Below are 72,089 nucleotides of genomic sequence, written 5' to 3'. Positions count from 1 at the left end.
TACAGGTCTGCAATGCCTGATCATTCAAATACGGGACCAGTGTGGGACCACTCTCATTCGGGAGTGGTCGTCTTATCAGAAATGTGTCAATTCAAAATTGGGTGGTTCAAATTGAAGCGTGATGCATCCGCTTTTAGTGTAACATCTGACTGCACCCTATAACAACTATTCCCAGACTAGGCCAGAGGTCCCTATTCCTATGACAAATCACTGTTTGAATAGTTTGTAGGAAGAAGTGAATCATCATGCAGGAACTTCTCATACTGTGACACAACACATTTTGCATAGTAAACCCTAATATCTTGATAATATCTTTTGAATATTTTTAAAAGAAATGCTGAACAGCATGACAGAATATGGATATAGAATATGAACGGATTTAATTTGGCCATGGTGTAAGAGCTGTCGGAAAGTTCAAAGTGCTGTAGTAGCATATGGGGCTCTGCTGGGGAAGTTTTCTTCAAGGCAAGAATGCTAATGCACACCATTTCACTGTTATTTGTTCAATGTCCCCCCCCCCTCCCTTGGGCTGAAAGTGGGGAGGGGAAAGCTTATGGTCTCATTAGCTAGTCTGCATGTTTGTTCTTCTCTCTCCTTGGCTGTGCTGTGGATTTTCTTTTAGGTTAAACAAATTCAGTAAAAAATGCCAGCTTGACCATGTGGTGGTGGTGGCGGCGGCGGCGACTTCTTTTGAATTTTCCTTTGCAAAGGGCAAGGTTAAGGTTGCCAGGTCCCTCCAGGCAACTGGTGGGGGGGACTTATGAAGAGAAAGAGAAAGGCCTAGGCTTCATTGCTGGTGTCATACAGGAAGTAATGACATCACACCAGCAATGTCTTGGTGATGCTCTGGTATTTGGGGAAAAACTCTACAGTAAAATCAGCTTTTACCATAGAGTTTTTGCCCAAATACCAGAGCGCCACCCAGGAGTTGCTGTTATAATGTCACTTTCTAAGCGACTCTGCCAACAAGGCCTAGGGTCAGGCTTTCTCCTGGTGCATCCCCCAGCTGATCAGTACCTGGGGAAAGGACTTGGCAGTAGGGAACTCTTGCCTCCACTGGGGGTGGGTGGGTCTGACAACCCTAGGAAAGATCGATGAACCAGAGTTTCATTTGTTGCCAGAGAAGTCCAAGAAAATTTTCAACACTGAGTTTCAACACTTCAGCTCTTCAGAGGTTAAAATGATATAATAGGCAACAAAGAAGGTGTCAGCTTGTTTGGTTTGAAACACAGGAATTGAACATAAGCTGAAGGTAGCCAACATGTGTGGATAAACTTCTATTTAAGAATGCTGTATGGATTTAGCTCTCTTTACAATGATCATCACCACATAAGTAATCATTATATCCAGTCTGGGCTTTCTGTCTTAGGCCTGGCATATGATTGAAGCAGAATGAAAGTCAGAATGATGTGGTAGACTTCTGAGATGATAGAATAGGTTGTATTACCTTACAATACAGATGAGGAATCCTTTTGCTAAAGGCTTCTTGGATGTGTGTGTGTATGTGTAAAATAAACATGGCAGGAATGTTACAGAGGGTTCTTTTAAATATACATGGTGGAGAATTTTTTTTTTAAAAAACCCAATTACATTTCACTGTTTTATAAAGAGGTACAGTCCATTCTGTTAACTCAAGAGTGTGTCATGTTTATCCTGAAGAGGAGACAACTGAGAGGCAATATGATAGCCATCTTCAATATTTAAAGGGCTGTCATATAAAGGATGGAGCAGAGTTATTTTCTGTTTCCCCAGAAGTTGGACTATAACCAACAGATTGAAATTAAATCAAAAGAGTTTTGGGCTGACAGTTCAAATGGTTCCTCGATGGAAGAGCTCTCCTTCTTTGGAGATTTTTAAGCAGAGGCCATCTGACAGTAATGCTGATTCTATGATCATGAGTGGGAGGGCAGAAAGGGATGAGTCAGTGCTTGACTCCTGTGACACTTATGTATTTTGGGTATGTCATTCACTATTTTAGGGTCAGAAAGGAATTTTCATGCCTAGGGATCCTGGAGGGTTGTTTCTTTGCCTTTCTTTGGGCGTAGAACAGTGGTCACTGGGGAAATGGGGAATATCTGTGAATTACCTAACTGCTACAGAGGTCTGGACTAGATGACCCCTGGGGTACCTTTCAGTTCTGTTTCTCTGTTTCTGTGCTTCAATGTTTACCACTTCATTTAGCTACCTGTGTAGAGCAGGCTCTTAAAAAGTACAGAAAAAGGTAAGAAATAATTAGTAGAAAGGAGCACCTTTGGCATAGAGAGAGAACCGATAGAACAGGATGTGGAATTCTTATAAGAATCTATAAAACTGGCCAGGCAGGTTAAAGGAACCTGAGGATTCTGACAGTTAGTTGATAAATGGAATACATATCTCCTTCCCCTTTGTAAAGTCCTAGAATGCCCTGACTTCTTAAGCCATTTATATCTCTTTCATCCTTTGCTGGTCTGACATTGGTTCCTGGCTTCTGCAGCTCTTGCCTTCTACTTCCAAGCCTTCTTCCTGTGACATTGTTCTTGCTACTTCCAATCACCTGTGATATAGAGCTAGCTGGTCACCAAAGGTATACTTTTCCTTTTCATGCTTGCCTTTAGTATCTTCCTTTTTAACATTTTTTTCTTGTTATGGATCACGGCTACTGGCCTCCATATAGAGCAAGGAGAGCTCCTTGAATTTTAAATAATCTCCAGACAATATAGGTGATTTCCCCTTTGAAAGTTGGATTGTTTGGCATCACTTTGCTGCTGAGCTCCCTCCTCTTCCCAGACTCCACATTCCCCAAGCATAGTCCCCAAATCTCCAGGAATTCCCCAAGCCAGAGTTGGCAACTCAACTTTGGAATCAGCTTAAATTCATCAGCTCTGTTTTCAACTGACAACACCACAGCTTTTTGCATTTTGTGATATTCTCTCTCTCCTTGATCTTAAGGTTGAGTAGATAAATGCTCTTAATGTTTTAATAGCACTATTGTTTGTATGGCCTAGTTAGTTTTAAATAAAATTAAACTATATTTATTTGTTCTGTTACTCTGAACCAAGGTGATGGTAGTGGTGTCTGATTTCAAGTGTGTATGATGTATTCCCTCCTTCTCCTAAAATAATTCTGGCCCACCATCTGGTTTTCAGAATTATAGCAAAAACATTCTTAAGAACACACAATTCTTAAGGAATATCTTGGAAAGAATGCAAGCATCCAGCCTAGTGTTTCACACACACAACCCCGCCCGCCCCCCTGTCCAGTGGTTCATAAATAGACCACAACTTACCTTATTCCCTTTCTCCCCAAAAAACCCTCTGCTACAAGCTACTTCAAATTAATTTAAAAGATCTGTGTGAAGCTGGCCTTTGGTACAAAGTGCACAGTTGAGAAAAGGTATCTGTTCCAAGGAAACTCTAACTAGATTGAGTGAACAGTAGATGCTGCAGCTAATCATTAGTGGAAGCTGTTGGGGATTACATAGTGAGGTACACATTACTATGCACATTAGTGGATACTGTACATCATGTGAATGGTCCCATGCTGTGCTTGGGGAAGATTTAGCAATGAGCTTTTCCCTGCTTCTTCAGACTGTGGTTAATAAAATCAGAAGAATAAAGTTAGATTTTATGCCTTCTGTCCCATAGGTATAGAAAATGATATTTTAAAAGTCCCTTTTGCATAACCTTGCTGCATTGGGACCCCTGCTGCCAACTGTCTTATGTCTTGCCCTCTAAATAGAGAGTTATTTTCAATTTATCCAATTGCCAATGGTTTAAATGGAGCTACTATTCCCCTTAGATCACCCTGCAACTGGTAGAGAACTTTATTGATATATATAAATTATTCCAATTCCTCATGCCAGCTACAGATCCCATCCTATTTGGCTAATGTGCATATAAATAAAAACTGGAAAATAAGCTTTCAAGTTTATACCATCCTGAAAAAGACACCTTGATACATTACTGCTAATATTCATAATACATTTAAAAGGGCAGTCTAAAGGTTCAAGCCTGAAAATTCTAGACATCAGGAACACAAATTTCACTCCATTTTTGATGGCTGGTTCGGCAAAGGCACTGCATTAATCCATAGATAATCTATGTAAGATACCCCTCGTGGAATTTTGTTTTGAAGCAGAGAAAGTTCTGCATTTGAAGCTGCTTTGTTCTCCTGACAATGCACATCCTTTTAGATAGGATCCAAATCTTATCATTTCTTTCTGTGCCACCTTTAAGACACCCACAGCTGCCCCATGGCCCCTTCCTCATGACTGGCCTCAAATATTGTCACCTGTGGCAATTGCAGTTGGCTTCCACTACCAATCGAATTGCTGCAAATTTGCATAGGCACAGCAGATAAAAAGGGTCTGCCTAAGTTCATACCATGATGATGACATAAATATAAAACATTAGAATGGTGGTGTGGATAAAAAGTAGAAAAGATGGCATCAGCAAAGACCAGTGGCAAGTACAGAAGGAAATACAGAACGAAGCACCATAATGGCAGGGGTTAGAAGGTGGACAATGCAATCCTAAACAGATTACATCCCCTTAAACTCATTTATTTCAAGGATGTAACTCTGTTTAGGATAACACTGGGAATCACAACAGTCTACCCAATAACATCCTTTCCCAAAAGCCACACAAAACACACTAAACTCTAGACCAACTTCAAATACAGGACCAGTTTTTTTCCTTATAATTATCTGATAGTATCATTGTAAAAAAACATTCTGCCATCTCTCTTTATGCTGTTATGTTACAATAGATAAGCAGACAATTTCAGACAAAGTGTCTTTCTTCATACATACTGCTGGTTACGTAAAGAATGAATACTGCAAGAAGTGTGAGTCCAAGATAGTCCAGGCTGAATGGGAAAGGGGTAGAGAATGCTCTCTGCTTTGCTCTTCAGAAAAGAATAGAGACTAACCCAAATATATCTCTAGAGACTAACCCAAATATATCTCTAAAAGATAAGTGGTAAAATGAAAATAATCAAATATTTACTCAGCTATCTCACAGTGGCTTGGTTAACAAGCCATAGTTTGACTACCCATGGGCTCAGATATTCCCTCTCTGTTTGCCTCTCCCCTCTTGTCATGTTTGGCTAGCTAAAATCAGTGATTTTTGTTTTCATGACTGTTGCTTTTAAAACAGCAGTCTATGGCTTTCCTCTTGAAAATCAGGATTCCAAATAGTGGTTTATTTCCAATTTGGCAATACAAATGCAAACTATACTTGGCAGGTTAGGTTAGGCCTGCTTTGTCCGAACTGTGTCAGCTTGAGACCCTGGAGAGCCACTGCTAGTCTGAGAAGACAATACTGACTTTGATGGACCAAGGGTCTGATTCAGTATAAGGCAGCTTCATATGTTCAATTACATGCAATATGATTTACTGCAGGGGTGGCCAACGGTAGCTCTCCAGATGTTTTTTGCCTACAACTCCCATCAGCCCCAGCCAGCATGGCCAATGGCTGGGGCTGATGGGAGTTGTAGGCAAAAAACATCTGGAGAGCTACCGTTGGCCACCCCTGATCTACTGATTAGATCACCTGGATGTTCCATGGCAAAGTTCATCTCAAGCACAGAGAGTGACATAGTGTTTCCAACTCCAGGTTAGGAAATTCCTGGAGATTTTGGGGAGTGAAGCCTGGGAAGGGTATGGGCAGGGGAGGAACCTTTGTAGGGTACAATGCCATAAAGTTCTCCTTCCAAAGTGGACATTTTTTCTAGGGTAGTGGATCTTGGTCACCTGGAAATTAACTGTAATTCCAAGAGATTTCCAGGCCTCACCTGAGGGTTGGCAGTCTTAGTAAACAGTTTTGTATCTGTAGGTAGTCATTTGGTCATTGCAACTGCTGTTGTTCAGTCCAGAAATGCAATCATCTCACTAGCTCAGGAGGAATCAATATTACCAGGTCATGGTTGTTTGGGCCATGAATTCATCTGAAGTCTAAAGCATCAAATCACTTCCAGTTTATTCTCTCATTGTGTCTCTGCAGCTGGATGCATTTTTAAATGACCAATACTGTATAAAAGCATTGCCTGTTTTTTTGTAACTGCAGACTCAGTGGTGTCTTTTTGAGAAATGGTTTTTAAAAAATTGATTGCAAAATTGGCTACATTTATGGACAGACACTAGGTGTGTCTTGCCAGGTGTGGTTGCCAGGTGTGGGTTAGAAAATACCTGGAGGCTTTGGGGCTGGATATGGGGGAAGGCAGGGTTTGGGGAGGGGAGGGGCCTCAGCATGGTGCAATGCCATAGAGTCCACACTTCTAAGCAGCCATTTTCTCCAAGGGAGCTAGTCTGTCAGCTGGAGATCAATTGTAAAAGCAAGGCTCATCTCAGAAGTCTCAAATTTAATATCTTCTCCCCTTTCTATATGCCTTTTGAAAATTGGAGAGGGTGACAGCAGATGGGGGATGGTTTTCCCATAATCAAGGATATTATGGCAATTACATTGCTACCAGTTTAAAGCCTGGGCTTGGAGCTTTGAACCAGACTCCTTCCTGCCTTGTCAGACTCCTGGAAATCAAGATATTTAGGAGATTGGTAGTCAGCACTATTTGGATTGTTGTCTCTAACCAAATAGACTTATCTTTGGCTTCAGTGGAGTTCTGTTTTAAATAGACAACATAAAAAGCAGAGGAAAACAATGGCAGGTCTTGCCTTCAGTATCTATGGTATGAAATACATTAAATTGCACTTGAGGAAAAGAGAGCTTTACTAACTCCAGCAATCCTGTGATAGCCAGTTACATAAAATACTAGACAGGTTAAGTATATACCAAGAAGACAGATTTATTTATTCTGTTTTTTCCCCCAAGAAAGAACCATTGAGTGGGAAAATATGATACAAATGTTAGAGTCAGTGTAATGTAATGATTAGAGCAGAACTGTCCAGCCTCTTTGAGCTGGGCACCTTTGTAATTCTGACACTAGTAGGCGGAAACAATCACAAAATGGCTGCCAAAAGAGGTGGAGCCAACTACAATATCAGGGAGCAAGGTTATGCATAACCATAATAGAAACTCTTCAACATTTCAGACAGAAGCTATGCTAAACAGGATGCCATTTAAAATGAAGATATTGTCTAAAATATTTTCTTGCATACACATACCCCTCCTTCAGTCATGCAGTGAAGTTCCTTGTGCTGTGGTGGCAGCAGATACAAAAGTAATGTTCTTTTGTTTTTGTTTTTTTAAAGTATCTGCACAGTGAACAAGATTGCCAATCATGGCCATTGGCTTCTTCCACATTGCATTGCCAGTCTTCTTTGTCAGTATCCCATCTAAGTACTACTAACCATGATCAACCCTGCTTAGCTCCCAAGCTCTGATGAGCTCAGGCTAAGTTGGGCTAATCAGGCTCCTTTGGTGTGAGAAGCAAGGTATATGTGACGGAAAGCAATGGGTTAAGCATAAGCTGAAGACGCACAGGGCTGCGTCAGGTGACCTGAGGGTGGGGGCAAAGTGCTCTGAGCTCTCAGGGAGGGAAAAAAAAGTTAGTTTAGGGAGAGAAACTGCTGAGGCAGGAGTTCAGTCAGTTGGAGTCTGACAGAGTGGAGGCCTGTCAGAGAAGTCTGTCAGTGGGGACCTGACAGAGACTGAGAGGGTCAGTTAGTGCCGGCCAGAAGGGCTAAGAGGGCAGTTGATCCTGTGAAGAAGCTGGAGACGGAGACGGGGAAGTCTTCCAGAGACTGCCAGCTGGACAAAACCAGCCAAGAGGGCTGTGTGTGTGTGAGTCAGTTAAGACCGGAATGGTCACAGACACCAGGAAACTACTCTAAAGATCTAGTGAGGAGGTTGAGGGAGTGGATGTGGGTCTGAGACACCAAGAAGGGCTGAGAGGAGAGACTCCAGTCGAGGGGTGAGACTAGACACATCAATCCCAAGAGGCCAGACCTTGGCTAGAGGTGGAGAGTGAGTTAAAGGGAACGGTGAACTGTGTAACTGTGAGAGATCCAAGAAAGTAAAAGTGACTGTAAGCTTGAAACAACTGAACAAAGAATAAGCCTGTGTAAATATCTCCCATATCCCCAGTTAAGACTTTTTGTTACAATAAATCTGTGGTTTAAGTTAAAGTTCTCGTGAGCCTATATATTTTGTGGGAAGAATAAACAAAGCTGCTGGGGTCCCATCAACAGAACAAGTAAAAATACCCCGAAGAGACGAAAATATAGAGATCCAGTGAGGCCGTGAGGTGGGCGCTGCTATAATTGGTTGCCAGCGTCGGGATTTCGAAGGAACACCCCAAAATAAGTGTCACTAAGACACACAGAAAGTACAGGGACACTGCAGTAAAGGAATTAAGACAGTTCTGTGAAAAATTCCTGTCAGAAATGGCTCCTCCTAAGAGAACTACCACAGCCACGGGGGATGGGCAGACACAAGAAGAGATTCCTGAGGATAATCCTAGTCAGAGCATAGAGGCTATGAAAATACAGTTGGAATTGGCCAGAATAGAGGCAGAAAAAGAAATTCAGATGGCCAAGATTCAAGCAGAAAGAGAAAAAGCAATGGAAATGGCTAGGCTGGAATCAGAAAGAGAGGACAGAGAACGCAGAGAAAGGGAAGCAGAGAGAGAACAAAGAGAGAGGGAAGCGGAAAGAGAGAGAGAACATGAGGAAAAAATGTACAGTTTGAAACTCCAGGAGATTCAGGGAAGGCCTGAGTTTCAACGTGATACTAGAAATGAGAGGCGACTCACAGTAGAACAAAAGAAATTCCCCAAGTACCAGAAAGGGGATGATGTAGAAGCTTTTTTGTTTAATTTTGAAAGAACATGTAAAGATTTGAGAGTTGCTGATGAGGACAGAATGATTTATTTGAGACCTCAGATCTGTGGAGAGTTGAGTGAAATCTACTCTGAACTGAGGGATGAGGAAACTTCTGATTATCAATTGTACAAGGAAAGGGTCAGAGTCCGCTTTGGCTTAACAGCAGAGCAAAGCAGAAAAAATTTAGAGAAATCAGAAGGAAGCCTGGAGAAACGTACTCTCAATTAGGTTGTCGGTTAGACAGAGCCCTGAACAGATGGGTAGAAGGGAGTAAAGTTTCCACTTTAGAGGACCTGAAAAACTTAGTGGGCTTGGAACAGTTTTATAACCAAGTCCCCTCTCAGTATAGGTGGGTTCTGAGAGACAAGAAATTGAAGACAGTAGAAGAAGCAGCTATGATTCTAGATGAGATTGAATCAGATCTAGGGAGATCAATGTGGACTGCTCCAACTAAAAAACCCCGAGTCTGGAACTCTCCAGAGAAGTCTGGGGTGGGTAACAACAGCCCTGCAAAGCGGTCCAGTCCGCCTCCTTATAGAAAGACTCAGGCTGCTTGTTTCCAATGTGGGGGCATAGGGCACTATGCCAGGTTTTGCCCAGAAAAAGGAAAAAAGACCCCACCAGCTAAGACAGTTAAAATGGTACAGAGTCAACAGAAAGAAGCAGAAACAAACCTCTCACTTCCAGAGAACACACCACCAGAAAGACCCGCTAGTGTTCTGAAAGTGTGGAAGGTACAGGAAAGCTTGGATGAGGACTATACTGAGACTGTGACAGTAAATGACAAGGAAGTCAAGGCTTATAGGGACACAGGGGCGCGTGTTACCCTAATACAGCCAGAATTAGTAAAAAGTCATCAGTATTTGCCTGGGAAAACTTACACCATAAAAGGCATTAAAGGACCTACATTTGAAGTGGCCCTGGCAGAAGTTCCTATCAAGTATAGAGAGTTCCAAGGTGATTGGATTGTGGGAGTCCTGAGTGACATAGGAACATCGCTTTTATTGGGCAATGATTTAGCTGCTGAGTTAAAGAGACAGCAAGCTAATCCTGTAAACATTGTTACCAGAAGCAGGCCAGAAGCAGCTCCTGAGGTGTGTGTACAGCAACCAGCAGAAGAAGAGGAAACAATGTTGCAGACCATCCCTGCTGCAGAATTCCTCAGAGAGCAGCAACAAGATGACAGCCTGAAGGAACTATGGCAGAGAACTGGGGTGAGTGATAATGAGATCACAATTGAACACCCATGCCAATTTAAAGTGATAGACCAGAAACTATACCGGGTGGCCTTAAAAAGAAAACATAACATAGTATGGGAAAGAAAGAAGCAATTAGTCCTGCCAAGAAAGTATAGGATGCAAGTGTTGGATTTGGCTCATGCATCACCCATGGCCTCTCACCTTGGCATCAATAAGACAAGGGAGCGAGTGCAAGAACGGTTCTTTTGGCCAAATATGGGCAAGGACATAAGGGCTTTTTGCAAATCGTGTCAGGCCTGCCAAATGGTGGGGAAAACTCTAGACAAAACTAAGGGTCTACTACAGCCAGTCCCTATAGTCACAGAAGCCTTTGGGAAGATAGGAGTAGATATTGTTGGTCCTATCTCCAGAGTGACCAGAAGGGGAAACAAGTACATCCTGACCATCGTAGATTATGCCACCAAGTTTCCAGAAGCGGTTCCACTTAAGGATATTGAGGCAAAGACAGTGGCGGAAGCCCTATTGACTGTGTTTTCAAGATTGGGTTTTCCAAAAGAGATGGTGACTGATTTAGGCACCACATTTATGTCAAATGTGATGCAAGAATTGTTAAGAGCTTGTGGAATCCGGCATGTGACCACTACAGCATACCACCCACAAGCAAATGGGCTCAATGAAAGGTTTAATGGCACCCTGAACCATATGCTAAAGACTTACGCATACAAGCATCCCAACGATTGGGACCAGAGGTTGCAACACCTGCTCTTCGGGTACAGGGAGGTACCCCAAGAAAGTTCCGGGTTCAGTCCATTTGAACTGTTGTATGGAAGGCAAGCCAGAGGACCCCTTGATGTTCTGAAAGAGGCGTGGTCCGGGAACGAGGACATCCAGGAGACAGATGTCATCTCTTACCTACACGAACTACAACAGCATCTGCAGGAGGTGAGGACGGCTGCTGCAGACAACATGAGAAGATCGCAACGACGGCAGAAGCAGTGGTACGACTCCAAGTCCAGAGACAGAGAGTTCAAGTCAGGAGACAGAGTACTGGTGTTGAAGCCCAGGAAGAAGAACAAGTTAGATGTGGCCTGGGAGGGACCTTATACCATCGCCCATAAGGTCTCCAACGTGAACTATGTAGTGAATTTAAGTGAAGATGGTGAACAATGTAAAGTGTTCCATGTAAATATGTTAAAACCTTATTTTGACAGGGGTAATTTGGTTTTAATTGCAAAGAAGGGAGAGTGTGCGGGAACTGAATTGTCGGGTTGGGGGAAAATATCCCAGGAAGAGACCCTTAAGGAGGTTCAGTTCGCCCCTTCTCTTAATGGAGAACAAAGAGGCCAGTTACAAACAATATTGGGAGGGTACAAAACAATTTTTTCTGATGTACCAGGTAAGACAAACCTAGCGTGTCACAAGATTGACACAGGGGATTCGAGGCCTGTAGCACTCCAACCATATAGAGTGACCGGCCCGAATGCCAAGTATGTACAGCAGGAGGTAGAAGAAATGTTGAAATTAGGTTTGATTGTACCATCAGAAAGTCCGTGGGCCTCACCTGTAGTCCTAGTACCCAAACCGGACAAAACCATGAGGTTTTGTGTGGACTACAGAAGACTGAATAAGATCACAGTACCGGATGTGTATCCAATGCCTCGCATAGACGAGTTGGTTGAGACAATTGGAGCTGCCAATTTTATTACCACCTTAGATTTGGCAAAAGGTTATTGGCAGGTAGCTATGGATCCAAAAGATCAGCAGAAAACAGCTTTTGTAACCAAAGAGGGACTCTTTGAGTTTACTGTATTACCATTTGGGTTAAGGAACGCTCCCTCCACATTCCAGAGAGTAATTGATAAGATGCTAGTGGGACTGAAAGAATTTGCGCTTGCATATATTGACGATATTGCTATTTTCAGTGCTACATGGAAGGAACATTTGCAGCATGTGGCCATTGTATTACAGCGAGTGAAAGATGCGGGTCTCACCATCAAGGCATCTAAGTGTCAACTAGCCATGGCCGAGGTTAAGTATTTAGGGCATGTGCTAGGAGGAGGTAAGATCAAAGCAGATTGGGGAAAGGTGCAAGCCATACATGAGTGGCCCAGACCCAAAACCAAGAAACAAATTCGAGCATTTTTGGGCATAGTAGGATACTACAGGAGGTTTATACCTGAGTTTAGCACGATAGCAGCACCGCTATGTGAGTGCACGAAGAAGAAGAACCCTGATCCAGTAAACTGGAATACAGAGTGTCAAAAAGCGTATGAACATCTGAAAGTGGTTCTGACCACTGAACCAGTGTTGAAAACTCCAGAGTTTTCAAAGGAGTTTACCCTCTTTACTGATGCATCTAATGTTGGGGTAGGAGCAACACTAAGTCAGCAAGGAGAGGAAGGACTGTATCATCCAGTTCTGTATCTTAGTAGAAAGTTATTGGACCGAGAGCAACACCTCTCAGTAATTGAAAAAGAGTGTTTAGCGATTGTGTGGGCAATAGGTAAACTGAAACCATACCTATGGGGAAGGAAGTTTACACTGTGTACAGATCATTCTCCCCTGAAATGGTTGAACCAAGTTAAAGAACAGCAAACTGATAAGATGGAGTTTACAAACTGATAAGATGGAGTTTACAAACTGATAAGATGGAGTTTACAGCTCCAAGATTACAACTTTGACATTCAGCATATCCCTGGGAAGCAAAATGTGATAGCAGATGCACTATCAAGAAGAATGTAAAATTTTTAAAAGAAAAGTCTGTTTGTATAGTAATGTTAAAGAAAATTAGTCTGTATAACGGAGGAAGAATGTATATAATTTTGAAGTTGGTGTTATGACAAAAGTGTTATAACGTAGTGTAACCCAAGCAAGTGTGCCCATGTCCCATTGCTCAGCAAAAGGCTGAGACCTTTCGCCTTGCGCAATGTCTCAAAAGGGGGAGGGACATGTGACGGAAAGCAATGGGTTAAGCATAAGCTGAAGATGCACAGGGCTGCGTCAGGTGACCTGAGGGTGGGGGCAAAGTGCTCTGAGCTCTCAGGGAGGGAAAAAAAGTTAGTTTAGTGAGGGAAACTGCTGAGGCAGGAGTTCAGTCAGTTGGAGTCTGACAGAGTGGAGGCCTGTCAGAGAAGTCTGTCAGTGGGGACCTGACAGAGACTGAGAGGGTCAGTTAGTGCCGGCCAGAAGGGCTAAGAGGGCAGTTGATCCTGTGAAGAAGCTGGAGACGGAGACGGGGAAGTCTTCCAGAGACTGCCAGCTGGACAAAACCAGCCAAGAGGGCTGTGTGTGTGTGAGTCAGTTAAGACCTGAACGGTCACAAACACCTATAGACGACTCTGAAGATCTAGTGAGGTGGTTGAGGGAGTGGATGTGGGTCTGAGACACCAAGAAGGGCTGAGAGGAGAGACTCCAGTCGAGGGGTGAGACTAGACACATCAATCCCAAGAGGCCAGACCTTGGCTAGAGGTGGAGAGTGAGTTAAAGGGAACGGTGAACTGTGTAACTGTGAGAGATCCAAGAAAGTAAAAGTGACTGTAAGCTTGAAACAACTGAACAAAGAATAAGCCTGTGTAAATATCTCCCATATCCCCAGTTAAGACTTTTTGTTACAATAAATCTGTGGTTTAAGTTAAAGTTCTCGTGAGCCTATATATTTTGTGGGAAGAATAAACAAAGCTGCTGGGGTCCCATCAACAGAACAAGTAAAAATACCCCGAAGAGACGAAAATATAGAGATCCAGTGAGGCCGTAAGGTGGGCGCTGCTATAGTATACATCAAGTAAGTTAATAAATGAATAATGTATCATAAGCTGGTGTCTATCACATTTTTTTCTTCTTGTCCTTCCTCCAAGGTGCTCAAAACATCATACAATATTTTCCCATTTCTCACTTTTTAATCACAGCTGCTTAAAGCAATTCTTTTTATTTTTGGGGTGGGAGGGGGAGTTCACTCATACAATGAAAGTAGCAAGCATTCAACACACTCAATACAGACCTACGAAAATAGTAAGGAAAAATATAGAGACATTTGCATTAGCAGGAATTCATTGAGGGGTGATATTTCACCTGTCCTGAAGATGAAGACTGGGGTTCAGTAGCGAAGATAAGAGTGAGGAGGGGTAGCAAGAGATGACCAGCATCACTCGCAATAAGGGACACAAACTGATCAGGTAAAGGGACAGCTTTTACAGCAAGGTAGGGTACTGAAAGAGGCATGCTTGCCTAGCAACATGGTCTGCCTTAAATAGCCAAATTCATAACCTGAGGCCCGGGTCTTAACAATGCCCACTGACAGGCGATGGTTCCTAGAATGTTTAAACAAAAGATTCCCAAAGAGCATTTGATTGCTCTTGGGGCGGGTCCTATGTAAAAACAAAGGGAAAAGTCTAGGGCAATTTAGAGCCTAATATTTGCTATAGTGGCACCAAGGAGAAGAAAGGAGGAGAAGAAAGAAATAATATTTTAGAGTCTAGAGGAGATGGGTGACAGGATCTCCATCATTGATGGGAGATCTTTCCAGCAATGGTATTGATTGGAGCAATTTTCTGGGTCTCTCTCTCTCTCTCGGCTTGGCTTCGCGAACGAAGATTTAAGAAGGGTGCAATAGTCCACGTCTGCTGCAGGCTCGCTGGTGGCTGACAAGACCAATGCGGGACAGGCAGGTCCGGCCACAGTGGCTGCAGGGAAAAGTCTGATTTAGGGTTGGTGCTGTAGCAGTGCGATTCTTCCTCAATCTCCTTTTGTCCTCAAGACCAGCTATGCGTGCGTTCTCAAAAGAAGAGACAGCCTGGTGGATGGTGTGCCTCCATGCTTTGCGATCTGAGGCTAGGGCAGACCACTGGTGATGGTTGATGCGACAGGTGCCAAGGGATTTCTTCAAGGAGTCCTTGTACCTCTTCTTTGGTGCCCCTCTATTTCGATGGCCGGTGGAGAGTTCGCCATACAGGGCAATCTTGGGGAGGCGGTGGTTTTCCATCCTAGAAATATGCCCTGCCCAGCGCAGCTGCGTCTTCAACAGCAGTGCCTCGATGCTGGTAACCTCCGCCCGCTTGAGAACTTCAGTGTTGGTCACAAAGTCACTCCAGTGGATGTTGAGGATAGTGCGAAGGCAGCGCTGATGAAAGCGCTCAAGGAGTCGCAGGTGATGACGGTATAAAACCCACGATTCGGAGCCGTAGATGAGGGTTGTCATCACAACCGCTTTGTAAACATTGATCTTTGTGCCTTTTTTCAGATGCTTGTTGCTCCACACTCTTTTGTGCAGTCGGCCAAATGCACGGTTTGCCTTTGCCAGCCTGTTGTCAATCTCCTTGTCAATCTTAGCATCTGAGGAGATGATGCACCCCAGGTAGCTGAACTGCTGGACTGTCTTCAGAACTGATTCACCCACAGTGATGCAGGGAGGGTGATAATCTTCCTGGGGTGCAGGCTGGTGGAGAACTTCTGTCTTCTTCAGACTAACTTCTAGGCCGAATAGCTTGGCAGCCTCTGCAAAGCAGGACGTCATATGCTGCAGAGCTGATACTGAGTGGGAGACGAGTGCAGCATCATCAGCAAACAGTAGCTCTCGGATGAGTTTTTCCATTGTCTTGGAGTGGGCCTTTAGTCGCCTCAGGTTGAACAGGCTGCCATCGGTGCGATAGCGGATGTAGACACCATCGTCATCATCTAGATCTACTGCGGCTCTTTGAAGCATCATGCTAAAGAAGATCGTAAAGAGAGTTGGCGCGAGAACGCAGCCTTGCTTTACACCTGTGCCTATTGGGAAGGTCTCCGAGAGGTCGTTGCAGTGTCTGACTTGGCCTCGCTGGTCTTCGTGTAGCTGGATGATCATGCTGAGGAAACTTGGGGGACATCCTAAACGTTCCAAGATTTGCCACAGGCCTTTCCTGCTAACGGTATCGAAAGCTTTGGTAAGGTCGACAAAAGTCACATACAGAGCCTTGTTCTGTTCCCTGCATTTCTCTTGGAGCTGCCTGAGAACAAATACCATGTCGGTGGTGCTCCTGTTAGCTCTGAAGCCGCACTGGCTCTCTGGGAGGAGTTCTTCTGCAATGGCGGGCACCAGTCTGTTCAGGAGTATTCTGGCAAGGATTTTGCCTGCGATGGAGAGCAGGGTTATCCCCCGGTAGTTGGAGCAGTCTGACTTTTCCCCTTTGTTCTTGTATAGGGTGATGATGATTGCATCGCGAAAGTCCTGTGGTAATTTGCCTTGTTCCCAGCAGGTGACAAGTACTTTGTGAAGTGAGCTATGTAGTACTGTGCCCCCATGCTTCCAGATCTCTGGTGGAATTCCATCAACTCCTGCTGCCTTGCCACTTTTCAGTTGCTTGATGGCTTCAGTTGCTTTCTAGAGTGGGGATCTCATCCAACTCTGTTTTCACTGGTTGAAGTGGGGTGAGGTGAATTGCTGAATCTTGAACTACGTGGTTGGCACTGAAGAGAACCTGAAAATACTCCGACCACTGGTTCAATATGGATGCCTTGTCTGTGAGGAGCACTTGGCCGTCTGCACTACGCAAGGGACTCTGAGTCTGATATGATGGACCATATACTGCCTTCAGGGCTTTGTAGAACCCTCTTAAATCACCAGTGTCTGCACACAGCTGGGTTCTCTCAGCAAGCTTGGTCCACCACTCGTTCTGAATGTCTCGAAGCTTGCACTGGAGGTTGCTACATATAGCGCGAAAGGTTGCTTTTTTCCCAGGACAGGAGGGCTGAGCAAGATGTGCTTAGTAGGCAGATCTCTTCTTCGCCAGTAAATCTTTGATCTCTTGATTGTTCTCATCAAACCAGTCCTTGTTCTTCCTTGTGGAGAACCCGAGGACTTCTTCAGAGATCTGCAGGACGGTAGTTTTTAGGTGTTCCCAGAGTGCTTCTGGAGAAGGGTCTGTGGGGCAACTGGGGTCCTCAATTCTTGACTGGAGTTTTGCCTGGAAGACAGCTTTAACTTCGGCTGACTGGAGACTGCCAACCTGAAACTTTGGGATACCTCCTCTCCTGGGTGTGGGTTTAAAGTGAAGACGGAGATTGCAGTGTGCAAGACGATGATCCGTATGACATTCTGCACTGGGCATTACTCGGGTGTGTAAGACATCTCGAAGGTCTCTCTGGCGCACCAGAATGTAGTCGATAAGGTGCCAGTGCTTGGACCGTGGGTGCATCCAGGTTGTCTTCAGACTGTTCTTCTGCTGGAAGATAGTGTTGGTGATGGTGAGCTGGTGCTCCATGCAGAATTCTAGCAGGAGGCGCCCGTTGTCATTGCAGTTGCCAATGCCGTGTTTGCCAAGTACTCCTTTCCAGGCTTCTGAGTCTTTACCTACTCTGGCATTGAAGTCGCCAAGGATGATCACCTTGTCCTCTGTAGGGGTCTTCCGTACGAGGTTGTGTAGATCAGCATAGAACTTGTTCTTTTCTGCAGGATCTGCTTGAAGGGTTGGGGTATACACACTGAAGAGTGTTGCATGCTGCTTGTTTTGAAGTGGGAGGCGCATGGACATGATGCGATCTGAGTGACCTGTTGGCAGGTTTTCGAGTTTGGAGGCAATGGAGTTCCTGACCATGAAGCCAACACCAGAAAGGCGGCTCTCAGCCTTTGACTTACCTGACCAGTAGAGGGTATAGCCAGCACCGTGTTCTTGAAGACTACCTTCCTCAGGGAAACGGACCTCACTGAGAGCTGCTATGTCGATATTCAACCTGAGAAGTTCGTGGGCAACTAGAGCAGAGCGTCGTTCAGGGCGACCACTGTCTACTGTGTCAAGCATGGTTCTGATGTTCCAACACGCAAGCTTTAGTCTTTGCACACTTTGTGAGGCAGGTGCATGCCTTTTCTTTGTTGTTATATTTTGACCGCAAGTAAGGATGCCCGTTGACCGCGGCTAGCCAACTGGGGTGGAGGAGACGAGCTTTGTTTAGGCCACCTTTTCTAGGCCCCTCTCCGTGTGGAGCAAGCAGTGCTGTCCCTAGATAAGGCTGCTTGGTCGTTCAGGGTGCTGCCGAAAAATGCTTTCGTCTCCGGGTTAGCATCAGGCGACCAATACCCTGAACCGCCTACAAGCAGGATCAGGACTGCAGCTTCCAGTGGCACCTTCCACCTGCCGTTTCGCCCCTTGCCCATCGCTGCAGGACTTGATGCGTTGTGGGTTGTGTATGTGGATATGCCCTTCAGGCCTGCGCAGAGGAATTTTTTAGGTGAAGCCCAGTGTGCGCGGTACTGGCTCCACCCTTTCACCTGGGTGAAAGGGTAGTTTCTGGGTAGTTGACAGGAATATATCATTGTTTCACTGTGGACATTTAATCAGTCCTTTTGTTAGCAGAATGCTTTCTGTATTTGCACTGCAAAATATTGAGCAACACCTCTGGGAGTACAAGCTGTCTCCGGAGCATCTTCATGGCTGCTTATCGTTTTTCAGGAACATGGCTTCTCCTTGCTCTATAGGTGCCTGTATTGGTGGTGAGGCTGGTCTGCCTCTACTTGTCTCGGCATTGGCTTTTGACCAGGAGGGTGAAGCAGGATTCTGACACTGCATGGTATTGTTGTCAGGAATCGTTTAGTGTAGCATAATCCAAGCAGGATTTGCCTGAGCCTGGCATGGTTTAGTGTTGTAACAATCCATCAGGGCTGGTTGCCCACACTTATCATGACACAAGTCTCAGTCAGGATACAATCCATATGAGTCCACTGTAGGAATGGGGGATAGGCTGGGGAATACAGTCTCTGATTTACAGATATGGGGGGCAGATGTGCACATGTGAACATGCACATTAGAGCCAGGGGTGGGGGGTGGCTATGCCAGATCCAATCCACCATGTGATCGGACCCTGTGAGTGGCCCAATTAGCTTAACAGCGGAGTAGTGTTTTGAAGCGAAGTCTTCCATATTATAGGTCAATCCTCCAGCCACTGCATGCACTGGCCATCAGATAACATTGTACATACAATCAATGGACAAACACTAACTATATGAAAAATGTATCCAAGTAAAGCTCTACATAACCACTTATTCCTACAGCAGGGGCCTTTTCACTTTCACCTTGAGGAATCCATCAGGTGCGGCTAGGCACTGAACAATCCCTACAAGAGAGATTTATGGTTGCTGACTTATTGGTAGTCCTATAGCCACAGGGGGTGGGGCCTGTGGGGGCATTGCCCCTGACTTCCAGGCTGGGGTTCTGACTTCCACAGGGCCTCCAGGGTGCAGCCATTTTTGCTTTTTGGTTTGTTTGTTTTTTGCCATGGCTGAGCTGGTGAAGCATCATCAGAGGTAGCCAGAGCTGGGGGGAGCTAAGGAGAGCAAAGTGCACTGTAGCAGCAAAAGCAGCAGGCAGAGAGGAGGGAGGCAGAGGAGCCAGAGGACGCCATATGGAATAGACCAGGGAGGGGGAACAGATGGAGTTGCTGGCTGCAAAATGCCAGGCAGGGCCAGCTTGCCCACTAGGCAAACTAGACACTTGCCTAGGGTGCTTCTGAATTGGGCTCCCCCCTCACCCGGTGCCCCAGACAAGCACCTAGTTTTGCTTGCCTCTTCTGCCCGCCCACCATCGCCCACCTTTCCCTTCCCTCCACCTCCCCCAATCATATCCCCTCCCGAGCACATCCTTTGAAAGGTAAGATACATGCACGTTGCAGCCGGCAGGGCCCAGGTGAGGCATGCTGTGATCGCATGGGGGGGAAGTGATGGGAAGGGAAGGGAAAGGTGGGGGTGGGCGGGCGCGGCAGTGAGACATAGCACCTGGGGAGGGTATGAAAGAGTGCGGCGCTGTGTTGCAGTGCTGGGGGGGCAGCAGCAGGGGGGGTGCTTGCCTGGGGTGTCACACACCCTTAGGCCGGCGCTGGTGCCAGGGTTGGTGAGAGGGAGGTGGAAGGAACCCTCCCCCCCGCTTGCGCATAACATACAGTCCCTTCTTGACTCCAAAGGTTTAAGGTGGGCTGCCTCTACTTGGCTGCTTTCAGAGTCTTTAGTTGGCTGACATCCTTAAATTTAAATCTGACCATGTATGAATGCATCTGTAAGCTCGGTTTCATTTTGATTTTATCTTCAATGTTTAAATTTTTATATTCTGTGTATTCTTATTTGCAACTGTTATGCCATTAAAGGTTTGGTAAGAGAGTCTTTAGTTTTTCCCCCTACCCCAGAAAGCTTCTGAGAAGTGGCAAACCCCACAGTGGATGGGAAAGGGTGCCCCCTGACTTCAAAAAAGCCCCATGACCTTTAAAATCCTGGCTATGGTCCTGCTTATTGGGAGAAACTGAAAATTCTTAAAGGGTAAGGCAGTAAATAGGCAGTAGGCTCCTTCAACCTTTCTTCATAGGACTTGGTCTCCAGACCCCTCACCATCTTCGTCGCCCTCCTCTGGACCCATTCCAGCTTGTCTATCTCCTTCTTAAAATGTGGTGCCTAAAACTGAACACAATACTCCAGGTGTGGTCTTACCAGAGCAGAGTAAAGCGATACCATCACATCACGTGATCTGGACACTATACGTCTGCAGATACAGCCCAAAATTGCATTTGCCTTTTGAAACAAGACAACATAATTTATTAATTTATTTCAAATATGTATATTCAAGCTGCTGTTAATATTCTTAAAGTGATTTACAATAAAATCCCAGCAATCGTCGACAAGAGCATTTTAAAAAGTAGACTATAAAAGCCAGCAATGGATAAAACAGTTGCAAATATTTTTTTTAAAAGATTTAAAATGAAGGCACAATAAAAACAGAAGATATTCAGCACTTAAAACCATAGTAAAATGCTGAAACTGGCAGCAAAACTGGTCACCATGCCCTTCGTCTGACATTTGACCTAAAACAAAAGGGTTAGGGAGGCTTGAACAACTATCAGTAGGGTTCTCATTCTGTTTACCAGTTGCAAACAGAGAGCTCTTTTTTTGAGGACTTCTTTGACAGTTCAACACTTCATCACCCTATTCATAATTGTGCTGCAAGATGCTTCACTGATAGTTTTTCCTAACTATGTAATACAATGCAATTGGCTTTTCCAGGGCTTTTTTGTTGCAGGAACTCCTTTGCATATTAGGCCACACACTCCGATGTACAAGCATATGAGCATATGAAGCTGCCTTATACTGAATCAGACCCTTGGTCCATCAAAGTCAGTATTGTCTACTCAGACTGGCAGCAGCTCTCCAGGGTCTCAAGCTGACTTTTTTCACACTTTGTTTTAATAAAATCCTCACCTTTGGTATTGATCTACGTAGTACCTAGTGATCCTAATGGCTGCTGAACAATTTGAATTGGCAGCAAAGTTTTGCAAAAACTCAGTGGAAACTTATTTGGCGTGCATTTGCAGCTGTTCAGCATAAACCAAACAAACTGGATGATCAACTAATGTCTGATTGCTACCCTGGAACACAGTAAGTTTTTAACTTGTCCTTTGAAACTTCACAGGGACAAGGCCAGGCATACATCTCAGGAGAATTAATAGTTTGAAGAGAATACATCTTATAAATCCATTCACTGCAAAATAATATACAAAAACTAGCGGTGAAGCTAGATAGTCTTATTGAAAAGCTGGAATGTGCAACAAAGTGTGTTTCATAAGTGATCAACTCTAACACATGGAGAAGTTTCAATCTGTAGTGAACCTAGATGTTCATTAAATGGCTTTTCTCTTCTGTCACCATTGGTCCAACATTTGCCTTAAGTGGGAAGGATTAGGAGTGTTTGAACAACTGCCAATTTGACTTGCATCCTGTTTGCTGGTCACAAACAGGGAACTGATTTTTTGATGACTAGAAGAGTTCATCAGCCCATTCATAAGTGCTTGTTGGGGAGAGCATTTCACTATCATCCTTCCTAACGATGCAGCACAATGCAACTGGCTTTTTGCATACCTAGCAGTTAACAAACTAGCATAGATGTAGACAGATGTAGACCGGGGGAGGGGGTGTGTGGAAGCAATGTATAGACCCAGTGCCCAGTTTTTAAAGCAATATTCTACTCAATAGAGGTGTTTTGGCTATAAAGAGATATTAGTTGAACAGTCTAGTTCTTGCCCCAATACTTTACAAAGAAAAGTTGATAAAATAAGGTATACTAAAATTCTCAGGAACAGTGAAAAACAGGCCTGTAGCTAAGGGAGGAGGGCTCGGTGGGCCAGGCTGCTCTATTAAAAAACCTCTTCCCTATGTAGACCCCCTCCAATGGAAGGCCTCCAGGACCTCCAGAAAAGGGAGGGAGAGCGAGAGCACATGAGAGAGCAGAAAGAGAGAGAAAGATGAGAGAGTGACAGCAAAAGAAATGAGAGAGTGGCAGCAAGAAGGAGAGTGGCAGTGAGAGAGAGAGAGCACGGCAGCGAGGGGGAGAGCAGCAGTGTGAGAGAACGGCAGTAAGAGAGAGAGAATGGGAGAGGGCAGTGTGAGAGAGAGACAGTGTGAGAGAATGGGAGTGGGTAGTGAGTGAGAGAGGGGGCAGTGAGGGGGAGACAGAATGGCAGCGAGAGAGAGGGGGACAGTGAGAGAGCGGCAGTGAGGGGGAGACAGAATGGCAGTGTGAGAGAGGGGGGATAGTGAAAGTGTGTGAGAGAGCTGGGGCTGGGTGAGCTGGCCACTGGAGGGAAGAAGCAGCCAAGCCACATGCCCCTCCCAGCAAATTTTTTAGCTCTCGGGCTCCTCCACCCAAAATTTTATGACTACGGGGCTGGTGCAAAATAGATTTGTATATCTATAATTTGGAAATTGTATGGCATTAAGTGAAAGGCTGCATTTATACATTACAATAGGTTACATTTTTAAAGTATCATTTGGGTAACTCCAGCTGAATGTGATGTCTGAATACAGGCTGTCCAGCAAACTGGTTTGTGAGTGGCTGCTGAACAAAGATATTAAATTGTGGATGTACTTGGCTTTTTAACTGCAGTTTCTACTAACTGTGGTTTGTGGAGTTTGTACTAAGTGTGGTTTATTCAGAAGCATCAGTCCTCTTGGCTTCTTGCATTTGGGAAAGGAAATATAGACTCACAGGATCCCCGTCCCCCCTGCCCAGTCTATTTGGTTATGGATGGAGCTTCCTAAAGACACTCTCCTCTGTTCTTCTGCCTACTTCTCACATAGAAATATATTGCAAAGACTTCACTTTCTCCTGAGGGGAAATTTGCAAGGTAGTGACAAACTGTCTCAATCATATACTTATTTCACCAAGATACACCACAGATATTATACCATTAAAAAGCAGTTAACACAATCCACTTGTGTTTGTATGTTAAATGCTGTAAAGCTGGGGTGTCATAGTCACTTATTATGAGGGCCAGATTTGACACAAATGTGACCTTGTTGAGCTGGACCATGTGCATTGAAAAAAGTGTAATGACAGGTAGTGGAGATATAAACTTTATTTAGGACACAGACAAACACAATTAAAGAACAATTAATTAAAAGATTAGCCCTCTTGCAATATTTTGTTTATTTAACAGTCTCTGAAAATTGATGCTTCTTGCTCTGATGCATTGCATCAAAATCTGGAGACAATGGGTGAGTTCACACTATACTAAATAATGCATTTTGCAACTGAATTTTTACTGTGTACTGTGAACACACCCAATGTCTGTGCTGTAGCAATCTCGAATATGCTGTTCAGGTGTTGTTCTGTAAGTTGCAAACTTACTTTTGATTTGTTGCCATTCATTATAGAAATTTCAGGATCAATGCTTTGAGCCTAACACACAGAGGAAAGCATGAAATGGCTGGGCAATGCAAGTTTTTGTACATAAATTGCTTCCTGTGCTGGTCAGCCAATGGAGAAAATAGAGGCTTTGCTCTGTAGCTCCTGTGTGATTAAGCAAGCCTGACAAAGCAAGCTGCAATGTAGAAGGAAGCAGATGTATGTGGGTTGCTCAACGGCCTGATAGGAGCCCACTGGGGGCCTGATTCAGCCCTTAGGCTGCACGTTTGACACCCCTGCAAAGTCTCTTCCAACTTACAGTGACCCTATTAATTAATGACCTCCAAAATGTTAATGACCTCCAAAACATTCTATGCTTAACAGCCTGGCTCAGGTCTAGCAGATTGAGGGTTGTGGCTACCTTGATTGAGTCAAGCCATCTCCTAGCATTATAAATCTTTTCTAGTGACTCTTGTCCTATCATAGCAAAAAGTACAATTGTATGTTGAGACAATCCACCTACCCCCCTGTAAAATACAACCTTAAATCCCAGGTCAGAGTGTGCAAATGAGTGGGATTTGGCCATGATCACATTTCCTTCCCCTCAACCCTTTTTTCTTTTTGAGAGGAAAACTAGGTTAGTTAATGTAGTGTAATACCAAAACAGAAGGGGAGGGAATCAGAAAAGATTTATTTTATTTCAAAATATAGTTTAAAGGTTCATTGAAATGGCTGAACAGAAAGAGGGAGATGAGTGTAGCATCTGGGGATTCTGCTGGGAGGCAGGAAATGTAGCAGGCAGCAAATATTGGGATTTATGAAAAAACCATGGTCAGTTATGTTACCAGGGTTGCCAATCCCCAGTTCAGCAGGAAAACAGGAATAAACCCTGCGCAAAAACCAGCCTCACAAGCAAATTTAGTGTTTCATTGACAATTCTAAAAATATAAATACAAATTCATCACAAATGTTCAATAATATAAAGAGAGTGCATAAGGAACAAAAGCCCACACCCAGAGTCACTTCAAAGGCAGTAAATGTCCGATATTACTCAACAGCTGGACGTGGGTGAAAATTCCAAAGATGAAATCCTGTATGGAGATCCACGCTCTGGAGAATTGTAATTCAATAAAGCAGTTTTGCAAGGAGACCTATGCTCCATAAAGTTCTTCCTCTGTACAACAATATCGGATATTTACTGCCTTTGAGGTGATTTTGGGTGTGGGTTTTTGTTCCTTCTGCACTCTCCTTGGGTGCAGCTAGACGATTAGTGGCGATACAGCTCCATCTCGCTGATGGATTAAATGTGTTCGTTCAGACATCCACATCTGGCAATCGAGCATATTCCAGTGTCATCCCGGCTTGCTACGCATCTATGGCACATTAATTTGACAGCACATAAAGTCCGGTCCTTTTTCAAAAAAACTGCACGAGATCGGCTTTTTCCTCTTTGGACAGCTCACACGCGATACTGCCTCTCACCTTTTTTAAAAAAAAAAAAAGCCCCAGCAGACATGCGCATTGCCAGATCATCCGGGAATCTGAGGTGACACTTCTGCTTCTCCAATCAACACAGGATCGGAGGGGGGGGGGGAAACGTTATCCCACTATTTAGAACAGGAAAAAGTCTCTTTTTTTCAATGTGGAGGATTTTTGGAAACTCCCCCCCCCCCCGAAGTAACGTTTGATTTCCCACCTCCAAACAGTTGGGCGCATGTTCAATGGACCCCCCCCTCCCAGAAATCACCACCTGATCACGCATGCTCCAAGAAAAGAGCGTGATTGTATTGGATGTCTGAACGCTCAACAAAAGAATGAGTCGCATTCTTGGATGCTCGTCTGAATGGCCCTGCATCGAATCAATATTCAGCTGTTCAAATTTGAGCGCTACACACACATTTTTAATGTTACGTGTGACCGCACCCCTTATATTATTGAAAATTTGTGATGAATTTGTATTTATATTTTTAGAATTGTCAGTGAAACACTAAATTTGCTTATAGTTGTGAGGCTAGTTTTCGCGGAGGGTTTATCCCTGTTTTCCTACTCCATTATCTGTGTCGCTCTTTGTCGGTTGCTCAATCCCCAGTTCAGGGCAGGAGATCCCCTTGTTTGGAGGACCTCCCCCGACTTCAGGGTTCTCAGAAAGTGTGTGGGTTTTTTTTTTTGAATGTCCATTGGGCACTCCATTATACCCTATGGAGACTGGTCCCCACAGAGTATAATGGAGAATCATTCCATGGGTATCTGGAGCTTGGGGGGGGGGCTGTTTTTTGAGGTAGAGGCACCAAATTTTCAGCATAGCATCTAGTGCCCCTTCTCAAAAAAACCCCCTTCTAAGTTTCTAAAATATTGCACCAGGGGATCCAATTCTATGAGCCCCCAAAAGGTACCCTTATCCTCCATTATTTCCAATGGAGGGAAGGCACTTAAAAGCAACATGGTCCCTTTAAATGTGATGGCCAGAACTCCCTTTGTAGTTCAGTTGTGCTTATCACAACCTTGCTCCTAGTTCCACTTCTGAAGTCCCAGGTATTTCCTGAGTTGAACCTGGCAACCCTAGTTATGTATCTGTGGTTGACTGATCAGGGTTTGTGTAACAAACTATGGCTAAATCAAACCACAGTTAATTGTGACATTAGTATGAACTCTTGAATTAATATCTGCATTTTGACATAGCTTCTAATACTAAGTTGATTCGAAAAGTCATGTCCAAAGTTCCCTTGCGGTGCTATAACTTCACATCAGCTTTGTCTGAAACCTTGGACCTTTGGGATACCATCCTCTTCCATAATACCATAATGAGTTATTATGAGCCCTCAAAGCATAAACATTGTTTTAGAAATGAGGTTGGCAACTATTGAAACACTGATGGAAGTTTTAGTTTTTTAAAAAACAACTTCCAAAACCAAAGTGATAATTGCAGTTTTGACACATTATTACTACAAATAACTCAAACATGTAAATGAACACCAAATGGCATAATACTGTAAACATTTTTGCTATAAAACTGTCTAGGATTGTGATATCACAAAGCTTGTGTGTATGCTATAAATACATTTTACCAGGAATAGTGTGAGTAAAGATGTTATTATACCTGAGATTTTAGTTACTGTTTTAATTCTGCACATTTTTTGGTTATGTATACAAATTTCAGCAATGGACAAAGTGCCATTATAATAATTAATGTCCAGTAGCTTCAGGGGTTCAGGGTTTATTTAGTTAGGCCTTTATTTATCAGGTTTTAATGGTTAATTTTACCCATGATAAGGCTGAGATGGTATGTTAGAATATGTGAAAGCACTGTCGCTACCCTGGAATATATATCTGACTATGTTCACTAGCTTTCAAATCACCCCTCAAATACTGATTTTACTGCTTTAGAAAATGGAACATTCTTCAGGAATGCTCCTGCATAAACTGTCACAGCAGTCTGTAGAAATATCTTGTCAGTTTCATAGCACTTCCCTTTTTTTGAAGCTGTCATATGTGTCATGGGACCTTGGCATTTGAATGTCATCTGTTTGTTGCTTTCTTTGGAAACTGGAGAGAGGACTAAAAAGTTGAAGTACTTTAAAGACTAGGCTCCTAATCTTTTAAAAAACAAGACATAGGTGACATTGGTTGGGAGAGGTGATGTCCTGGATTAGAGTGGTCAACTTTGGATGGGATACAGGTGTCTTTAGATGATCAAGTGAAGATTTTGGGAGTGGTTCCTTGTCTTGATCTGCTTATTTTTGGGAAAGATAATTTTATGGACTAACATATTTGCTTTCCTTTAATTATTTGTGTAGCATTAATGGATGGTATAACTTTCTTTTTAGTTATTCAGTGTTAAAATCCATATGGTAATAATAGATAAAATGGAAGAAAAGATTCTCTAATAATATTACTTGTGTATGATATCCATAATGAATCAGAAATGCCGAGGTGTACATCTTGCCAGGAAATAAATGATCTGATTAGGAAAGCTAACTATTATTTTTATTAATTTAATTTATATCCTGCCCTCCCCAGGTTCAGCATGGGTTACAACATAAAACTATAACAAACACATTAGAATTCTAAAAACTTCAATTTAAAATCACAATGAACAATAATAGAGATTTTACTGCTTTAGAAATTTTGAGAAAGTGATCATATTATCCCAGTTCTGTTACAGTTGTTATAGATATTCAGGTATGGCCTGATCCATGGGTTCCTGAGTTAACTAACTCCCTGCCAGCACTAGTTGGATGACAGTTGCGGGGGGGGGGTGGAGTTTGAGCAGGAGGAGCCAATAGTATTTGACATCCACTGCCTCAACTAAAAGCCTGACAGAATAGCTCTATTTTGCAGTCCCTGCAGAATTGTAAAAGATCCTGCAGGGCCTTAATCTCTGTTGGGAGCTCATTCCACCAGGTCACAACCAGGGCTGAAAATGCCCTGGCCCTAGCTGAAGCAAAATGGGCGTCTTTTGGGCCAGGGAATACCAGTAGATGTTGTTCGGCTGAATGTAGGGCCCTTTGGGGGACATAAGGGGAGAGGCAGTCTCATAGGTATGTTGGTCCCTGGTCACCTTGGGCCTTAAAGGTTAAAACCAACACCTTGAAATTGATCCAGAACTCTATCGGCAACCAATACAATCTGCATAGCACCAGCTGAATGTGCACCCATGGGGATGTCACAGACAGGTGTGCTGCTGCATTTCGCTCTAGCTCCAACTTCTGGCTCAGGTACAAAGGTAGGCCCATGCAGAGTTACTTACAATAGTCCAACCTGGAAGTGACCATTGCATTGATCACTGTAGTTAAGTCTTGAGTAAGGGACTAGTTGCCAAACCTGCCAAAGATGAAAAAACACTTTGGCAACTGCTGTGACCTGGACCTCCATCAATAAGGAGGCATTCAGTATTACTCCTGGGCTCCAAACCCTGGGTGCTGGCATCAGTGATGCCCTACCCAGGACAGGAGTCTGATTCCCATATCTAATCCCCTGCAGCTCAGGCACAGGACCTCTGTCTTCAATGAATTCAGCTTCAGCCAACTCTGCTGAAACCAACAAGCCACAGCTCTCAATTCCAGGTCCAAAGTATCTGGGGCCAAGTCTGGCTGGCTGTCCATTAACAGATACAGCCAGGTGTCATCAACATATTGGTGACATCTAAGCCTGAATTAGACATCTAGGGTTGTATGCTTATATTAATTAATTTATTTGCATTATTTATAGTCTGCCTTTCTCACTGGGACTCAGTGTTACAGTACAGCTCTATTACCTGTGTAGAAAAGCCCTCCTGAATAAATCAGTTTTGCATAGTTTGTGGAAAGCTAGGAGCATGGGAGCCTTCCTGACATCATCAGCCAAGATCGTAAATTGATTCTAGTAACTGAAGGGAGTGATTGCAGAATGGTCCTAATATGCATGCTTCATCTAGCTTCCAATAATAGCTGAGCTGTGGTGTGCTGCACCAACCTCGTTCTCCATATTGATTTTGAGGGGCAATCGGTGTTTAGTTTATAGTAGATTTATTAACAGCCCACGGCCAGTATAGAAATATATAGATATCACAACAATCACACAAGGAAAATGATTACACAATAAAATTATTAAAACTCACTAAAATTAAATACATAGATTTACAGCTCTAGTAAGATAGTTAAGACAATGTCTTAAATCCCAAGTTTCCTCCTTTAGATATTTGGGAATGGTGGTACAAGCCTCTGGTGCCAGGGAGGCCCACTGTAATGATGTGGCAGACAAAGGAGAAAAGACGGCTTTGGGTATTATAAAGTTCTTTAGGTCAAAGGGGGGAAATTTTGTTCCAGCTGCCCTTAATCTTTTCGAATTTAAGATCATACCACAATTACTGTATGGAACTTTTCTGTGCCCCTCTGAGTCTTGCTTTTTGCATTTAGAATGGGTTCAATCTAAATTTTTAAGAGCAGTATTACGGGTCCCAAATTGTGTCTCAAATTCTATGATTCGATTAGAAACAGGGATGGTGAAAATAACTGCCAGAATAACTCTTTCCTCATTAAACCTTTGGTTTAAGATATATAAAAACTCATGTGGTCTTGCACCGTTAATTTTGCAGGATGATTTTCAATCAAGTTGGCTTAAAGAAGCCCAAACTAAGTTAGCTCAGCTCGGACTTTCCCCTGATACAGATCAGGCATATCAATGAAGGAGGCCATCTTCTGGGCTAGACTGAATTGGAAGAAAGCATTTTTACTGCTGGATTGACTTGCTTTTTCAACAGCAATGCTGGATCCATTATCAGCCCAAGGGTCTTAACTAAGTCAACAAGGTTCAGCTGAACTCCATTAAAAGTGGGAAGTAAGATTGCCATGGTCCCAACCAGCCTCTGGCTTTTCATCAGGATTTAGTTTTAATTTGTTCACTCTTAGCCAATTAACCATAGCAACCAGGCAGCAATTCAGGACCTCTACAGCATCATCAGGAAATTTGAATGAGGATATATAGAGCTAGATATCATCACCATATTGATGGCAATCAACCAAGAAACTATGAATGATTTGACCTAAGGGCTTTCCCTTGAAAATTCATAAGCAAGAAGATAGGATTTTGCCCTATGGAATCCCACAGGATAGGGAGGATAACTAGTCTCCAGTGATAACCCTTTGAGTACAATTTCATCAGGAATGATTCAGATCAGTTTGACTCATATTCACTGATGCACAGAGCTTTTTTTGTAGAAAAAGCTGAGCAGGAACTTATTTGTATATTAGGCCACACCCCGTGACATCAAGTCAGCTGGAAATGCGTTCCTGTACGTTCCTGCTTAAAAAAAACTCTGCTGATACATACTTCTGCTTCCAAGTGCTTCAACAAGATGGCATGGTCCACTGTATCAAAGGCCACAGATAAATCCAATAGGAACAACAAAGAAGATGGAAGTCATCAGCTAAAAGTAGCAGGGTCATCTCTGTCCCATAGCCTGGCCTAAGCTCAGAATGAAGAAGTCCAGAGCAGATGAGTTATCCAGGATCTCAATTGGTCTGTTACTGTTACTCAAGCTTTTTGCCCAGAAAGGACAGGTTAGAGACTGGGTGATCATCATGCTTTAAAGGGATTTTTTAAATGTAGTGGATGGATAATAAAGTTACTATTAAGAACTTTTGCAATTCATTTATTCCAATGCAAAACTTATGCCTACCTTTTCCCCACTGAAGTCAATGGAAGCTCAAAATGCTTAACTTTGACCTCAGGTAAATAGTGAAATGAAAGATGGACCTATTGATGCAACTGGAATACCATTAAGTTGAATTGAGATAGATTTGAATTTGGAGTCCCCCTCCCAATTCTTTGACAGCTGCCTCAAGAGTGGCAGCAACAACAAAGTCAGACAGAGCAGCAAACAGTACAATATCATGTGGCCATGATGGCAGGATGTTCTCCGCAGCTGAGAACGAAACGTCTGGAAGGAAAACTTTCTCCAGTAGAACATGGCACTTGAGCCCGAAAGATTCTACAAACCCTAATGATGTTACCAGCCGTGAAAACCTGAAATCTTTGATATTTTTCTTCTCTTTCTCTTCTCTGCCGTATACATATATATATATGCCACATACATATATATATATGTATATATATATATATGTATGTATGTATGGTAGCCTATTTACATCACAGTTTGTTGTTTGTTTTTTGTCATGAATCCCCAGGTGGAGGCCCTGCCCATGCTTCAGGGTCATCAGAAAGCGGGGGGAGGGAGGGAAATGTCTGCTGGGCACTCCATTATTCCCTATGGAGCCCGATCCCCATAGGACAGGGGTGGTCAATGATAGCTCTCCAGATGTTTTTTGCCTACAACTCCCATCAGCCCCAGCCATGCTGGCTGGGGCTGATGGGAGTTGTAGGCAAAAAACATCTGAAGAGCTACCGTTGGCCACCCCTGCCATAGGGTATAATGGAGAATTGATCTCTGTGTATCTGGGGCTCTGTGGGGGGCTGTTTTTTGAGGTAGAAACACCAAGTTTTCAGCATAGCATCCAGTGCCTCTCCTCAAAAGACCCTCCATGTTTTCAAAAGATTGGGCCATGGGGTCCAATTCTATGAGCCCCTAAAGAAGGTGCTCCTATCCTTCATTATTTCCAACGAAGGGAAGGCATTGAAAAGGTGTGTGATCCCTTTAAATGTGATGGCCAGAACTTTCTTTGGAGTTAAATTGTGCTTGCCACACCCTTGCTGCTGGCTCCACCCCAAAGTCTCCTGGCTCCACCCCCAAAGTCCCCAGATATTTCTTTAATTGGGCTTGGCAACCCTAGACTAGGGATGGGCATGAACCTGCCAATGGTACTAAATTTGCAACTAAAATCACCTGGGTTGTGGTTCACGAGCTGAGATGCATGCAATCCCACCTCAGTGACCCTCCCACAACCCTCCATGTGGTTTTTAGAGGTTCAGGTGTGTTGTGATGGGAGGTGTCAGCAGTGTATGCTGCAGACACACTAGTGCTGATCCAAAAGCAATGGGGAAGGGGGGGGTGGACTTCTGCAGCCCTAGAAACACCAACAGTGGCCCTCTAAAGCTGGGGTGTCAAACTCATTTGTTATGAGGGCCGAATGTCACATAAATGAGACCTTGTCAGGCTGGACCATGTATGTCATAAAATGTAATGCCAGGGTAGCAGAGATATACATTCGATAAAGGACACAGACAAACACAATTTAAAAAAAAATAATTTTTTAAAATAAAACATGTTTTAAATATTAGCACTCTTGCAATATTTGGTTAATTTTACAGTTTCTGATAACTGACACCTCTTGCTCTGGATTATTATCTGGAGACAATGTTTATGCTGTAGCAATCTTGAGTATGCTGTTCAGGTGTGTATCTGTAAGTTGCAAACCTACTTTTGATTTACTGACATTCATTTCAGAAATCTTATAGTCAGTACTTTGAGCGTAAGACCCAGAGAAAAACATGAAATGGCTGGGCATTGCAAGCTTTTGTAAATAAATTGCTTCATGTGCTGGTCAGCCAATGGAGAAAATAGAGGTTTTGCTCTGTAGCTTATTATTTATTTATTTTATTTATTTTTCGCATTTATATCCCGCCCTCCCCGCTGAACAACAACATTAAATCCTCAATAGAACAATAAAACCATAAAGCAATAATTACAGTAAGATCAATTAAAATTAACAGTTGCACTTTAAATATTAAACAAATTTTTAAAACAGTTTTGGTGCTAAGTTCCATACCATGATGTTAAGCAGCTCCATACTTTAGTTGAAGGCTAGACGTAAAAGTGTTGTTTTACAAGCCCTGCAGAATTGGGCAAGGTCCCACAAGGCTCTAACATCATCAGGGAATTGGTTCCACCAGTGGGGGGCTGCAATAGAGAAGGCTCGTTCTCTGGTAGCCTTCAGTCTCGCCTCCCTCGGCCCGGGGATTTCTAATAGGTTTTGTGATCCAGATCTCAGTACCCTCTGGGGAATATATGTGAAGAGATGGTCCCTAAGGTAGACAGGACCTCGGCCATATAGGGCTTTAAAGGTAATAACCAGCACCTTGTAGCGAATCCGGAATACTATTGGCAGCCAATGCAGTCTCTGCAGCCCCGGCTGCACATGAACCCTAATAGAGAGACCCAGTAACAGCCTGGCTGCAGCATTCTGCACCAGCTGCAGCTTCCGGATTCGAGACATGGGCAGCCCCATACAGAGGGCATTACAGTAGTCTAGTCTCAGGGTGACCGTAATATGAATCATTGTTGCTAAGTTGCTGTGCTCTAGGAAGGGTGCCAGCTGTCGTGCCCGCCTAAGGTGGAAAAAGGCGGATCTCACAGTGGCTGCTATCTGGGCCTCCATAGCTAATGTGGGCTCCAGTAGCACCCCAAGCTCTTGACTTTAGGCGCCAATATCAGTGGCGCCCCATCAAAGGCTGGTAAAGGGATTTCCCTTCCCAGGCCACCATGGCTCAGACAAAGGACTTCATTGGGTTCAGCTTCAGACGACTCAGCCTGAGCCACCCTGCCACAGCTTGTAACGCCAGGGCCAGTTTTTCTGGGGCAGAGGCAGGCTGGCCATCCATCAGCAGATAAAACTGAGTGGCATCTGCATACTGATGACAACCCAGCCCGAATATCCTGACAATCTGGGCAAGGGGGCGCATGTAGACATTAAACAACATTGGGGAAAGCACCGCCCTCTGAGGCACCCCACAATTAAGCAGATGCCTCTGGGACGATTGTCCCAGGATCGCCACCCTTCATCCCCAATCACAGAGAAAGGAGGAAAGCCATTGTAAGGCTAACCCCTGTTGCGGTGGACCAGCAACTGATGGTCGACCATGTCGAACGCTGCTGACAGGTTCAACAACAACAGCACTGCTGACCCGCCTCGATCCAGTTGTCACTGGAGATCATCTACTAAGGCGACCAGCACCGTCTCCATCCCATGGCCTGGGCAAAAGCCAGACTGATGTGGGTCTAGGATGGAAGCATCCTCCAGGAAGCTCTGCAACTGAAACGCTACTGCCCTTTCGATAATTTTACCCAAAAAGGGTAAATTTGAGACCGGCCGATAATGCGCCAATTCGGCCGGGTCTAATGTTGGTTTTTTTCAAGAGGGGATGGACTATCGCCTCTTTAAGAGGTGTTGGAAAAAGCCCATCTGAGAGGAACCTATTTACGATATCCCATACAGGATATTGAAGCTCCATCCAGCAAGCTTTAATCAGCCAGGATGGGCAAGGGTCCAAATCGCATGTTGTTGGGCATACAGTTGCGAGGATTCTGTCAACTTCCTCCAAACTGAGTGTTGCAAAACTGTCTAAAGCCGACCCCAAAAACAGGCACGGAGCCTCAAGCTTGATTGATGCAGAAGGAAGCAAGGGAAGCAGAAGGAAGCAGGCAACAGTGAGTTGCTCGCAGGCCTGATAGGAGCCCTCTGGGGGCCTGATCCAGCCCATGGGCTATATTTTTTTTAAAAAAAAATTATTCAAAACCATAGAAAGACGAACATAAAATAAAGTTGTATACATACAAAATAGTCAAAAGAGTCATTCTTAAATATATGTATACATATATCCTCAGAAACCGATAGACAAATTATAACCAAATATTTCAAATTAAAACCAAAAGGCCTGCCCAAAACTAACCATATTTACAATAGTAACAGAAATTTATAACTCTCACATTTCAAAAGCAAATTTACATAGCAATGATCGTTGTCTAACTTCTCAATTATCAGAAACCATTTTGCAATAAACTTTTCATGGGCCATGTAGGGATCTATAGAATTAAGACCTGATGCTATTTTTTCCATGACCATATGGTCCCAAATTTTGGAAAACCATTGATCGACACTTAAATAATTAAGGCTTTTCCATGTGGTAGCTATGACAGATTTCGCTGCTGTCAGCAGAGTTACCAACAATGAGCGATGCCTAGATGGAATTTTCAAATCTAACCAGTTATACAATAATATGAAATCTGGAGTATATTGAATGCGAACACCCATAATTTCTGACATCTTTTGGATAATACATTTCCAGAAGCTTACGATTTTCTCACATTCCCACCAACAATGGGAAAAAGAGGCTTTCTGGCCACACCCTCTCCAACACAAAGGGGAACAGTCTGGTAAAATACGTGCTAAACGTATAGGAGTATAATACCACCTTAAAAGTATTTTATAATTTAACTGCAGAGTATTAAGTGAATTGGTGTTAAAAGCTTCTGATGACCATATAGAATCCCAATGGTCTGCATCAAGAATCATATCACAATCTCTATGCCAACATACAACATAAGAAGGTGGCTGTCTAAAATGATTTAACAATAACATGTGATACAATTTAGAGATAGTATGTTTACTGTTTTGGTTAAAATTCATCACCAATCATTCAAATTCAGTTTTAGGATGTAATTTAGCTGCTAACAACATTGGGGAATTTAAAAAAATGTGTTAGCTGAATATACTCAAACCAAGAAGGAAGGCAATTTAGTTTCTTTGCCAGTTCAACTATTGACAAAATTGAGCTCCCAACGATTAATTGAAACAAAAATTTTATTGAGTTTCTGCTCCAAAAACCGTAAGAATCCTGTTTTGCCGCTGGAGCAAACCAGGGTTGCCCATGGGCCATATTTGACACCTCTGCTCTAAAGCTTGACAGGCAGCACTGTTGTGATGAACTGCACTTTTAAGAAGCTTAGAACTGTGAAGGGATAATTCTTCACAAAAGCTAGCAAGCCCTGAGTAACAGGCTGTTCCAAGCAATCTGATTGGTTAGCTCAGTTGAGTAGAAAAAGTTCTGAAATGCATGCTGAGGAGAGATTCAGTCAGATTGCTTTAAATTAGTTTTGGGAGTAATTCTAAGCAGGCCTTTTCAAAAATAAATTTCACGTTATTCAGTAAGACTTACTCTCAGGAAAGTGTTTTTAGGACTGTGCTGCAAGATGCTTGCACAACATCCAATCTAGATGGCCTTAAGAGAGTTCTCTCACCAATAAGAGAGCTCCCATTCTGCTTTATTGGAGTAGAATATACTCCTGCTTACACACAGCTATTGTTTTCCTTTGGCAGCAGGTGCCCGACATGTTATTTAGAGTGAAAAAGAGAGAGGGAAGGGAACTGGAAGTCATTCCTCATGTGAACAGTGGGGTTGGGAGTACTTACCCAGGGCTCTGAGGCACCTGGCCTTCTGCTCATGCTAAGCAGAAAGGCTTAGTTTCCTAGGCCCCTCAGCTGGGGACACCCCCATTGGGTTTTTGACCAATATTTCCTCTAAGATGCAGTCTTTTGAGCAAAAATTCTACTTTGTGAGCTACTAGTATTAAAGTTGCTGCATGAATTAGTTTGTTCTGGGACCATTTTTCTTGAGCTAAGACAAAAATGTGTGAGCCAGAGGCTAAAAACTGTGAGCTAGCTTACACTAACTCAGCTCAGAGGGAACACTTTGTGACTATTCATTACTAATTTATTAAACTGGATTTCTTGACTGCCCTTCCCTGATTATGCAGGACTCAGGGCAGTTTACAACAATTTGATTAATATAATATAGTTCTGACTGGCTGGGATTGTATGAGGTGGAGTGGGCTCTGAGCCACCTGTCTCTCTGCTCACACTGGGCTTAGCTGTTGGTTGTCTTGCCAGACCACCCCACTCCCTCATAATTATTTTTGAACATCTCTGTAAGTTTGATGCCTCTAACTTGTATGGGGTCTGTTGACAACTTCTGAACCAGTGATGATTTCCCCAGAGAGCATTTTCTGGGGGTACCTGCTTTGGGAGGCTGTAACTTGACCCCCCCTAAATCCAATCTGCACCAGACAAGGAGGGCAAGCAGAGGAGAGCCAGCTGGAGACTTGCTGTGAGTTTGGCATCTCTAGCCCACAGGATCTACTGCATCACAAACCTCATGAAATGAACCAGTTCTGTAAGCAGGAAGTTCCATTAAGGTTCATGGTTCATGTGGCTCTGTCACCCACAAACCAAAATGAGCTCCCATTGGGATCCATTCCTAGCTATGATATTCCAAGTGTATTTGTGAAATGTCCAAGGAATACTAGCTGTATGGTCATTCTGTCTCATGTTTTCCTGGTAGGAGCCTGCAGAACTAATAGTAAAGCACTAGTAAAGGCTGCATCTATACCAAAAGGATCCTGCATTGGTCAGCTGTGGAGCTGTTCTCCTGAGGAAGCATTCCCATTGAATCACTATCAATTTTAATAAGATAACAGGCTGAATCCATTCCAAGATTTCTGCTTGTGGCAGAGCACTTCTGCAAGCAGCAACCATAGATGCTTGTGCTAAGCCAGACTTATTGTATTCTCACCTGTGTTTGTGCTTTCACAAGACACAGTGCAACCAGTTTCTGGGCGCTAAAATACATAAGGAGGAAAGGGCTAAGCATTACACAAGATCTTGATGCAGTTGATAAAACCAACTGCATTTTCAGTACTTATATTGTCTCAGCCAACTTATGAGAATCCACCACAAGCTCCTCCTAAATAGTATCATAATTCATTCCTTCTCATCCTACTATATTCTTAACTAACACTTGGTATATTCACTATTCATTATTTGATAACTGAACCTCTGGTGAAATGTAAGGGGAGGCATGCATTTTTTTTTAACAAGCTCACCTTATTTAAAATTCTTCTGTTCTTCTCTTTGATTTTCAGTACCATAATTTTACTTTTGGGTTTAATTTTTTTACCTCCAAGAACATTGAGAACTCTGTCTCAAGACATCTGTGTTAGACAGAAGACTGATAGGATAATGATGATAGCATGTTAATGCTATCTATGTAAATCAACTCCATCAATGGATACAAGATGCAGCTACGTTACATCCTTTTTTTGACATACATTTTCATATTTTAAAGGGGAGAATATTGGACGGTTATTAAGCTACTTTAGAAATATCTTAGCATTACCTGGAATGTTACTATTGTGCGTAAAGTCATATTAAATTTTGGGATGATGTACAACATAATTTTCTTCTAAAGCCTACTTTTAATGTCTAAGCATCTTCTTTTCAGCATTGGCTGAAGATTGTGTTTATGCTAACCAGAGGCGTGATAGGGTTATGGTTGTTGGGGTAATAATTCCTTATTATGCTTTATCTATCTTAGAACTGGCTGCTCTGAAAGTGGTTCTTTGAGAAATAAAGCAAGACAGTTAATGCTTCCATCTTTTCATTTTAGATCCTGAGTGAGATTTCATTGCTTTATAAAAGTCATGCTCTGAAATTCAATCCTAGGTTCAGTTCACCAGTACTTTTATTTCTGGTGGTAAGGATATTTGAGTGAGTGTCTTGGTTTCTGTGAACATGTGAACAGCGAGGTGCTTGTGGTCATTTGCTGCACTCTTATAACTTCATAATGATAATCTACTGTCAACAATGTGCATCTGAAAGAGAGATATTGGTGCCAAATGCAAACTTTTTAATGCCTAAATTGTAACATCCAAATAATAGCCACTGCATAAAAATGTAATAATTAATTATATTACTGACAGCACTGGAATGTTAAGTAGAGACACACTCTTCTAAACCCACTGAAGTTAATCCAGTGTGCAAGTTCTATTGCCTCACTTTACTTAACAATATGGATTGTTTTGAGGTAAAGAGATTTTTTTAGAGGGCCAATTTTGCTGTATTTCCTTGTCCCCTTGTCTCTCTCTGTGTAAAGTGCTGTCAAGTTGCAGGTGACTCATGGTGACCCCAGCAAGTGAGAAGCAGAGGTGGTTTGCCATTGTCTTCCTCTGCAGCCTTCCTTGGTGGTCTCACATTCAAGTGCTAACCAAGGTTGACCCTGCTTAGCTTCCAAGATCTAATAATATTGGGCTGTGCCCTGCTGCCTTCCCTCCTCTCTCCCTTCGACATTTTCTATCAAACAATTATGTAAGGAAATCTTAGGAGGTCTGAACTATTAAAATTCAGGGTTCCAGTGCCTAAGGTTAACATTATGTGGCAAACTGGACACATGGAATATTTAATAGTTTGTGAAAGGCAGGGTCTACAGTAAGCAGTAGGTCCCTCATCTCCACAAGGCTGTCATGGTATTTATGTGACACAGTTGTGAATGTGAACATCACAGGAACAAGGATTGAGATTAAGCAGGAGGCTTGAGCCAGTACAAGAAGATGGACGGTATTTAGGATAGCTTTCTCTGCCATGGGACTTTGATGTTTTCCATGCAGGGATGAGCTATGTAGTTTCCCCACTGCTGCTGCAGCTGCTGGTACCATGCAGTAACAATGTTGTTTCCAAATGACAGATTTCCCCAGTCCTTCAATAGCAGCCATCCCTACCCACCACCAGGGCTTTTTTCAGTTTATGATAAAAATAAGGAATTGAATAGCATCATTATAATGATATAACAATCTGTGTATGAGATGCTTTCATTTTTCAAAAAGTGTCTAGCCTCTTTTTCTTGCATAGATATTCTTTTCCCTTTATATCTCTGCAGCCAAAGAGACTACAGCTTACAGAGCCATCCTAAAAACATCTTCCAAGGAGTAAGCCCCACTAAATAGACCTGAGTAGGATTCAGAGTAGACTTGGCTACAGTTGCTCTCTTAATTTTCTAAAATATGAAATGTGGGAATTCAGAGAACTTCATGTGCAGTTGTCATAACATTATAACAACATAGCAAAAAAAAAAATCATTGGGGGGATGGTCACTGTCAGGGCAAGGGTAGGGAAAATGGCTGCAGGGTGAGCAGGACCAGGTAGACTTAAAGGGTGCTTTCACAAGGTGGCGTTTTTAAGTGGATTTTGCCATTCTTACACAGTAAAAATCTAGTTGCAAAGCACGCTATTTAGTGTGTGTGAATGCACGCAAAATTTCCCACTCATACAGCAGATATCCAGGCTTTTCTGTGATCTTTCTCCAAGGAAGATGGAAGAAAACTTGAAAAACCCCACAAGGTGTACAAATACACTACAATGCTGTGAGGAATCAGATGGGAAAAGGCTGCCAAACAGTATTGAATATGCGGCAAACAACCCACAAGGAAATGGTCTTTAGAAATATTAGAGCTTCCTCCAGGATAAGATGGAAAATCTCACAGGCAAGGTGATTTTTCCTGTAAAGTTGTAAGCACAGAAGTCTCTTGCAAAAGTTCAAGCAACAAATCAACACACTGGAACTCTCTCCCTGAAAATTCAAAATTATCCTGACAAAGGAATGGAAGTAAGCATTGTGGATTCTCTGAAACAGCTATACATGGAGAAACCTGTCTTGTGTGGGATTACATTAGCCTTGAATATTTGTGGCATGGGTGGTAAGCTTTATTCCTGGTTTTCCAGAAGTCAGCTGTGATCCAGAGTGCATTTTTCTAGCTATGGTAAGTACACTAAATGCATCCTCTATTACAAGGTGGGCATTCAATGAACTCTTGCATAGACTGCTTAAATGAACTTGACAAAGTATACTGAGGAAGGTAGTTAAGAAACTACAAGATGTTGCTGCCAGGCTGATTTCAGGTGTAAACAAAAAATATCCAATTATACTCATAATGAAGTAACTCATTCAAGCTGCTGGTTGTAGCCTTGATCCACTGTTTCTCAAGAAGTGCCTGCTCCCATGTAAAGCTCACCAAATTTTTCAGACCAGTAGGTGAAGCCTTGCTTCAGGTGTCAGCTTTTGTGGAAGCAAGAAAAGTTTTACTGGAGCAGGGCTTTCACTGTAGCTATTTTGGAATTCCTTTGATAAACCAATTTGTTTAGAACTATCCTTGCTGAACTTCTGTAGATTGGTGAAAACGTTTCAGATGGCCTTGTTAGATGAGACACATCCATATCTTTAATACTATTGGTTATGGATTGTTTTATGTTCTGTCTTTCTGTTGTTTGTAATCATGATTTTATTAATTTGTACATTACCTTTTAATGTTTTGGACAGTTTTAGAAATTTTAATGCTTTTTTGGTCACCTTTGAAATTCTGATTTTTAAAAAAATTACATAAAATATTACTAATTAATTAGATTTTTTTCAGTCTTGAACATTTATGGCATGGGTGCTAAGCTTTATTTCTGATTTCCAAGATGGCAGCTGTGGTCCAGAGTGCATTTTTCTAGCTCTGGTAAGTACACTAAATATACCCTCTATTGCAAATAATTTTACCTCACCACTTTTGCTGAAGCTTATTATTTATTTCCCAGATTTATATCCCTCCATTCTTCTAAAAAAATTATGGTTGTGTTACTCCTAATTAGCTGGGGGAATTAGCAAAGGAGAGGCAGGTAACTAGGATTCTCTGCCCACATATACCAGATTTTTTCTCTTAAAGAGAACTCTTGAAATAAACCAGGCAGATGTTCAACCAGAAAGGTTTTTATCAGAAATAAAAGGAAAGTAAACAAAAATACCCCCACACAATGAAAGACATACAAGAGCTGGCTAGGGAAAGCAGGGAGGAAAGGGAAGATATTTTTAGGGAAGAGCAATAATTACCAACCTTGATGAGGTCTGTAGAAGCAGCAAGTTGAAGAACAAAACAGCCAGTGTTATGGGAAGCAAGAGTGAGACAGAGCCTACAAAGTTGGGAGTATGATGGTGGGTAGCAGGGTGTGTGAGAAAAAGACCCCTAATTTCAGAACATTATAGTCACCTGTTTGGTTGCCAGGGTACCTATGGGTTTCCAGTGATGGAAACCACTGATGGGTTTCCAGTCTCTCCGTGCGATCACCATCTCGGCCGTTGCAGCGGAAGAGGGCGCGCCACCAGGAACTGTCCAGGAAGCGGTTTCCAGCCTCGACCATAGAATCCATCTTGGGAGGCTAACACCAGCAGCAGCTATCTTCCTGCAGCGCCAGACTCCATTACAGCGAAGCGAGAGGCTCATGTACTCAACAGATGTCAGCTATGCATAAGGCCATCAAGCTTATCTTAAGCGTGGATCCTGCCAAACTGCCTAAACCTTTGTCCAATGGAACCCAAGACAAAGACTGGTGCCAGTAGAGGAATGAAGAGGAAGAACGTCTTCATCTAGAGCCAAGTGTCTTTGTATAGACTGGGTGTTACCTTAAGTAGCAATTTGGCCATCTATTGTCACCTTTTTAGATAAGTTTGATAGCTTTAATCACCCCCACCCCAATACTTTCTCCCATTCTTTTCCTTAATGGTCATCCTGGAGCCCCCCCCCCTTGGCCCATTGTTATCTGGAAGTCCAATCAGGTAACCAGAGCCAAGCCTGCTCATTGGCCAGGTATGGGCATCCAATCAGGTGCCCCCAATAAACTGGCTATTGGCTACCGCATAAGTCCAGTCCTTATGGTTATTGTGGAGCCTCCCCTTTTTCTAAGGTCATATACCAGCTGACCACTGTCATCCACCCCTGTACCTTCCATCTCCTAAGGACTCAAGATAGCCCTTATAACCTGTGACCCAGCTCCCCACAGGTGTGCATCTAGCCGTACCCCAGTTCCGCTGTCTAGATACATCCCCGATTCCTGATCAGTTGAGGGTCCCCTCCCCCCAGTCCTCGTTCGTCACCATTGGAGCCTTCCTTGAAGACTACGATCGGTAATTATCACCCTGTTTGTCCTTCCTTGTGTTACCTCTATACATTTCTTTCTATTTTTATTAGGACTGTATGTGTGTTGTATGTATTCATTACTTTGTATGTGTAGTCTATATTTTTCTGCAATAAATTTTTAATTATTTTACTTAATTAGTGTCCCTGGTGAATTTAAGCAATAATTTCTGAAAGTGGAATCCTGTACAAATAGATTCTAGATCCTTTTTAAGCCATAGGTGCCCACCTGTCAATTCCCCAACCTCGTTTTGAGGGCATTTTGGCTTACAGGTGCCATAATTACAGGGCAAAATGTACCTTTAGGTGGGGATGATGTGCTTGCCAGAAAACAATGTCATAATGGTTTTACCAAAGGTAGACAAAAGGTGTGAGAGGCTTGATTGGTGCACAAGTACTGAATTGGAAGAGCAATTGGGAAGGAGATAAATATTAGTTGCTGCTTAATCAGGGGGTAATGAGGGAGGTGAAGTGAGCCTGGGGTGCTGGTGGGCTTATGCTGAGTCAATCAATAAGTTCTGGGTGTCTTGTTTTAAAGTCCTGCATCTCTTCAAGGCAAAGAGGGGGCAGTAGCCAGTCACTCTAATTTGTGTTTGGAAACTCTTTTCCCAGGCTAATGCCTGGCTGGCATCCATCTTTGTCCATTTTGGCTCAAGCAGTGCCCTGCAGTTAAGGTATTGGGGTCATCAGAGCTTTTTCTGCAGAAAAGGCCCAGCGGGAACTCATTTGCATATTAGGCCACACCACCTGACATCACCATTGTTTCACACAGGGGTTTTTTTGTAGAAAAACCCCAGCAGGAACTCATTTGCACATTAGGCCACACCCCTGATACCAAGCTAGCCGGAACTGCGTTCCTGTGCATTCCTGCTCAAAAAAAGCCCTGGGGGTCATATTAGGAAGTGTGTTTCTGGCTCTTTTAACGTATAAACTGCCCCTCTGCAGGAGGAGAGATCTGACTGCTAACAGTTGTACACAATAGGGTATTATCCTATTTTATCCTCACAGTAACTCCATTAGCCAAGTTGAGCTGAAACAGGTGATTCCATGCAGGGCTGGCATGCCCACTAGCCCCCCCCCCACATGACTTATGGTGGCAGGGGTGGGGGCAGGGGTTGCTGTCTGGCTTGAGGAGTGCAGAGAGGGAGGCCAGGCCAGACCAGGTGGAGCCAGGGAAAATCTGTGGAGCATGCCAGGCCTTGCCGGTCACCCTGGCCTGGGGCTTGTGGAGGTGAGCCAGAGGCCTTTTTTTGAGCTTTCCTTGAAGGCACCTGCTGCTGCTATAGGGCTCTGTTGGGGCTGGGGAAGGCTGGCTGCAGATGCCCCAAGGACAAGGAGCTGAGCCAGCAGCTGGGAGAGGCATGCTTTCAAGTCCTGCCAGTGCTCTTCCAGCTTCACACCTTGCCTTTTCTTCTCCAAATGTTGGGATACTCAGAAGTGAGCAGACCTTGAGAATGGGTTCATCTGGCCTAGAGGATTGACCATGTGCCCCAGCACCTGCCACCTCTCTGCGGCTTGGGCTTCCATCCCCCTGGCCCTGTCTCTTGTCTTGGTCAGGGCAGGGTCTCTCCTCGCGTTTGACTTGTCCAACACCTGCCCTTCTGTACATCACCCAGGAGGGAACTGCTCTTCTCCACCACTGACTCCTGAGGTGGGGAGCCAGGAGTGCAGGCCAAATGGAGGGGGGGGGAAGGCACTCCTCCCCACAGACTGCCTAGTAGGTCCTAAGAGGCCAGGGAGGCAGCCTGGAATGCCAGCAGGTGGCAAGGAGACGTAAGTCCCTTGTGTGGAGGAGGCTGTGCAGTGAGAGGGATGGGAAGTGACCAGTGGCGCAATGCCGACAAGTTGATGCCAGGAAATCCTGAGACTCCAAGATTCAATGCAGCCTCAGTGTTGGGGGTGGGTGAGTGTGGCCACTCCCAACATTGCTTTTTTCCTCCCTTTCTCTCCCCCTGAGGTTTATTCTGCAGGCTGCGACACTTGCCCCCAAATTATCTGGAGATTAGTCGCCTGGCTACAGCAAGTTTGGGTGCTTTATAATGTGTGTTTGGGACAGGTTTTTGCATAACTGCGGTGCTGTTCAGATTGCTCAGGACCAAGCAAACTGGTTTCCCCTAGTTTGCTCTAACTTGCCTGGCATAATTAATGGCCTTGGCAAACCTCACAGGGATGACAGATGAGTGCTTTTTCATATAGGTAGGATTACCTGCTCCATGTTGGGAAATACCTGGAGATTTGGGTAGGGGAGGCACTTCAGTGGGGTAAGATGCCATAGTCCACCTTCCATTTTTTCCAGGTGAACTGATCTCTGTATTGTGTAGTGGTTAAGAGTGGTAGACTCAAATCTGAAGAACCAGGTTTGATTTCCCCCTCCTCCTTCCCATGAAGCCTGCTGGGTGACTTTGGGCCAGTCCCAGTTCTCTCAAAACTCTCCCATCTTCACCTGCCTCACAAGGTGTCTGTTGTGAGGAGAGGAAGGGAAGGGGATTTTTAAGAGACTCCTTTGGGTAGGGGATTGTAAGCTATATTGGGACTCCTTCATCCCCACCCCACCCCCACAACAGAGGCAGTCTGGAATGCCGGTGGCTGGGGAGGACAAGTAAGTCCTCAGGGTTGTGTGTGGGGGGAGATGCAAGTAGGTAGCCTTGCCTAGGGTGCCAAAAAGCCTGGCACTAACCCTGATCCCATGAGTATCATGGCCTGAATGAAGATTTAAGCCCTGTGGTCCATGCCCAAAGACATCTGGCTGTCCTCAACCAGGGCCAGGGCCTTTTTGGTCCTGGTCTCCATCTAATGAAACTTTCTGATGAATACCATCAGGGCCCTGTGGGATGTTTTGCAATTCCACAGGGCCTGTAAGGCGGAGATGTTCCACCAGGCTTTTGGTTGAGGACAGCAACAGTTTCCATCATGACTGGCACCCTCCCTTGCTCTCTGAACTTGCCCTGCTCCTCTTCCTCCCTTACCCACAAAGTGGACAGCAGCCTGAAATTGGAATTTGCCATCTGATTCTTTTAGATTTGTGGTACTAATGTTATTTATATTTTAAATACTATGTTTGGTGTTTTTATTATTGTTGTACATTATCCAGAGCCCTGCAGTAGCAGGGATTGGGCAATCCACAAGTTTAATAAACAACAACCACACTTATGGCCTTAAAGGTGTGCTATCTTGGATAGATTTTATGGGAAGGGACATTTAGTTCATACTCTGGGCTGCCACTAAAGACATCTGGATTCAGTTTACTATTGGGAAATGTCAAGTTCTTAGTCTTGATAGGAGTCCTTTTTGTTGAGAATGGCTTGGACCAAAGCCATATCATTTTCCAGGCATTCCCTTCGTTTAGCATACTGCCCCATGTGAAGAATCCACTATTACTAAAGAGAAAACCAGCTTCTGTTCTCCTATATTAGAATCTACTTTCTTTCATAGTAACTGGTTGCTAGTTTCATCTAGCTGAGGCTAGCAATATGATCTTTTGGATGTGAGAATGTCAAACTGATTGGACTTCTTTATACACTCTAGGGTAAGAATTTGAGAGAACCTAGTCCTTTTTCTTTTCTTTTCTTTTTTTCTTTTTGCTTACTTTATCCATAGCATATGTTTGGCCCTTTAAGGTAGTTATCAGACTGTTGATACTCTCGTATGTCAGAAAGAATCACAGTGTGAGTCACACTAATGGTATAAGTACTAGATTTTTAAAAAAGGAAAACTTGTTCTTAATGGCAAAGTGCATGTCTAATAATTTTTTATAACAAATGGCAACCTAAATATGTCAGTGATGATTTAGGGTTCAGAGACTATGGAGCTGAAAATGTGGATGAGGTTAATTAACCTACTCCCCTCCACCTTCCCAGTGGTGTTCTTTTCTCTGCCACTCTCATAATACGTGCTACTGGGTTACAGTTTTACCACCACACTGGTGTTCAATCTGTATACCACATCCTGAAAGCAAATAAATGGAAAAAAGATAAACAGTTTTAGGAAGTTAAATTTGAAATAAGAAAAATTTCTACCATCAAGGTATCCTATCCCATTTTTTTAAATTTTGGCTTCTGAAATGGTAATTAATTTCTGCTTCTCCTAGTAGAAATGACAATATGTTTATAAGACTGACAGTGCCATCCTAAAAACACTTTCCTGACAGTAAACCTTATTAACTAGACCTCAATATAATTCTTTTTACAGTTACTTAAAGATAGAAATATAGAAACAGAGCTGGAATGGACCTCAAGGGTCATCTGGTTCAACCCTCTGCACAATTCAGGAAATTCACAATTACCTCCCCCCCAATTCTCCCAGTGACCCCTGCTCTATGCCTAGAGGAAGGCAAAATAATAATTTTAAAAACCCCTCCAGTATCCCTGGCCGATCTAGTCTGGAGGAAAATTTCTTCCTGATCCTACAGTGGCAATTGGCATTACGCCCCCCCCCCCAAACACACATGTAAGAAAGGGCCATGAGAGCCAAGCACTGATGTAACCCTTTCTGCCCTCCCTATCATTATCTGCATAAGTTCACAGAATCAGCATTGCTGTCAGATGACCAACTAGTCTCTGTTTAAAACCTTCAAAGAAGGAGAGCCCACCACCTCCCAAGGAAATCTGTTCCACCAAAGAACCACTCTGTCAGGAAGTTCCTCCTAATGTTTAGCCAAAATCTCTTTTGATTTAGTTTCAATACATTGGTTCTGGTCCAGCATTCTGAGGCAATAGAAAACAACTCCACTCCATTCTCTGTATTAGGGGTTCCCCCCGCCCCGGGCCACAGCCTATCCACAACTGGGCCATGAAGCCTGGCAACCCCCTGCCCCCACCGCAACTAAGTTTAGCTCCATTGCCCCCCTGCCGCTGCCTTCCCTCTCTCCTCGGTGCTGTAATGCAGCACAGTGCTCCGTTGTCATTGCCTTCTCTCCCTCAGATTGTGCTGAGCTGAGCAGCGCTGAAACTGGGCCTTACCAGCTTTGCTGCGGCCGTGCCATCTAACACTTTCAAGTTCATGCAAGAGAAGGCTTCTCCCCCCTTCACTTCCAGTTCCAGGAAGGAGGGGGGGGGGAGAAGTCTTCTCTTGCATGAACTTCAAAGTGTTAGATGGCACAGCCACAGTGAAGCTGGTAAGGCCCAGTTTCAGCGCTGCTTGGCTCAGTGTGATCTGAGGGAGGGAGGGCGACGATGGAGCACCATGCTGCATTGCAGCACTGGAGAGAGAGGGAAGGTGGCGGCGGTGGGAGAGGGGACCTGAGCCTCTTCACAGGGCGGGGGCAAACAGATCTAAACTTCAGCAGGCTGCTTCTTCAGTGGGTCATCCTGCTGAAGATAAACGAAGCTATGTGGCATGGGCGGCGAGGCACGCAGGGGCTGCGTGGCTGTGCAGCACCATGGGGGTGGGTGGGAGGGAGGGCCAAATTCAGTGCCCTCACCCTGCCGGCCCTGGGGTCATGGTGGGCAGGTCAGCCCTGGTGCCGGTTCCTGGTAACAAGAAGGTTGGGGACCACTGTTCTATATGACAGCCCTTTGAATATATGAAGGTGGTTATCATAATACCTCACTGTTTTTTCCAGAAATATAAAATGGAATGTGGTGGAATTGGCCTGCTCTGGCCTGTAAACCTTGACCCATCCTGTCCTCCCAGGTTTTCCCAGCTCCTGGAGGGGATTTTCTCTCTATCGCTCTTCATCTGCTGCCACCACCACTTGACTTTTGTAAGAATTGCCCACCAGGAGGGTCAGGGATCCCAGCTTCTCTTCCAAGTTCTGAGGCCTTGCCTCTTTGTCTCCCATTACCCAGAGCCTGATTACCATAAGAACAACTTACTGCTTGGTGCACCACTAAGGAAGTAGCCACTTGCCCAATGACTGCCCCCATCTTCATTCTGGTGCTTATTTTAAAATAGATTTAAAGTTTAAACATTTGAAAACTATGATGCTGCCCTGTAGGAGAAAATTCAGGTTGGCTTAGGTTCACTTCCAATCCAGGGTGTTGTGTATGATATGTGAGTGCAGTTGATTGTTTCACACACCCACACAGTTGAGATGTGGAGGCTCCATCTTGCTCAGTTTCCTTTGGGGAACTAGGCAGACAGGGGCTTCGTTCACACCCACTAAATAATGCATTTTCAATCCACTTTCACTGCATGTTCCAACTGGATTTTGCAAGTTCACAAAGTAAAATGCAGTTGGAAAGTTGATTGAAAGTGCATTATATGGTGTGTGTTTGAAGCCACTGAGGTGTATCCTTTCCAGCAGAAAATTGTTGATCATACTTTTTAATGGAGGTCACATTTTTTCCTTGCGGCATTAGCATGCTGTATGTGACTCATGATTGCTGCTGTTTAAAGTTCTGCTCAGCCAAAACTTCATCATGGGAAGGGGGGGGGGGGGTGGCGGCAAATCTCTTCAGTCAACCAGCTAGCAAAATCTGAGTAAATGATGATGTCATCAAGGGCAAAGCTAGTTCAGGGAGAAACTGCAACTTATCAGGACTTTACAGAGGTCCATAACTGCTATCTAAATGCCAGGTAAGAGGCAGCAAGATGGACAACTATGTGCTCAGGTATATCTTCTCTTTGCAGCAGCCTCACCCAAAACATTCTGCCCCCAACTGAGGTAATTTCATAGGAGGTGCAATTTTTTTTTTTTTTAAAGTGCTCACCCCTGAAAACCAGCTTCTAAACTGTCGGAATGTAATTAATCATTGGCTGTAATGGGGAATTGATGGATTGCATTGTTGCTCTTTTACCAGTATAAATCTTTGATTTAATGATTACAGGCCTTTGATTTATTGTGTACTAGCCCAGTAATCAATATTTATGACATATGGGTAATTTTATGTACTGCTCAGTTTGTAATATTTTTAACATATATATTTATTTGCATGCATGCATACACAGAGTAGTACAGCTTTATCCATCAGGGGACTGGCTATCCCTGCCCCCCTCTCCCTGGTACTGAGAGTTAAATTCGGCTTTCTCACATTAGGTTACTTATAGCAATGGGAAACAATGAATAACAAAGAAATGCATCTCTGACTACATGCTATACAGGGTAGTAAGGAGGAACCAAAATGGTAGATTCTAAATTGTATATGTTCGGTGTGCAAAAAGGGGGACGATCACACATTCCCCAGGTACAAACTACCAGCATACATAAACTAGCACATCAGGGTCATACCAGAGTTTCCTGAAGAAAGCACAATCAGGTTCTAATCTCTGGCCAGAGGACTGAGGGCTTTGATTTGAACCTCACCCATCTTACCAAGATTTTTAAAGTTTTTTTAAAACTCACCTGTTCATTCTGGCACTGCCAAATTGATCTCCTTTCTCAGCCAAGAGCTATGGTTGATTTATGCACTAGAAAATCACAGCAATAATAACAATGGTAACAACAATTCCATCAGGGGGCAGACTAGACTAATCACATGGTTCAAAGAGGTGACCATTTTCATCTGTGGAATACTATTGGTAGTTTAATGGACATCCAGGAAATGAAATGTGAAATTTGAAGAGTGGTTTCCCTTGACCTCTGCAGCACCCTCCCTAAGACAAAGTCGCTCCAGATCTATGGAGACCCTTGAAAACATCATGGGATACAGTATAAGGGGTTTTGAGAAGGATGTCTGTGGAAATCACAGCCTCCCTCCCTTTGTACAAGCAGATGTGCCCGTGTCGATGTGCTCATTCATGCAAATGAACATTTGAGTCCAATCCAGTGTCTCTGAAAACATGGGCATTTGTTAAGAGACTGAAGAGAATATGATGTTTCTCACGATGATGAGGCTAAATTTGGAACATTAGGACCACTATATATAAATATTTAGATTTGAGTCCAGTAGCACCTTATAGACCAACAAGGGTTTCCAGTTATAGCCTTTCAAAACTCAAAGCTCCCTTCATCAGATGCAGTATAAATCTGTACAAATGTATTAATATGTTCAGTTGTGGCTACTGTAGTGCTGTAAATTGAATTTGAAAGAGAATAAAGTAGGAAGCAGTGTTAAGCCAAAACAGAAACCAAAAATAATTTATGAGATTTACAGTGCAGTCCCATGCAAAAGGTTAGAAATGGGCTTTGTTTGGAGCAACTGTGTTTAAAATGGCAGTGTAAATCACAAATAGGTGATTTGTGTGTTGAAATGGGTAAAACTAAAAAATGCTCACATTTTCTCACAGAAACATTTTTGTTTCAACAAAATAATTATATCCTCCCAAGCAGGGCTTTTTTTGTAGCAGGAACTTCTTTGCATATTAGGCTGCACACCCCTGTTGTAGCCAATCCTCCAAGAGCTTACAGGGCTCTTAGTACAGGGCCTACTGTTAGCTCCAGGAGGATTGGCTGATCAGGGGTGTGTGGCTTAATATGCAAAGGAGTTCCTGCTACAAAAAAAGCCCTGCTCCCAAGTAATTTTATTACACTTCTTATGTAACATCAGAATACATGGAAGCAGAAAAGAAAATTTCTGAAATGTAGAGGTTGAAAGTTGTAATATAGACAACAAAACAGCCTTGTATAATGCCATTGTGCATAGTGAAAATTAAGCAGAGCACTTGAATTGTGAGGTACCAAAAGAAGGACAAGTGTGATTAATTGAGGTGGTCATGCAGTAAGATACGGTGGGGCAAGAAAGAGGACACCAATAAAGACACCACATACTCAAAAGAATTCATATCCCTTTGAGAAAGAACCAAAACGGACTGATCAGACATTCAATACCAATACAAATACTGAGAAAATTTTCAAGCACTGCAACCATATTGAGGTCATATGCTCATATAGCATCTTCACAGCTCTTTTGGTATATTGTTTGTACCATTGTCAAGTGTCTGTTACACTGGTGTTAACAAAAAGCTGTTGTGTAAAATATTGAAGTGTTTATAAAACTGTAAAGAATTGTGTACTGTTTTAATAGATATAATAATTTGTTCGCACAGAGAGTTTTTTTGATATTCTGCAGTCAAAAGGCCAGCAAGCCACCTGCTGCCCAAAATCACATAAGAAGTGGAGAAAAAGTGGCGTGGGTTTCTCCAGGGGTTAATGAGGGCTGCTGGGAGTGTGGCAAAGCCCCTGGTGGCTGGTTGCGTGCCTGCTCTCCTAATCCAGGGATTGTTATGCAGCTGCACTATTCAATGGACAAGGTAGGTGAGGGAGGAAAAGGGGGAACCCTCAGAAAGGTTCAGGAACTATGCTCCTGTGAGCTCCTGCTGAATCTGAGGCCTGATAATGGCTCCAACTAAGCAATTATTCAGATATAATAATTCAGATATAATAACGCACCGGCCAGCGCCTTACCATCCCTGATGGAGGCTGTGGCGGGCTGGGCGTTGGAGTACCCAGGGCTTATGGTCCTGGGTGATTTCAACGTCCATGCCGACGACTCAGCCTCCACTCAGGCGATGGACCTAGTGTCTTCCATGGCGACACTGGGACTCTCAATTTGTTACGACACCCACGCACCAGGCCGGGCACACGTTAGACCTGATCTTTGCGTCCGGGATTTCGGTGAACGATATCGCGTTAGAAGCGGTAACATGGTTGGATCACCTAGCCCTCAAGGCCCATGTGGAGATGCCACCCCGACCCTGTATGGGCGGAGAGCCTATTTTGGCTCACCCCCGGAGCCTGATGGACCCGGAATGGTTCCAAATGGCACTGGGGGATCCCTGGCCCCCTGGCGATTCCCTCGATGACCTGGTGGAGGCCTGGCAAGGCTGGCTAACCAGGGCTATCAACGAGATCGCACCTTGACGTCCTCTGCGCCCTCGCAGGAGGCTGGCTCCATGGTATACCTTGGAGCTACGCCGGCTGAAACAGGGGCTCAGATGACTAGAGAGGCAGTGGCGGCATACTCGGGACAAAGCGACGAGAACATCTTATAGAACGTTTATGAAGTCTTATGAGATGGCCGTCAAGGCTGCAAAGAAAGACTACTTTGCAGCCAAGATTGCATCTGCAAATTCGCGCCCGGCACAATTATTTAGAATAATTGGAGCTCTTACCACATTGCCTCAAGGCAAACCAAATGTTAGGGAATTAGAGATAGGCTATGAGGCTTTTGCGAAACACTTTGCAGATAAAATCACGTCGCTCCGCCAAGATCTGCCTATCACATTGGATGCAGTACGGGAACTTGAGGCTCCGTGCCTGTCTTCTACTTTGGAGTTGGGTCGGTTTCTCTCTGTTGCGCGCCCAACAACTTGCGATTTGGACCCTTGCCCCTCCTGGCTGATTATATCTTGCCAGAGGGAGCTTAGATGTCCTTTACAGGACATAATAAATAGATCCCTCTCAGAGGGGCATTTTCCATCACCTCTGAAAGAGGCTTTGGTTCGCCCCCTCCTGAAAAAATGTACAGCAGACCCGGCCGAATTGGCAAATTACCGACCGGTCTCTAATTTACCGTTTTTAGGTAAAATTATTGAGAGGGCAGTGGCGCTGCAACTACAGGGTTTTCTGGATGACGCTTCCGTCCTAGACCCTTGCCAGTCCTGCTTTCGCCCGGGCCACGGGACGGAGACAGTGCTGGTCGCCTTGGCAGATGACCTCCAGCGGCAACTGGATCGAGGTGGCGTGGCGGTGCTGATGTTGTTAGACCTGTCGGCGGCATTCGACATGGTCGACCATCAGCTACTGACCCGCCGCCTCACTGACATAGGGGTTAGGGGGCTGGCCTTACAATGGCTTTCCTCCTTCCTCAAAGGTCGGGGACAAAGGGTGGCAATCGGGGGGTGAGCTCTCCCGGAGGCGCACACTAGATTGTGGGGTGCCTCAGGGAGCAGTTCTCTCTCCGATGTTATTTAACATCTACATGCGCCCCCTTGCCCAGATTGCCCGGAGTTTTGGACTGGGTTGTCATCAATATGTGGATGACACCCAGCTCTATCTGCTAATGGATGGCCGGCCTGACTGCGTCCCAGTGAATTTAGACTGGGCATTGCAGGCCGTGGCAACCTGGCTTAGGCTGAGTGGGCTGAAGCTGAACCCAACGAAGACAGAGGTCCTTTGCATGGGTTGCGGCACTCTGGGGAAGGAAATACCTCTCCCGGTTTTTGACGGTGCGCTGCTGAAAGCGGCGGGCCGGGTCAAGAGCCTGGGAGTCCTACTGGAGCCTTCACTATCAATGGAGGCCCAGGTAGCGGCCACTGCCAAGTTGGCGGTTTTCCATCTGAAGCGAGCAAGGCAGTTGGCTCCTTTCCTGGAGCGCCGGGACCTGGCAACAGTGATCCATGCGACGGTCACCTCAAGATTGGACTACTGTAATGTCCTCTACATGGGGCTGCCTTTGTGTCGAACCCGGAAGCTGCAGCTAGTGCAGAACGCAGCGGCCAGGTGTTATTAGGACTCCCAAAATGGGAGCATATACAGCTGGGTCTGCGTGAACTGCACTGGCTGCCAGTTACATACCGGGTCCGCTACAAAGTGCTGGTTATCACCTTTAAAGCCCTATATGGCCGAGGACCTGCCTACCTGAGGGACCGTCTCTCCCCATATGAGCCCCAAAGAGCACTGAGGTTAGCAGGGAAGAACAAGCTGACTATCCCTGGGCCAAAGGAGGCAAAATTACAGAGCACCCGTGCACGGGCCTTCTCTGTTACAGCCCCGTGCCTCTGGAACCAGCTCCCGGAGGAGGTGCGGACTCTGCGGAATCTGGACCAATTCCGCAGGGCCTGTAAGACCATTCTTTTCAGGCAGGCCTTTGTAGACCGCTGACAAAGATGGCTGTTCAACCCACCAAATGATTCCATCTAGTGATCTCTGCCATTATATAAATGGACAGAATAACATCAGGAACATCACCGCTGCTGTTAAATTATGGAATGGCTTAGACAATCGGAACTGGTTTTAGATATTGATGTTTTAAATCATTGTATAATTTAAATGCTGTTTTTAAACTTATTATATATTGTTATTATATAATATTATTATATAATATATTATATAATATATAATATAATTATATAATAATATATTATATAATATATTATTATATAATATATTATTATATATTGTATAATTTTATCGAACTTGTTGTTAGCCGCCCTGAGCCTGCCTAGGCGGGGAGGGTGGGATATAAATAAAATTTATTATTATTATTATTATTATTATTATTATTATTATTATTATTATTATTATATGGAGGAAGAAGAGGACAAAATGCAACTAGAGAAGCTGCAAAAAGAAGAAACCATAATCTCAGAAAAGATACATAAACTACTAGACAGATGAGCCATAATAAATAACACCGAATGGCTTTGCATCTTGCCACATCAGAAGGAGTTGAAAAATGTAACTGGAGAGGACAATAGCAACTGACTCAAAAGAATTCCATAGAGACAAAAGCTTACAAGCATTTTACACATATAAATATTTACTAGGTTTAGGTTTATTGGATTTATACAGAGGCAGATCTAGGGGGGATCAGAGGGGAGCTTGCCCTGGGTGCAGCTGGAGGGGGTTGCCGAATTGGGTATGAAGTCCATTTTATTCTATGAGCCCATAAGATAGAATGGGCCCATAAGGGGGCATCATTTTTAAATCCCCCCTCCTAAAAAAAACCCATGTAGATCCGGTCCTGAATTTATATCCTGTCCTCCCTGTCAAAGTAGGCTCAAGACAGCTCACAATTCATAAAAAAAATGATAAAAACATTTAAATTAAAACATTAAATTAAAACAGTTTGGTGCTAATTTCAGTACAATTTAAAGATGGCATTTAGTAGTCTTAAAACATCCATACAGATCTAATATCTCGGCAGTGGTTGTCATTTAAGTTAAATGCTAGCTGAAACAGCATCACCTTGCAGCTCTTGCGTAACTCTACAGGTGTGAAATCCTAAACAGAGTTCCAAATCAGTGGATGTCAATAGCCATAGAATTCTACTGTTTAGGATTACATGGATAATCTTGAAGAATCATGATGTGGAATAGCTCTGTAGTACACACTGACTAGTAGAAGACCTGTTAGTCTGTGCCACAATTCCTGTCTACTTCAAATTTTTAGTGAGTTCAAATTCAATCCCACTATTATAGCATGATAGCCAAATGGAATAATAATATATAGTTAGATAAAATAAATCAACGTGAATATTGGTAATATCCAGATCAAGAGGAGCATTATTTGGTATTCTCAGAGTCTAATATGGCTTTTCTAGGTCTTCCACTGCTATCAGCTATTCTAAATGATCTAGTTCTAGAGATACCAATACAAAAAGTCAGAAAAGGAACTGGAATTGTACAACTTTTATATAGCATAAAAATAATTGCTGAATTTCAAAGGAGACACTGTAGCCTCATAACCATTTTTAAAAAGTCAGAGAAGATATAACAGTGTCATTGGGCCTTGAGAAATAAAAACTAACATCTTCCACAGTAGGAAAACATGTGAAACTCTATGTGTAAAGCTTAATTTAGAATACCAGTTTGCAGGCAAGAAACAAAGCCTGGTGTTTTTGAACACTCATACAGAACATTGTAACAATATAATATAAAATCGTTCTCTCTCCTCCACCCCTTTTTGCAGAGAAAAAGGTAATTATAATTATGCTCAAAATAGCAATAATAACCCTGGTAGAATACAGAGCTATGTCAATGCAGTCTTCCCTTATAACTTTTGTGAAATGTGCAGTTTGGCTTTGAGAAGACTTCCAGTATGTGATGAATAGGCATTAGAATATTCTGTTGGTGTGGATTTATGAAGTTCTGCCACTCAAGGATCGGAGATTTTCTTGTATTCTCTTTACATTGTTCTTCAAAGCCTGTCAGTTCAATGTGAATCCGATCTCATGGATTATTACATAGGAGCCTGACTGTCTGCAGTCTTTCTGAATTAGAAACTAATTGTGGGATAAGAGCTATGTATAATTTAAAAGCTATGGATTTGTTGTCTTGCTTTCAAAAGGCTCCCTCTCATGCTGCTGTTGCTGAGCATGAATTATACTTTAGCGTGTTGGAACTGGCAGTTGTTCTAGGTTTGTGCCCCAAGCTGGGCTCAAGAGAGAAGAGTCCATCACTACTGAGGAACACATGATGCTTAGAATAGATAATCTTTTTCTTTTGCCATGGAAAGTCACCTTTTTTAGGGAAATGTAGAAGACCAGCAGTCTTAGCAAACTGGAAACAATATCAGGATTAATGGTTCTTGAAACCTTGCAATAACATGCTTGACAATTGAATTTCCCTGGCTTGTAATGCCCATTTTTCTCTCCAGGCAATCCCCCATACTTTTGAATTGCTTATATGTGCACAATTTAAAGCCAGATGTATTTCAAATTCAAGCTCTGCATGCAGTGCAGTCATAGACATTCAACATACATCATCACATTATGCAGCCAGCCAGCACCCATTCCTGGCAGTAGTCAAGGCCAAACTAGATGTGCCAGTATCCTCATGGCCTTGATGAGGCTGCCAACATTTTCAAGCCATTTAAAAATGCCTCATGGGCCCAATCCTGATTGAGCCCACAACTCAGAAGGCTGAGACATTGTTGCCCCCCTCCCCTCATGTCTTATTAAGTACTGAAATGGCTGTTTTGACACTTGAAATGGTGAGGGGGGCACAAGAGTGGGGCACTAGAAGCCTGACCAGGATCAGACCCTTGCAGTATTTTTATTGACTTTAAAATAGTGGCAGCCTCATAGCAGCCATGAGGACACTGTCATATCTAGTTTAGCCCTCAGAACATAATAGTTTGCTGGTAAAGTCATGAATGTTCCAAGTAGGATTGTCAAATTTTAAACTGCTCCCTCTAGCAGTCCTTTAATATTTGCAGACAATTATTTGATGATATTATCTAAGGTCATGTATGGCTTCAGTTGCCCAGCTGTACTAATTAAACATATGTTGAAGGGAACAGCACATTTTCCCAGGACATTCCCCCCGCCCTTAGCCTCAAAGCAGTGCAATCACCATTTAAAGCCCTTACTGATCTGGGGTCCTCATACCTACAGGACTGCCTCTTCCTTTACAACCCCCTATGCTCCCTTCAGTCATTATCTAGGGCAGGGGTGGCCAATGGTAGCTCTCCAGATGTTTTTTGCCTACAACTCCCATCAGCTCCAGCCAGCATGGCTGATGGCTGGGGCTGATGGGAGTTGTAGGCAAAAAACATCTGGAGAGCTACCATTGGCCACCCCTGATCTAGGGACCTTTTGCAGATTCCTGGTCTCAGGATGGCTCAGTTAGCCATCAGCAGGGAAACGGCCTTCTCAATTGCATCCCCTACACTTTGGAATGAACTCTCAGATGATACCTGTACCCTGCCAAGCTTGCTTAGTTTCAGCAGGGTATGCAAAGAGGGGATTGGATAAACATATGGAGCAGAAGTCCATCAGTGGCTATTAGCCACAGTGTATTGTTGGAACTCTCTATCTGGGGCAGTGATGCTCTATATTCTTGGTGCTTGGGGGGGCCACAGTGGGAGGGCTTCTAGTGTCATGGCCCCACTGATAGACCTCCTGGTGACACCTGGTTTTTTTGGCCACTGTGTGACACGGAGTGTTGGACTGTATGGGCCATTGGCCTGATCCAGCATGGCTTCTCTTATGTTCTCTTAAAGCTGATTTATTTAGGTTGATGAAAGTATCTACGTTTGGGCTGTTTTAATAGTGATATGGGGATAGACATATATTTTAATATTTATATTTAACTAGGAATAAGGCCTGTTGTGAAGAAAAATACAATGGGCTCTAGAAGGAAGCTCTAGTTGAGTGCCTGCCACCCTTGCTGTCTTCCCACCCACCCAAGTGAAGGCACTAATTCCCCCCAAACACACACACCTCAAGGGGAACTGATCTCTGCCATCTAGAGAGCAGTTGTAAATCTGAGTGATCTCCAGTGGTTCCCCAGGAGGAAATGGCATTGTACCTGTCTGAGGTCCTATCCCTCCTCAAACCCCACTCTCTCCAGGCCCTACCCCTTAAAACTCTAGGAATTTCCTAACCTGGAGTTGGCAACCTTATCTCCTTCCCTTTATCTGCCCTCCCTGACTTCAGGTTTCCATCACCTTCCCCCTTCTTTCAGCCTCTACACAGAAAAATGATAATCTTTCTTCACAGTGTGTTTGTGGGGGAGACCAAAGCAGTTTACATCATTCTCCTCTCCCCATGTGTGATCTGAACAACAATCCAATGAGGCAGGTTCTGGTCTGGTGGGGCTGGGGTGCCTGTCAAACTGTTGTGGGGTAACTTTGGGGAGTAAGAAATCTTATATCATGGCTGCCTTTCTGTCATTGCATCACGATTCACAAGTGGAAAACTCTGATTTCTACTGGTCTGGTGCGGCTAGGGTCAGGGCCGGCCCTTCCACTAGGCAAATTAGGCATTTGACTAGGGTGTTGTGTAAGCCAAAATGTCCTCAAAAGAGGTTGGGGAATTGATTGGTGGGCAACTTTGGCTCAAAAGGACCTAGAATTTATGTATACAGGATTCCACTTCCAGAAATGATTGCTAAATTTACCAAGGACACTAATTAAGTAAAACAATTATGATTTTATTATAGAAAAATATAGAACACACACACATACAAGATAATAGACTCATATAACATACATATAGACCTAATAAAAATAGAGAGAAATGCATAGAGGTAACATAAGGATGGACAAACAGGGTGATAATTACCGATCGTAGACTTCAAGGAAGGTTCCAATGGTGACAAACGAGGACTATGGGGAAGGGGAACGTCAACTGGCCTAGAATCGGGGATGTATCTAAACAGCAGGAATGGGGTACTGCTAGATGCACATCTGTGGGGAGTTTGGACTGTGGTTATAAGGACTACCTTGAGCCCTTAGGGGGTAGGAGGTACAGGGGTGGATGACAGGTGGTCAGCTGGTACATGACCTCAGAAGAAGGGAAGGCTCCGCAATGACCATAAGGGCTGGACTTGTGCAGTAGCCAATGACCAGTTTATTGGGGGCACCTGATTGGATGCCCATACCTGGCCAATGAGCAGATCTGGCCCTAGTTACCTGATTGGACTTCCAGGTAACAATGGGCCAAAAGGGGGAGGCTCCAGGATGACCATTAAGGGAAAGAATGGATGAAATTATTGGGGTGGAAGTGATTAAAAGCTATCAAAACTTATCTAAAAGGTGACACTAGATGGCCAAATTGCTACCTAAGATAACACCCAATCTATACAAAGAAGCTTGGCTCTGGATGAAGATGTTCTTCCTCTTCTTCATTCCTCTACTGGCACCATCCTTTGTCTTGGGTTCCGTTGGACAAAGGCTTCTACAGTCTGGCAGGATCCACACCTAAGATAAGCTTGATTGCCTTATGCATAGGTGACATCTGTTGAGTACGCGAGCCTCCTGCTTCACTGTCATGGAGTTTGGCACTGCAGGAAGATAGCTGCTGGTGATGTTAGCCTACCAATATGGATTCTATGGTCAAGGCTGAAATCCGTTTGCCCGGACAGTTCCTGGCAGCGCAACTTCTTCCACTGCAACGGCTGAGATGGTGCATGCATGGAGCGGCTGGAAACCCATCTGCCCTCCTGGTTAGCATTCTTCCAGAGATACTGAGTGCTGCTGCAACATTGTGGCTGTTAGTACTCACATAAGTCCCTCACATTTTGGTAGACAAAACCCACATTTTCCTGGCAGATGTGTGTGAGTTGATTCTCCAGGTACCCTGGCAACCAAATGGGTGACTACGATGCTCTGAAATTAGGGGTCTTTTTCTCACAGTTTGCCTGGGGGGGTACCAAATTAGACTTCCCCCACCTAATTTTTCCTTTAAAAAGGTTCCCTGCTAAGCACTAGCTTGGAATCCCCACTCAAGATGGCACAGAGGATTCCTTCCAGCGCCATCTTGAGTGGGGACTCCTAACTCATGCTTGTCTGCTAGTGCCTGCCCTCTTTGCTCCTTTCCCCTCCTTCATCGCCACCTCCATTCACTTCACCTTCAGCAAAAAGATTCTTGTCTATGACATAAAATTCTTTGTAACTTCAGTTCTCTGTTTCTCCATAGTTTGTTTTTAATGTGACAATAGTTTCTGTCTCTCTGCATCTCAAAGGGAAGGGAATAAGGACTATATCATCCTAAACTGCACTGCACTTGTTTTAAATGTGCTCTCATAAGAGCTTGCTAAGCATCACAGACAAGGTCCCCCCACCCACCCCCCAAAAAGTAAGGATTTTTTTTTTTAGAATAGTATATTTCTTCATCTGGGATTAGGTAAGGGAAAAAGGAGGCTGAGACAACACAAACAAATTGACAAAAAAGCATGAGAATGAGATGTGGCACCAGCTGTGCAATAGCTTTCCATGTCTATTTGAATTGTGTTTGTGGGCTGATATTGCATCCTCTAGTCCAGGGGTGGCCATCAGCCATGCTGGCTGGGGCTGATGGGAATTGTAGGCAAAAACATCTGGAGAGCTACTGTTGGTCACCCCTGCTCTAGTCGTTTCCCTACTCTCCCTCAAGACTTGAAGATTCCTGTATTAATTTGGTCATGTACTGCAGATATCTGTCTCACCCTTCCTCTAGGGATCCCTGGTATTCATGGATCTTCCTCATATACATATGTACGTACGTATGTATTTATACTCCATTTTCCTCCTCAGTGGGGATCCAAAACAGTTTACAACATTTTCTCCTCCTCCATGTTATCTTTACAACAAACCTCTGAAGTAAGTTACATTGAGAAAAAATGACTAAAGTCACCTGATAACCTTCACAATTGCTGAAGGATTTGAATCTGGCTCTTCTCAGTGTTGCTTTAACACTCTAGTCACTATACCATATTCAGTTTCATACTGGCTTAAGGGCTTAATTGCAGATAAAGTATTCTTGGCTGGGAGACCTTTGCAAGCTGAATCTGAACCTCACCTGCCTACATATGAGATTTTAAATCTGCCCTTCCAGATCACAATTAATGAAACTGCATTTGAAATTTTGACTAGAGGGAAAATAATTTTGTTGTCTATGACATAAAATTCTTTTGTTGTCTATGACATAAAATTCTTTTGTTGTCTATGACATAAAATTCTTTTGTTGTCTATGACATAAAATTTTGTTGTCTATGACATAAAGCTGAAGTGCCACAAGCTTTAAAAAAAATGGATGTTCTTTTTGCCATATGCAGGATGTGTAGCTGAGAGTTTATGACATAAGAACATAAGAGAAGCCATGTTGGATCAGGCCAACGGCCCATCAAGTCCAACACTCTGTGTCACACAGTGGCAAAAAATTTTATATACACACATACACTGTAGCTAATAGCCACTGATGGACCTGTGCTCCATATTTTTATCTAAACCCCTCTTGAAGGTGGCTATACTTGTGGCCGCCACCACCTCCTGTGGCAGTGAATTCCACATGTTAATCACCCTTTGGGTGAAGAAGTACTTCCTTTTATCCGTTTTAACCTTTCTGCTCAGCAATTTCATCGAATGCCCACGAGTTCTTGTATTGTGAGAAAGGGAGAAAAGTACTTTCTCTACTTTCTCCATCCCATGCATTATCTTGTAAACCTCTATCATGTCAACCCGCAGTCGACGTTTCTCCAAGCTAAAGAGTCCCAAGCGTTTCAACCTTTCTTCATAGGGAAAGTGCTCCAGCCCTTTAATCATTCTAGTTGCCCTTCTCTGGACTTTCTCCAATGCTATAATATCCTTTTTGAGGTGTGGCAACCAGAACTGCACACAGTACTCCAAATGAGACCGCACCATCGATTTATACAGGGGCATTATGATACTGGCTGATTTGTTTTCAATTCCCTTCCTAATAATTCCCAGCATGGCGTTGGCCTTTTTTATTGCAGACGCACACTGTCTTGACATTTTCAGTGAGTTATCTACCACGACCCCAAGATCTCTCTCTTGGTCAGTCTCTGCCAGTTCACACCCCATCAACTTGTATTGGTAGCTGGGATTCTTGGCCCCAATGTGCATTACTTTGCACTTGGCCATATTGAACCGCATCTGTCACGTTGACGCCCACTCACCCAGCCTCAACAGATCCCTTTGGAGTTCCTCACAATCCTCTCTGGTTCTCACCACCCTGAACAATTTAGTGTCATCCGCAAACTTGGCCACTTCACTGCTCACTCCCAACTCTAAATCATTTATGAACAAGTTAAAGAGCATGGGACCCAGTACCGAGCCCTGCGGCACCCCATTGCTTACCGTCCTCCACTGCGAAGACTGCCCATTTATACTGACTCTCTGCTTCCTATTACTAAGCCAGTTTTTGATCCACAAGAGGACCTGTCCTTTTACTCCATGACTCTCAAGTTTTCTAAGGAGCCTTTGATGAGGAACTTTATCAAAAGCTTTCTGGAAGTCAAGGTAAACAACATCTATCGGGTCGCCTTTGTCCACATGTTTGTTCACCCCCTCAAAGAAATGTAACAGGTTAGTGAGGCAAGATCTTCCCTTGCAGAACCCATGCTGAGTCTTCCTCAATAACCCATGTTCATCAATGTGCCTACTCATTCTGTCCTTGATAATGGTTTCTACCAACTTTCCCGGTATTGAAGTCAGACTGACTGGCCTGTAATTTCCCGGATCTCCTCTGGAACCCTTTTTAAAGATGGGGGTGACATTTGCTACCTTCCAGTCCTCAGGAACGAAGGCAGATTTCAATGAAAGATTACAGATTTTTGTTAGAAGATCCACAAGTTCAACTTTGAGTTCTTTCAGAATTCTCGGATGTATGCCATCCGGACCCGGTGACTTATTAGTTTTTAATTTGTCTATCAGTTGTAGGACCTCCTCTTTTGTCACCTCAATCTGACTCAGGTCTTTCAACACCCCTTCCAAAATTAGTGGTTCTGGGGCGGGCAAAAAGTTCTCGTCTTCCACAGTGAAGACGGAGGCAAAAAATTCATTTAGCTTCTCAGCCATTTCCCTATCCTCCTTCAGTAATCCTTTTACCCCATGGTCATCCAAGGGCCCCACTGCCTCCCTGGCTGGTTTCCTACTTCTAATATATTTGAAGAAATTTTTATTGTTGGTCTTTATGTTTTTTGCAATATGCTCCTCATAGTCCCTTTTTGCCTGCCTGATCACAGTCTTGCATTTGATTTGCCACAGCCTGTGTTCCCTTTTACTAATCTCACTTGGACTGGTTTTCCACCGCTTAAAGGAGTCCTTCTTACCTTTTACAGCTTCCATTACTTTGTTTGTTAACCACGCAGGCCTTTTCTTATGCCTGTTTGTGCCTTTCCTAACTTGTGGTATGTATTTTATCTGAGCTTCTAGGATTATAGTTTTAAATAGCATCCAAGCTTCCCCAAGGGTTTTGACTGTATGTACCTTTCCTTTCAGTTTCCTCCTCACATGCCTCCTCATCTCAGTGTATTTACCCCTTTTAAAGTTAAACGTGGTTGTGGCGGTCTTTTTGGACAACTCCCTATTTATACAAACGGTGAAATCAATAACATTATGGTCACTGCTCCCAAGCGGCGCAATCACTTTTACATCTCTCACCAAGTCTTGGGCATTACTTAGGACCAAATCCAGGATCACCCCACCCCTGGTAGGTTCTGAGACCATCTGCTCCATAGCACAGTCATTGAGAGCATCAAGAAACTCAATCTCTTTCTCTCGACCAGAACACATATTGACCCAATCAATCTGCGGGTAGTTAAAATCACCTATTACAACACAGTTTTTACGTTTAGCCGCTATCTTTAAGCCTTCCATCATATTATAATCGTCCTCTCTCTTTTGATTTGGTGGGCGATAAACTCCCATAGTTAAATTTCCTTTTGGGCCCTCTATTTCAACCCAAAGCATTTCTAAAAGTGAATCTAATTCTCTGACCTCAGTCTTACTGGACCGTATATCCTCTCTGACATACAGAGCCACCCCACCTCCAACCCTTCCCTCCCTATCCTTCCGATATAGCTTATATCCAGGAATCACCGTGTCCCACTGATTCTCCTCATTCCACCACGTTTCTGAAATTCCCACAATGTCTATGTTTTCTCCCAACACTAAACATTCCAATTCACCAATTTTACTTCGAACACTTCTAGCATTTGCATACAAACATCTATAATTTCCCAGGCGAGCTAGGCCCGCCACCTTCCTCCTGCCACCTCGAGACTCTGGCAGACAGTCCATATTGTTTGTCGCCTTCACAGTGGACAACTCTGGTCTGTTACCCGGTAGAAAAATAGCAGCTAACCCTTCATCTCTTTGAGACGAGTCCTCCCGAACCAGAGACATTTCATCTCCTGTCGGCTTTCCCCCAAGATTTAGTTTAAAAACTGCTCTGCCACCTTTTTGATTTTAAGTGCCAGCAGCCTGGTTCCATCCGGGGACAAGTGGAGACCGTCTCTTTTGTACAGCTCCCGCTTGTTCCAGAAAGCATCCCAGTGCCTAACAAACTTAAACCCTTCCTCCTTACACCATCGTCTCATCCACACATTGAGACTTTTAATTTGTGCCTGTCTCTCCTGCCCTGCACGTGGAACAGGTAGCACTTCCGAGAAGGCTACCTTGGAGGTCCTGGCCTTAAGTCTCCCGCCTAGCAGCCTAAATTTTCCTCCAGGACCTCACGACTGCATTTCCCCACATCGTTGGTGCCAACATGCACCATGACCACAGGCTCCTCCCCAGCACTGTCTATCAGTCTATCTACTACACGCGTAATGTCCGCTACCTTCGCACCAGGCAGGCAAGTCACCATATGGTCAGTACGCGGTTTTGCCACCCAGCTGTCTACTTGCCTAAGGATCGAATCACCAACTACCAACCCCCCCCCCTCTCCCCCTGCTCAGGGATGGTTCCTTGGCGCGAAAGGATTCCCGCTCACCAACCGAAGAAGAGGTCCCTTCTGAGGGCGCATTCCCCTTGTCCTCAGCACGGTGCCCTGTTCCCTCTCGACCCTCTCGCTCTCTGGCAGCAACGGGGCTGCTACGTTCAGAGCGGGGCTCATCTAATACGCCCCCGAGAGTCTTCCCCAAGTGCCTAACTGACCGTCTCTGCTTCTCCAGGGCAGTCACCTCGGCCTCAAGGGTACGAACTCGTTCCCTGAGGACCAGGAGCTCCTTGCATCGAGCACACACCCAAGACTTCTGTCCTTTGGACAGATAGTCATACATGTGACACTCAGTGCAAAACACTGGAAAGCCCCAAACCCCCTGCTGGCATTCTATCTTCATGATATATATATATTAAAATATACAGTCCTCTTTAAATGCTGTTTGTTTAAGTGGCTCCCCTTCTGGAGGGTCAACTTACCTTACCTCAACTTACCTTATTGAGAACTTACCTTATTTGGAGAACAAGGAAATCAGGGATCTGGGTTCCTGGCCCTTAGAGAGCCCCTAGCCGAAGAGCCACAGGCCAAGAGCCCTTTAGCTCTCGCCCTTCGGCTCGCGCCAAAGGCTCGCGCCTTTGGCAAGGCGCAGCTTAAAATGCAAAGAGGGTGGAGTAGAGGCACTCCTCAGCAATCAGCAGAAGGTGCTTGCTGAACCCTTCTGAGCAGTTGTGATAGGGGAATTACATTTTTTTTTAAAAAAAATACTTTGGATGCCAGCCCCCACACATCATAAGTGACATTCCCATCAATTTAGAAAAGTGCTGGTTCTTAAATTGTAGCTGCAGAAAAAGATCGATGTGTAAGGTGGGCACAGAATCTGAATTCGAGCCTACTACTCTGAAAATCTGCAGTAAGATGTGCATGTGTAATGGGCACATATCAACCAGTGTCTGAATTCAGATGGCCAGTTTTGGGTAGAAGCTCACAGGAGCGGAGCTTCAGAACCTCTAAATGTTATTGTGCTTTCTTTCTTTCTTTCTTTCTTTCTTTCTTTCTTTCTTTCTTTCTTTCTTTCTTTCTTTCTTTCTTTCTTTCTTTCTTTCTTTCTTTCTTTCTTTCTTTCTTTCTTTCTCTCTCCCCCGCCCCCCCATATACTTGCTCCTGGGCTCCATTGTTCAAACCTCCTGTGAGAATTTAGCTGAACTCTAAGATTTGACAAATTTTCTTATATTTTTCCCCACACAAGAAAAGGAGGAAACAACCAAAACACATAAAAGCAGACAGATGGAAATCTTCATCATGCCACTGTAGCCATGTAGCCATGTAGGAGAAAGTAATTTTAAAGGTATGATAGGAGTAAGGTTTTATTATGACAATTATAATTCAAGAAGAATTTTAAGGTAGATGCTGAACTGATATATTTTAGTACACCTTCCAGTGATGTCAGGGGTGTGTGGCATATGCAAATGAGTTGTGCTAGTGAGCTCCAGCACCTCTTTTCCTATGAAATTACCCCTGGGTACATTAATCACATTTCAGCAACAGACTGCAAGCTCTACTACTTTGAGTATCTGAACTGTCTCTTACATGCTTCCTTTTGTAAAGATCGTTTATTTTTCCCTTTGAAAACTGAAAGATGAGACACACTAGGATAGAGTCTCAGTTGGTAGGAGTTGTTACAATCCTATAATTTGCAATATCAGCCTGTAGAAGTATCTTCCTAGAACAAAACAAAATCAAATTAGCTTTAAATACTGATTTCCCCACCTTTCTTCTCGTAAATGAATATTGACTCTTTATTGGAAGCAGACAGTGGGGCCTCCTCTCTGTTAACATTTTCAGTTTCACTTCAGGCATTCCTACAAAGTAACCAGTTACTGCTGTTTTGTATTATTTATTTTGCTTCACTGAATAGCAAGCACTAAGGCCAACATTCTTCACATATTGATACACATTACCAGAGTTTAGAGGAAACCATTCATCTCCCTTACCTTCTCTAAGCCTAGATTTTCTTGATTGCAAAAGAAGACAAAACTGCTATCTTGACTTTAAATGCTTTGGGAAGGAATATGCTCTCTCTCTCTCTCTCTCTCCCTCTCTCCCTTTCTCCATTCCTAGCCTGAAACAGATAACTATATGCTTAACTCCCCCTCCCACTTCCTGTTGATGAGTTGGCAGCATCCAGGTTTGCTGTCTTGCCAGACTGGTGGGTATTACAGCTGAAGATTCGGGGACCTTTGAGGCCTCTTGGGGAATATCATTTTATCCCTTTTGATTCTGGGTCACAAGTTAGAGATTAATCCACTGAGTTCATACACTTTGATATGAGGATGTTCCCCCACTGCCCTGATTAACAACACTGGGCTAAGTTGGTGTCTACAGTGGCTTCATTAGGGAACTCTGGGATAGTGTCTCTCTTTTCCATTTATATTTATGGAGCTAAAAGAAAAAGAGGTAGGGATTATACAGTGTAGTACTATCCTCCCCCCCCCCCCAAAAGCAAGGAGTCGGAATGCTTACTGTTGAACACAGAGCCAATCTTGCATTGAAATACAAAGCCTATCAGCCATGGTGGGTAACAGAACAGCTGCAAAAGCAATGGATACATAAAGTTAAAGAAAGGAAGAAGGAACAAGAGAAGCTCTTGCTGCAAGAAAAACATAATAAATCCATGGGCTACATACAGCCCAGAGCTTTTTATGACCAGGAGCAAGCATGAGGGAATGACTTGAACTTAACCAAAGCCGTTAATTACCTGGCTGAGATCAAAAGCCTAAGTAAAAGGAGTATATTTATGATGCACCTTACAGGAGACGCTTCAACTTTCTGCATTTTTTTATTAATTGGTTTGATTAAATAGATTTAAAGAGCCTAGGCAGAGACTCCTAAATCATACCCTATATTGATCTAACAAAATACTCAATAAATTTTCTAATATGGTTCCTTTCCTTTCTGCAGTCTGGAGGGAAATATTGTTCTTGGTAATAACTTAGTGCTAAGCCCTCTGTTGTGACATGTGAATTGCAGGGAGGATGGTGAGCAGAGGGCCTGGGGATAAAGCGATGAAACGTAGCCTCCTTCTTCAAGTGACTTCATTATTTGTGTGCACAAATAACCTCTGCAGGCAGCAGAAGGATTGTTTTGGATATGCAATACACTACTGCTGTAGCCATGCTCACTAGTAGTAGTAGAGATGCGGGAGGAAGAGATATTCAAGCAATGCTGTGGTAGTTGGATAGCATTGCGGCCTCTGAACTTTGACAACCTTTTTGTGATGGTCAACTTAATTCATAGGCCCCTACAGCATTGTTTGGACTTCTCTCTTTACAGCTTATGCCCTAGCAAGCAAAGTCACTCCATTGGACAAAGGCACTCTGCTGCCTATGCAGTGCTTACTTGCAGACATATACCATTTTAAAAGAGGGGATATACAATGCATACCTTTATCTCCCGACATGCTTGATCACCTGAACAATCCTTTTCTTTCCTGTGTGCCTGCATGTACAAATGCAGCTGTTATGGATTACCACATTTTACCTAAGCTGAGTATTTTTTGGTATAGATGAGATATTCTGCCTTCCCAATTCAGAATTGAACTCTGCCAAACAAGATGTATATTACCTTTTTTAAAACCCTGGGGTTTTTTTTCTAATTCTATATTAGAAACCCAGTCCTACCCACCCACCATGATATCTCATCCATGGGCTTCCTTTCAGTGATGAGAAAACAGCTTTCTCACGGTTGAAGATTATTTCACAAAGATTTTTGTGAAAGAAAAATAAATAAATTTGCATTGAGACACATTGGAATTAAATAAGTACTGCTTTGAACTGTCAAGTCTGTGTTTGCTGCAAGATGCAGATTAAATGACAAGCACTCTAACTTATCTGCTTCACTGGAATCATTCCCTGTTTCCATGAAAGTGAGAGAAAAGGAATTTAACACCCTGAATTTCCATGAAGCCAGAGCAAGAAAATTGCTTACATCTTCCCCCTTAATGAGGTGCAGAAGAACATTCCTGAAAATAATTTTGATTCTGGGAAGGAATGTACAGCAGTTTCTGAACATATGATAAAATCTGGCTGCTTCCAAAGTCTAAATTATGTCAAATGTTATCTAAAGAAGATCTGCAAAGCTGCCCACGTTCTGGGCAAGAGAGACATGGGAATGGGGAAGTGTCATGTTCTCTACCTCAACACACAGCAGCATTGAATGCAGAGGAATTTCCGTGGCTGGCCTGTGAAAGAAAGCCAGTATGCATCCAGTCTGTCCACCCTCCTGCTGTTCACTAATGAGAGAAGAAAAACAAATAGCACACTTAGCCATCATCTGAATGAAAGCTTCACTTCTGGAAAACAAATGGCCTAGGCTTATGGAAATTAAAAGAATCAGCTAGAGGATTGCATTTTTCATTAGTATAAGAAAATTATTTAATTGGGCGGGGGTGGGGGGCGGTTATCCCCAAGAAAAGGAAAGCACTATTCTGCCCATTGCCTGAACAACAATTTTCAGTGTTCTGTGTATTAAGCGTTGCTTTGCAAGGAATGTGAGGATTATTATCTGGTCTTATCATCTCCAGTTCCACTTGGTCTTCATACTAGACAACTCCATTTAAGCTGAGCTATGCTCAGAGCTATGTACACTCAGTGCTACCAGACATTCAAATTGCATATCAAAGAACCCCAGAAACTGCTCTTGGAATAAATCATGCAAATATACATGTATACTAAATCTGAATAATTTATTCTTTGAAGATTCATTTTTGTTGCAGGAACAGGAGTGGAAGAGAGCAAGGAGAGAAGGATGGCTGAGGTGATATAGCAGAAGGTGAACTAAAGGGACAAGGAAACAAACTAGTGATTAATAGTTACTGGAGAAAAATGGGGAACTGGTCAGGGCACTCAGTTCCCAGAGACTCTGGCTTCCGGTAGTTAAGATTTCACCAGATAGTCCACCTAACTTGGCCTTTTATTCACTCTTCTTTTTATTCATTTATTTAACATCTACTTGCGCCCCTAGGTTAGCTCATCCAGGGGGTTTGGGCAGGGGTGTCATCAATGTGCTGATGGCACCCAGTTGTGTCTGTTCGTGGATGGCCATCTAGACTTGTCCCAGACATTTTTTACTGGGCTTTGAGGGCTGTGGCTGGTTGGTTACAACAGAGCCAGATGACGTTGAGTCCATTGAAGACAGAGATCCTTTACCTGGGTTGTGGTGGTCTGGATGGGGGAATTTAGCTCTCAGACCTGGACGGGGCACCATTGATGCCAGTGTCTAGGGTGCAGAGCCTTGGTGTGATAGTGGATGCCTCACTATCAATGGAGGCCCAGGTCACAGCAGCTGCTGAATCTGCCTTTTTTCCCCTTCGACAGGCTTGGCAGCTGGCCCCTTATGTATGAACATGTGAAGCTGCCTTATACTGAATCAGACCCTCAGTTAATCAAAGTCAGTATTGTCTACTCAGACTGGCAGTGGCTCTCCAGGTTCTCAAGCTGAGGTTTTTCACACCTACTTGTCTGGACCCTTTTCAGTTGGAGATGCCAAGGATTGAACCTGGGACCTTCTGCTTACCAAGCAGATGCTTTACCACTGAGCTACCATCCCTCCCTTTCCACCCACCTTTCCACCTTCCCTTACCTTTCCACCCACAATCTAGATACAGTAATCCACACAACAGTCACTTTCCAAATTGGACTATTGTTACTTGCTCTATGTGGGCCTACTTGTACCTGATCCAGATGTTGCAGCTAGTGCAAAATGCAGCAGTGTGCCTGCTGTCTGTGACACCTCTGCAGGCGTGCATTCAGCCAGCGCTATGCAGATTGCACTGGCAGTCAATAGAGTTCCAGATATGGTTCAAGGTATTGGTTCTGACTTTTCAGACCCTGATCAGACAGGGACTAACATACCTACAGGACTGCCTCTACCTTATGTACCCCAAAGGGCCCTGTGTTTGGCTGGTCAACATCTGCTGAATATCACCAAAAGATATCTGCTTAGCCTCAAATAGGGCCTTTTCAAACCTGATTCTGACCGTTTTTGTTCTGTGTTATTTTTCCTTCCTTCAGTGCTCAGTTTGATTTTCGTTTCCTGTTTCCTCAGGATTTCTGAGAGTGCTTTTCTGCTGGTTTTTCCCTTGATTCACTTTCAAGCTGAAGGTAATTCAAAAGCACACAGATTCCCTCAGTTTTTCTCTCACCCTTTCCTCATCCCTTGAAGGTCACAACACTGGCCATTTTGAGGTCATTCCATCCACTCTGTACCTTCCACCATCTTCCCCCCTTCATCTGTGGACAAGCTCCATTTCCCCCTTGTTTTCAGTTTTTAAAGTTTTTTTAAAAAAATAAGAAGCATGAGTCTAGCAATATGTTGCTAGTCTCAGATCACTGAATTAAAAAAAATTAAAGCAATGGAGGGAAAGTTTAAAAGGAGCTGTGCAAGGTTTAGTTTCCTGGTGGTATTGACTTGAAAGGGAGATTGGAGATGAGGCAAATGGTAGTGTCAACAGTGCAAGAAAGGGAAGGGGATCATCAGTGCGGAGTGAAATTGACATGAGATGTAAAGAGAGAGAGAGGGGGGGGAATAGAAAGCTTAAAGCTCTGAAAACATTTAATACTTTAGTGAACAATGTTGGGGTGGGGGCATTTTGGCAGTCTCTGGAAGCTCAGCATTTAAATGGCAGCTGAGCCACATGGACCTTCTGTGAACTGCTGAACTCCAGTTTGCATCTCAATCTGCCAAGCATCTTTCCTCTGTGCTTTCCCAAGCCAAGAAGCCAAATTTAGAGGGAAGGGCAGGGCAAAGAAG

Source organism: Heteronotia binoei, chromosome 5 (genome assembly GCF_032191835.1).
Source record: "Heteronotia binoei isolate CCM8104 ecotype False Entrance Well chromosome 5, APGP_CSIRO_Hbin_v1, whole genome shotgun sequence".
In the NCBI taxonomy this organism is placed as follows: domain Eukaryota; kingdom Metazoa; phylum Chordata; class Lepidosauria; order Squamata; family Gekkonidae; genus Heteronotia; species Heteronotia binoei.
Note: the sequence above shows the minus strand (reverse complement) of the source record.